Source organism: Trachemys scripta, chromosome 24 (genome assembly GCF_013100865.1).
Source record: "Trachemys scripta elegans isolate TJP31775 chromosome 24, CAS_Tse_1.0, whole genome shotgun sequence".
Classification (NCBI taxonomy): domain Eukaryota; kingdom Metazoa; phylum Chordata; order Testudines; family Emydidae; genus Trachemys; species Trachemys scripta.
This window is the reverse complement of record NC_048321.1, coordinates 11,195,795-11,259,207: the sequence shown is the minus strand read 5'-3', so window position 1 is coordinate 11,259,207 and position 63,413 is coordinate 11,195,795. Positions and strand designations below refer to the sequence as shown.

At 50.2% G+C, this 63,413-nt stretch overlaps 3 protein-coding genes across 3 annotated transcripts in view; all 3 read right to left on the bottom strand.

Annotated features, from left to right (window-relative positions):
• Positions 1-3,679: 3,679 nt before the first annotated feature.
• Positions 3,680-27,141, bottom strand: LOC117869597 (signaling lymphocytic activation molecule-like). Its single transcript, XM_034756568.1, has 7 exons — positions 26,993-27,141; positions 20,350-20,670; positions 19,189-19,470; positions 16,121-16,219; positions 13,737-13,810; positions 11,370-11,465; positions 3,680-10,227 (listed from the first exon to the last, which is right to left on the bottom strand). Exons 1-7 carry the CDS (start codon positions 27,054-27,056, stop codon positions 10,114-10,116), a joined length of 1,050 nt encoding a protein of 349 aa, XP_034612459.1. The 5' UTR covers positions 27,057-27,141; the 3' UTR covers positions 3,680-10,113.
• A 16,893-nt stretch (positions 27,142-44,034) lies between these two features.
• LOC117869596 (CD48 antigen-like) lies at positions 44,035-53,264 on the bottom strand. Its single transcript, XM_034756567.1, has 4 exons — positions 52,993-53,264; positions 47,465-47,770; positions 45,296-45,559; positions 44,035-44,305 (listed from the first exon to the last, which is right to left on the bottom strand). The coding sequence occupies exons 1-4, from the start codon at positions 53,057-53,059 to the stop codon at positions 44,211-44,213; spliced, it is 732 nt and encodes a 243-aa protein (XP_034612458.1). The 5' UTR covers positions 53,060-53,264; the 3' UTR covers positions 44,035-44,210.
• Positions 53,265-59,489: 6,225 nt separating this feature from the next.
• The window catches only part of LOC117869913 (natural killer cell receptor 2B4-like), a 30,715-nt gene continuing 26,791 nt past the window's right edge, over positions 59,490-63,413 (bottom strand). Inside the window, exons 8-9 of the mRNA XM_034757016.1 lie at positions 62,509-62,568; positions 59,490-61,389 (exon numbers count right to left, since the gene is read on the bottom strand). Of these exons, the coding sequence (XP_034612907.1) occupies positions 61,309-61,389; positions 62,509-62,568 (141 nt within the window). The 3' untranslated portion in view covers positions 59,490-61,308. The remainder of the gene's footprint in view (positions 61,390-62,508; positions 62,569-63,413) is intronic.

Below are 63,413 nucleotides of genomic sequence, written 5' to 3'. Positions count from 1 at the left end.
GAGGGGTCATGCCCCCCAGTTTGAGAACCCCTGTACTACTTCATCAAAGCTACGTCGGTGCTACAGAGCACCAGTGGTGGTGCGTAGGATGGCTGCATCCACACTGCGATGTGTAGTTACACGTGTCTGACAGGCTCTGGTGCAGGGGAAGGCAGCGGAGAGTAGCAGTGTAGACAGCTTGGTCTAGAAGCGAGTCGCGTACGGTATGTTCTCGGGTACATAGTCACACCCTTCGGGCGTGTCTTTACTCTTCTCCCGAAGCGGACGGCATGGCTCTTTATACCCGTGCTGGGGGGAAGGCTACCCAAGTAAATACTCTACACCACTGGTTCTCAACCTTTTGGGGATCAGGACCCATTTGTAAAGGTTTATGCCCTGTCGCCCCCCGGTAAATAGTCAGGGGGTGGTTTCGGTAAGATCCTGCTGGGGGTTGGGTCCTGCCCGGCACTCACCCTCCAGTGGCAGCTCCAGTGCAGTGGTGCTGGCTGGATTTCAAAATTGAACATTTTAATTTATAAAAAAAAAATACACTTTTTATTTTAAACGAACAGTAACGTCGTTGGAACGAAACCACTTTCCACACTTTGAAATGTTCACAATTAATATAAAATGTTTGTTGGTTGGGTCCATTCATAACCAAGGAAGGGAGCAATGGACTGGGCAAAGAACCGCATTGCTGGGAAACCGTGTAAACCACTCAGGATGAAACTCTCTGCCGGATAGTTATTAAGGGAAATGTCTGGGGTAAAGCACCACTGGTTTGTAGTTGCTCACTTACTGTACCGAAGGAGGGCTCACATTTTGAGGCCATGTGGTCCTAGCAGAACAGCTTTGACCTAAGGGATTTCCCAGGTGAAACCCCTGTAAGTGGAGGGGAAAGTGACATTTACTCTGTGAAATTCCAGAAGAATCCAAGAAAGACTCAGACAAGTCTTCTCGGGACAGGGCAGCGGTGCCTTGGCTGAGTTCTCTGCCAAAGGGAGTTGTGCCTATGTGTAAAGGGTACCTCCTCTCTGCCAAGTAAACAGGACTCATGGATAGTCTATAAATAAACAAGTAGCAAATACCCCTGCCCTCGCTGATTTCTGCTCTAAATGGGAGAGCCCCCAGAATCTACCACTGCTCAGCAAAGGGGCAACACTATTAGATCTGGACTCCCCTGGAAATGTTCCTTTTAAAATGTACTAGGACAAACTCTAGCTCCATCCCCCTTACACTGCTCTGGGCAGCTGGAGATTTTCCTGCCATAATGAGGCATTCAACACAGGAGGCGTTCAACACTGGGGGACAGTTCTACACCCCCTGCACCCAACCCCGCCACGTAGGGGGCATTTCTGGACAAGGTGGGGCCTGTGGCTGGAGGTAGGAGCTGGAATGTGCTGTGCTCTGGCATTCCACGTCTGATGAGTATTTCCCACGGGTCTGAGTTGCTGCCACAACCTGAGGTTTCCCCATCGGCCTGAGAATTAGAGAAGGGGATAGGTGGGTTAAATCCCACACACTGGGTCCTGCGGATTTACTGTAGTCATGACATTTTCCCAGTGCTGCTTAGCTCAGAAGTGTCGTCCGCTTCCCCACAAAGTTTTGATTCCGTTTACTAGGCTGATCAAGTGACTCAGGCAGGATTACACACCGAGACAGGCATTCGGCTGCTCAGGGAAACCAGGATCCTCTTCTCTTTCTCAGGGTTCGTATCATGATCATCATCCTCATTATTCTTTGTTGCTCTAGCACAGGGGTGGGCAACCTATGGCACGCGTGCCGAAGGCGGCACACGAGCTGATTTTCAGTGGCACTCACACTGGCCACCAGTTCGGGGGGCTCTGCATTTTAATTTAATTTAAGTGAAGCTTCTTAAACACATTTTAAAAACCCTATTTACTTTACATACAACAATAGTTTAGTTATATATTATAGACTTAGAGAAAGAGACCGTCTAAAAACGTTCAAATGTATTACCGGCACACGAAACCTTAAATTAGAGTGAATAAATGAAGACTCGGCACCCCACTTCTGAAAGGTGGCCGACCCTGATCTCGAACTACATGCCTTTGTAAGCCAAACTGAACCGAGCACACATTCCTATCCTGCTTTCTGACTCGGCGTATACATTATATATTTACTGATCCCTTCACCCCCCTCACAACTGCGGCCAGCGGTGGTGGAGGACCTGAGTCAGGAAAGCACATAAGCACGTGCTTAACTTTGACTTCAGTGAGAATTAAGCATCTACTTAAAGTTAGGCTCATGTTTGTGCTTTCCATAATTGGGGGCTTAACACAATACAGCCATGCCACACAATGGCACTGGGACAAGAACTGGTCTGTCTCCAGAGGACACTCCAGGGAACTAGAATGCACCTACCCCATTGGGCTGCTCCAGGACAGCAGGACGAGAACCCTGCTACAAGTTCTATAGGATGTTTTATGATCAAGGCGAGAGCAAGTCAAAAATTTCCCATCCAAACTGTTTTCAGGGAAAAGGGGCCTTTTCTCCTAAACAAAAATGTTTGCAGGAAATTTTAATTTCGTTCAAAATCTATCTGAAAACCTGGGCATTTTCTGAAAAAAAAAATTAAAAAGCAAACAAAATGTAGTTTCTTTTGATATTTGCGTATGTGAGTAAAATACTTACCCTTTCCCAACTAGTTCTAGGACCTCGTTTTAAAAAAATCTCTCATCTGAAAGGCAGCATCTGCAGCAACCAGGAAACCCCCTGCCAACATGCCAGGTCATTGATCTTTGAATCACAAGCACCACTTTCTGGGATATCCTGAGTGTCCATCATTGGTGTCCAACCCAAGTATAGCTCAAGTCCAAATCTGCTTAGTTTATAGTGTCAGGTCTAATCACACGCTGTGGTGATACACTAGCTAACTAAACTAGGAACAAAAACAAAGCATTCATGAATTGTATGGCAGGTTAATGCTGTTCAGTTATTAGTTAACTTGGACATGAAAACTTAGAAGGAGGAAGATGAGAGAAGAATGATGAGGAAGTGAGCAACAGAAAGGAGAGGAAGCAAAAAGGCAGAAATAGGTAGTGTTATTTCCTTGGGGGCAACAGTTTTAGGAACACAAGATTCTATTACCACGACAACCAAATACAGAACAGGCAGAATTTCTGTATTTTTATAAAAATAACGAGGAGTCCGGTGGCAAATGACTAACAGATTTATTTGAGCATAAGCTTTCATGGGTAAAAACCCACTTCTTCAGATGCATGGAGTGAAAATTACAGATGCAGGCATAAATATACTGGCACATGAAGAGAAGGGAGTTACCACACAAGTGGAGAACCAGTATTGGCAGGGCCAATTCAATCAGGGTGGATGTGGTCCACTCCCAATAACTGATGAGGAGGTGTCAATACCAAGAGAGGGAAAATTGCTTTTGTAATGAGCCAGCCACGCCCAGTCCCTATTCAAGCCCAAATTAATGGTGTCAAGTTTGCAAATGGTATCAGAGGGGTAGCTGTGTTAGTCTGAATCTGTAAAAAGCAACAGAGGGTCCTGTGGCACCTTTGAGACTAACAGAAGTATTGGGAGCATAAGCTTTCGTGGGTAAGACTTCTTGCATCTGAAGAAGTGAGGTTCTTACCCACGAAAGCTTATGCTCCCAGTACTTCTGTTAGTCTCAAAGGTGCCACAGGACCCGCTGTTGAAGTTTGCAAATGAATTGTAGCTCTGCAGTTTCTCTTTGAAGTCTGTTTTTGAAGTTTTATATTTTTATAACTTTCTCCATGGGGGATGTCGGTGTAATATTGAAGCAAATCAAATACATGGATGAGTATCTCCTAGCAGCAGCCTGGGGAGGTAAAGGACTGTTATACCCAGTTTACAGATAGAGAATTGAGGCACAGAGGAGGGGTATGACTTGTCCAAGACCATGTGGGGTAGTCTGTGGCAGTAAATGGAATTCAGGGGTTTTTGCAGCTTAGTTCAGCGCCTTAGACACAAGACCATCCTGGGTCAGTGCTAGGAAGGACAGTAAAGCAGAGATCGCTCCCTGGGGTGCTGTGGACCTAGGGTGAAATTTGGTCCCAAAGGGTCTCCTACATCATGAAAATGCCTTGCAGCAGCTCAAGGAGTAGGGGAAATGAATTCAGGGTCTGACTGTCAGGGTGATTTTTTTTCCCCTTGGGATGGTGACAATGACAGATACTAACCACAGGTTTCCCCCAGAGCTCAAGGGTGAATTATTAATCATTTCCATTGCATGGGGCTGGGTGCTGCTCACGGAATAGAGGGTTGTTTTCACGGCACTGTTAGCAGTGGCTCTTTGCCACATTTTAGCCCAACCCCCCCACCCTCCACACAGAAAAATCCGGAACCGGGGTTGGAGGTGCCTTAGCCCAGGGTAGCTGACCCAGAGCGGGGTGTGGATTAGAACCTGGGCTCTGCTTTAACTCAGGCTGGAACCCACCTGCTTTCAGTGAGGACACAGGCTAAACCACTCCAGTGCTGATACCCCCAGTGTGTTCCCACAGTTCCCCCCGAAGACCAGATACGTTCTCCCACAATCGAGAGGTGAAAAATTACAGCGTCTCAGCACAGAGAGCCCTGGGGCACAGACACACAGGTAGTGCTATGTAGTGGGGACGCTCCCGCCCCGGGTTGGCTAACCCGCGTTCACTGTCCAGCGCAGACATTCCCCATCCTAAAGATCTTAACACTCAAAAGACACAGAGGGTGGGAAAGCTAACGGGAGCACAGAGAGGCAAAGGGGCTTGCCCATGCTCCGGGCCACCGCTGTGTGCTAAGTGGGCTGCATGCAGCCCGCAGGTTGAGAACCACTGGCGTATGTATTAACTTTTCAACTTTTAACCCACTTTTAACTTTTAGGCACCCAGAACATCGGCGCCCCTTGGCACGTGCCTCCTGTGGCTAATTGGAAATCCGGCCTTGCCCACGCTCACTCAGCAGGTGAGCAGCAGAACCTGCATTAGAACTCAGGTGCCCGGCCTCCTGCTCCATTTCCCTAAAGACCGGAGTGCAGGCGCTCAGTAAAACTCAATGGCATCTCTGAATTTTTGCCATTGCATTTTTTTTTTCCTTAACAACCTTTTTTGAACAGCTCTAGCACTGTAGCAGGAGGTATTAAGGACTCGAACTCTGCCCAAGGGCATAGCCCCAAAGCCGGGGCAGTAGAAAACTGTTTTTCACCTGGCTTTGCACTAACGGTTTAAAGAACCCACGTGGTGCAAGTTCACCGGTTTTCATCAGACCGTGAACAAAGGACCTGCCAGCTGCCCACTGGCTTTGCGGGGGTGGGTGAAATTCACCCCTATGCAGAGTGTGAGTGCAGAGTTGTGTGGGCTGAAGGGGGCTTGGCCTTGTTCACGGGGGGAGTTTCACCCCGGGTGCAATAGTGGTTCAGTAGTTATGTTCATCCTCGTGGTTCAGCAATCTGCCCCCGGCCTCCCCCACTGCACGTCATCCGACACCTGCCCTGCAGCAGGCAAGGGGGGCTGCGGACATCCCTATACGCCATCATTCATTCCTCTAACTATCTTTGCTATCCTGAAATGCCCCACCTGGGCCCTGCCTCTTGCTCTTACGTCCACCCGCGTAAAACTGGGGCAGCTCTACTGAGTTCAGCCGAGCCACCCCCAACTTACGCCCCTGTCAACAGCAGCACAATGTGACCCCTCTTCTCAAAAGCGCTGATCACTTTCTGCTCACCAACGAGCAAAGCCAGTTTCAAAACTGAAAGTGGGTTTGTGTAGGGGGATTTTGCGTGTTCCTGCTTCACTACTACTTTTCCATCTACAGAGGCGAGGTGCCGTTCGCACCCCTGCATCAGTGATTCCACTGCAGGGGGAGGACGGGTGGTGTTTGAGCTACTGCCCTCCCCCCCTGAAGTTCTGCTCCCCGGGGGATATGTTGAATGCCCGCCCTGGCCAGCACTGCCCAGCCAGGGACCCCACAGCACAGCAGAGGTTGTGTGCGCCCTGGAATTGCAGTCAGCTGTTCCTTCTAGGATGGCGTAGCCCAGTCTAGGATTTAAGGAGACCCCATGTGGTGACAAAAGGCAGCACGGGCTGGGAGCCAGAGAGAGCCCTGGGATCTGTGTCCAGCAGCGTCAATACAGAATCCCTCTGTAAACATCGCAGCCCGGCCCTGTCCGTTCCCTATGGCCGATCGCATCTGGGGGGCTTTGCCCCAGCTGGGAGGCCTGGGTTAGGCTGGTGTATCTAAGGGGTGAAGAATCCATTAACTCTCTGCCGAGATAGGAGTAACTCTTGTGAGCTGACCAATATCCCCACTGGTCTCCTGCAGGTGCCTCATTTACCCGTGAAGCTGTGGAACCAACGTGGATAGGTGCACGGGGCATCCCTGTCTGTGACACCCCACCCCCACTCCCCCCGACCAGGATAAATACCAAGAAAATCTGCCTCCCACAACTAAGAATTGGGGGGCACGGGTTATCCCACTTCAGCCCAATGTGTGCTTCTGACACCTTCCTGGGAAGCAGCTTCTGCTGGGCCACTGTTGGGGGTGGGATCCGGGGCTAGATACAGGCCTGATCCGGTCTGGCAGGTTCCATGTTCCTGTGCCCATGTCATGAGCTAAAGACCCTGTGGCCTGGCCTCAGGGTGAATGAGATCAGGGGCAGCCCCGACTCTCTTTGACCCAATAATCCCCCTCTGGCCTCATCCCGAATCCCAGGCCATCTCTGCATGCTGAGCTCTTCCCAGGTGTGGTTTTTCCCAGATGCAGGTGGCTAGCAGGAGAAACAGGGAGGAAAGTTCCCGCCCTTTCTAACTCAACAGACACCTCCCCGGCCTGGGAACCCCCTGGCCCATTAGCAGCAGAGTCGAAGGTGTCTGAGGTTATCTCGGGGAAGACTATTTCAGTCTGCATGAACAAGGACACCTCGCTCCCCACACGGAGGAGTGGAGGAGAGGTGTGAACTACTTGCAAAGAGTACCTATGACTCAACCCTCCCTGAGAAGGTGGGATGCTAAGGACACGATTCTGCCCAGTGGCGGGTGCAGAAGGGTGCGGATCAGTGCAAGCACAACCCGGCGTGGTGGAGAACTTGGGGCCGGCGTGATACTCTAGCCCAACAGAAGCGGGTGAGTCTGACAGAGGGTCTCGTTAGCATGAGGTTCATGCTTATTCCCACCGCCTCTCTCCGCGGGCAGCCCCGGGACTGCAGAAGCATGAAGGGCATCACCTCTTTGCCCCTCCCTAGCAGCAGAGAGCAGCCTCGGCGGAAGAGCTGGCCACAGGTTGGTACTAAGAACAAAACTGAGCGCCGCTCTAACGTCAGCATTCTGGGCCTGCAGGTGCCACTGCCTCCCTGGGGGAAAGTGATTCTGGAGAGATCAAGAACCTGCAGTGGATGCAAAAGGCTGCGGCTGGAACTGTCTCTGAGGGGGCGGTTGGGTTTTCAGCAATTAAAACGGCAACACATTTCTTTGGAGGAGTGTAGCGAAGTGAGACTCACTTGCACAGCGCCTCCTGCTGGTCATCTTGGGAATTAGCTCTCCAGCATACAGAGCGCCTCCTACTGGCTGGTGTCTCACCTGCCGCTGACTCCCATGTCCCTGCCACACCCCAGTGCTCTTTACCGCGGGGTTCTGCCCCAGCAGTTCTCCACAACACTCTGGGTCTCCCCTCCCAGGGGAACCCCCAACCCTCTCACCCACCTTGCCTCAGTGGCTACTGCCAGTTGTCATCTAGCCCTCGCTCACTGGGGCAAACTACAGACTGTCATGGCCACTCACCACTGGCCAGGAGGATGGACCAGCGTCCTTTGCCTATCTCTGGGCAGCACCTCCCAGCCCCAGTACCTGCATAGGCCTTTACCAAGGCCTCAGCCTGGGGAGTTGCCAGGCTGGAGCTCCTCACCTCCTCTAGCCGCTCCCCAGCCCTGCTCCACTCCAGGTACCCTTTTCTCACCGGCAACTAGGTCCTTCTCTCTCCACAGCTAGAGAGAGACTGGCCCAGTGCCTCCCTGAGCCCTTATAACAGCTGTGGCCTGATTGGGGCGTGACCCCAGCTTTGGCTTCTTCCCCAATCAGCTTAACCTTTTTTCTAGGAGCAGGGTAACTGCCTCGCTTCAAGGATTTTATTGTCAGTGCATAAATTTTTTTTCCTACAGCTGGCACACACAGTCAGCTCATGCTGCACAAATAACATAAGTTGTTCTCTGAGGTTTCCAAAGCAATTTACAAACACTGTTCTCCCTCCATGTTGTATGTTGGTATCATGATCCCCATTTTACAGCTCGGGGGGGGGGGGAAACTGAGCCACAGGGAGGCAAAGGGACTCATCCAAGGTCGCATAGAGAGTTGGTGGCAGAGCTAAGACTGGAACCCAGGAGTCCAGATGCTTAGTCACCGCACTCTGACTGCTAGACCATGATGCCTCTCGAGTTAATGCAACATGAGAACCTTTTAAAAACAGTCTGTGTCATTTATCAGACTATCCCTACCCCGTCTCACAGGTCAGAGGGGTAAGGACGTCAGGAATGTGTCTGCCCACAGTTGGGACATTTTCTGGGCTTGAGAGCGGGGGGTCTATTCTCTGATGGTGAAATTCACACCTGTGCAGAGGGCCGGCCCGAGGGCTATGCATAACTAGAGCCGTGTGCAGGGTGGAAGTGCTGTTTAACGAGATTTCAAAATATGGCTTCATTCGGAATCGAAACGACAAATCCCAATTGCTTGGGGGCACTCGGAACATTTTGCTTTGATGCCATTTCATTCTGAGTTCAGCTTTTCTAAAAACGCCGTAGTAGAACGCAAATACGTGAGATGCATTGTAATATCTGAGGCAAAATTTTAAAATAATTCAGAACGAAAAGTCCTATCCCCACGAAGAACTGAAAGGCTGTGTTCCAAAAACTGCCAGAATGGGACGTTACAACAGTATTGGGATTCCCCCCCCCCCCGGTTTTCTTCCGAAATGAAATTCCAGCAAAAAATTGACCTGACTTTGCACGGCGTGTTGATTTTAGTAGAACTGCACATTCCTATGGAAATCGGGTTTGTGAACATTTCTCCAATCAGCTCTTTGTGCAAGCCACAACTACCGAATGTACCATCCTATCCCCATCTAGGGGGGACTGGCCCGCATAGCAAGGTTGGTGAGCTTACAACAGAGCTGGGCAACTCATGCTTTGAGATCCACGGTTCAAGCCCCACTGCAGACAGAGCCAGTATTACAAGTGGGAGCTTGTTTGGGGAATTGAGTAGGGAGATTTAAGATCAAACTGGAGTGCAGGCCTCATGTTGGACCTCGGTGCGGGGTGAATTTCACTATGCAGAAGCAGGCAGGGGAGAATTCATCCTCAGTGTGAAGCTGATTGAAGCAGGATTAACCCTCCCGGAGCCCAGAGCAGAATCCCCGTGGAGCCTGCTGCTGCTCTGGGACTGAGAGGCAGGTCTAACATTTCTATCCTATCAGCAGCGGGGACAGCATTCACATGGGCCAAATGCGCAGAGGATGTAAATCTGTAGCTCCATTGCAGACCAGGGAGCTAGGGTGATTTACACCAGCTGAGGACCAGCCCCTTGGGATCCAGTTCGCTTTATTTTTGAAACCCTCCATGGAACTTGCAATCGACAGATTCACTGTCTCCGCTCCCCTCTAGTCCTCCAGCATCAGCCTCCTTTCGGAGCCATTGCACCATCTGGCTGGCGGTGGTGAGAGAACCTTCTCCTATGCAGCTCCGGTCACCGGGAGCAGCCTTTCTGTATCTCCCTCGGTCTCCTCACCTAGCCAGTCTCACCTGCGATCCTCCCTCTTTTTCCTGTGCTTGTCTCTCTATCTGTCCAGCCTTGGGTTTTATATGGTCGCCGATCATGGTTGTCTTTGGGCTCCTCTCACGTAAAGTCAATAGCAAGGTCCCTCCTGGGTGTCTCCCCTCACTTAGATGCTTCCCCGCTGCTCTGCTGTTACGAACTATTTGACTCTCGTTTACAGCCGCGGGTCTCGATTTGGATGAGACACGTTATGCCAAGCGCTATTGCACGGTGGAGTTTTATCCCGTTTCTGTGGCACCAAGTGGGATTTCGCATGGACGTGGTAAAAGTTCGGCCAGCTGGAGAGATGGGTTTCTGCTGCATGCAGGGTAAAAGTCTGTCGGTGTCTCCAGAGCGGCTACAGACCACCTGTGACTGTGAGGGTCTTGGGAGAAATTCTCTCTGATGAAGCTGACATTACACCGGTGGGCATCACGCTGTCATAAATGGTCGTCAGCCCCGGATCTTGGGGCTGGGAAAGAAAACAGGGCAAGAGCAGACAGTGAGTGCGCAAACCAAGCAATGCACGGGGATTGAGGCACCCACAAAACCCCCTGCAGCCCCATGGCTTCGGCTGCCACTTTCAGCATTAAAGGAAGCAGGAAGCAAAGGGCCCGCTGGCCCATCCGCCGGGGGAGCTGAGTTCAAGGATTGCCTGTCCTGTTCCCAGCCCTGCAGGAAGAAGGAGACGTGTAATATGCTGGCAGAGTGTGTGTGCATGTGAGTGTGGTGGGCCACTGGAAGATAACAGCCTACTACTGCTGCCATCTAATTCAAACTGGAGCAGGGGCAGAGAAGGGCTGCCAGGGTGAGCCGGGGAATGGAGAGCTGATCAGGGAATCTCATTGCTCTCTGTGCATGCAGCGGGGGAAACCCCAGGGAGGGAGAAGAGCCGTTGAACTAAAGGACAATATTGGCGCCAGAACAAGCCAGGAGTAAATTGAGTCTGGAGATAAGCAGATTTCTAACCATCAGGGGAGGGAGCTTCTGGGGCAGGTTCTCAGTAGCAGCAGTGGGGGGAGGGGAAGGGGTAAACAACCGAATTGGTTTGAGGATGGAATTTGATCAAGTTTATGAATGAGATTCTGCGAGGGGGGTGGCTGAGAGAGCAGGGACAGGCCTCCGGGACCCAGGAGGTCCCTGCTGGTCCTACGTTACGTAGGACCCTGGAGCTCAGGGTCAGAGATTTGTGCTGTGGGGCTGAAAGTTCAGGGATGAAAACCCGCTGGCACCGGGGCTGTTGTGCAAACAGCCAGCTCGGCTGCTGAAAACGCTTCCCCGTGCTTTGCCCGCGTTCCCAGGCCGGACGCGTCTAGAGCCAGAGAATGAGTCGGGCAAACATCCCCAGACACGCTCATCTGCACCTCCAGCGCCGGCCCCTCAGCAGATGTAAATCAGGAATAACTCCACTGAACCCAATGGAGGATCGGGCCCAACCTCTTTTCTGCTCACATGGGTTGGCCCAATTTGTTTGCTGTGACCTATCACGTTCTCCTACAGCGAAGGGCTGGATGCAATAGGCGTGAGGAGGGGATGGCTGATGACAGCCGTTTCCTCCACAGGGAAGCATTAACTGCAGGGCGAGCAATGAACTGCACACGAACTCCCTCTCACCTGAGCCGTGTCTGGAGGTAGCCCGGTGGCGGAGGCGTAGATGGTGGTGCACTCAGAGCACTTCACCACGGGAGGGGGGCGAGAGCCTTTCTGCTGCTGTGCAAAGAGAGAAAAGTGTGAGACCAACATCTTTAGTGGAAGAAACCCACCACTTCCTGCCCAGATAGCAAAACGAGCTGTGTGTGCTAACTGCAGCCATCAGCCTCCTGGAGACCACGCGCCACGCTCAAAAGTGGGCCAGGAAACCACCTGTGACTGTGAGGGTCTTGGGAGAAATTCTCTCTGATGAAGCTGACATTACACCGGCTGCTTCCCCCAGGCCAACACATAGGCCAGCACGCCTCTCTACACCCCCACCAGCCAGCAGAACTGGCCAGATGTGCAGAGGGGCTGCATGCTCAAAGAGGGTCTCCCTGCTGCTCCAGCCCCAGTCTCTCCCAGCGGGACATGCGGAGAGCTCCCAGCTGCGGCCCAGTGCCTGGCCAGAGACCAGACTCATCTCGCTGGCGTGTGACTGCCGCTGGGTGCCAAGCCAGCCGCCCAGAGGCGAAATCCCCAGGCACTGCACAGCCGCTCCACACAGTCCCTGACAGCCGGCTTTAGCACCTCAGCTTCTGCAACAAAACCCCCCTGATTCTGATCTCGTAGTGCGTCCTTTGGTCCACGCTATGTATGGATTCAGTGATGAGCCTCTATCGACCCCCAGTGGCCAAAAGTGTCGGGCTCGCAGGGCTGCCTGCCTGCTCCTTGAGACTCGCCCAGTGAGCAGAGCCATGTTTGGGGTAAACTCCCACTGAAATGACCTCAGCGTTGGACAGGAACCACTTCCAGTACGAAACTGTGACGTGGCTAGTTGCTCTCCATTCAGATCTGTCTCTGAAGTTATCCGTATTTATGCTGCAGCAGGTGAGATTCTCCTTACAGGGGGTCTTGGAAGCGTTTTCGTTGACCACCCCTCATGCACGGCAGCCAGGTTCTGACGGGGAGAAGTTTGCCACAGTGCATCGGCCGACTCCTTCAAATGCCTCAGCAGCAGAACTGTGTGACGTGCCTCTCGCTCAGCGATCGCACCGTGCGGCAGGCTACAGGGCTGCACAGGGGTCGCCGAGGGCAGAATTTGGCCTGCAGAACCTCGGGTGATTTGCAAGAAGGGAAGAACTCAGCATGGCTTGCCCAGGGGGGAATGTAGCTGGGCTGACTGCTAGGAAACCAGCGCAAAACGTCCTCTTAGTGACTAGATCAGGGAGTCACTGAGAGGTGAGAAACATGGGGCCAGTTCTCAAGTCCCTCAGAGCTGCACGAACGTCCCCGTGCCCCATAGGGAATGTCTACACCCCACGCTCAGGTGTGAGCCCCAGCCCTCTTTCCATCCACACACAGATCAGTCTGACTCGGGTCAGCAAGTGCTCGGGACCCTGCTAAGGAGATGGTCAGAGCCCAAGCCCAGCTGGGACTCAGGTCCAAGGCCTGTCATTTTCCAGCCCGGACGCAGCCCAAGCTGCAGCTCTGAGTCAGAAGGTCTGTGTAGTGCGGTGTGGATGGGTTAGCAGGGCTGTGAGCCCCGGGTCCAGCAATTGGAAGCCCAGGTTTACGATACATCCTGGATGCTCAGGTGTGGGCTTGGAAACACAGAGTCCACAAGCCCGGGTCCCACAGAGCTGCAGTGCAGACCTACCCCTAGACGCTCCTCTAAAATTGCTCCTGTGAAAACTCAGCTGGGGCCAGGCCATTTGGCGGCGGGTGCGCGAGACGGAGTGGAATCCACCTCCCCCCCCATAGCTGCGTCTGTCCCTGCTCAGCAGACAGGGCGTAACCTTCTTCAGGGCAGTAAAATGAGAAGACTCAAGTGACGCAGGTACAGGGAGCAGGAAGGTTGTCAATTTTGGTTGGATGGATTCCTGGAGATTTCATCGCTTGACATAATCTTTAATTAAAGATTAATCTTTAATTCCTGGAGCCTTCAGGCCAATCCTGGAGGGTTGGCAGCCCTAAGCTAGGTGAACATCGTGAGTTTTCTGAATACAGCTGGACGCTAATGCAGTTTAAAATCAGTCCCAGAAGGGTGTCAATTCCCCTTTGTACGGAAACGCCTATAAACGACTCAAACCCAAGCGAAGCAGGATGTAAGTGATACATGAGCCTTGTGGCCCTCTTCCCAGGGTAAAATTCACCCACGTTGTAGATGGGACTTTAACCTTCTAATGATTTAGTTGGTGTTGGTCCTGCTTTGAGCAGGGGGCTGGACTAGATGACCTCCTGAGGTCTCTTTCAACCCTGATATTCTATGACTCTATGAATGAAAGGCCAGGGCCACCTAGGTGGGCGCTGGGTGGCTGTCGCACACAAAGAGCAAACGCCCAAACTCACCTCCACTCTCTGGACTTGTGAGTAAATTGTGCAACTTTCCTTTTCCTCTTTCAGCTGACAATGATCTTCTTGGCCTGATTGGAAAAACAATTGCAAGGGTTGTTAGGGCAGGAGACACACAGATGGGACCAGGTCAGCCTTGTGATCTAGATTCGTAGAGATACAGGCAAGGACCTGTCAGACGACATCACAATTCTTGCAGTCTACGCATTCGTCAGCAGAATAAGTTCCTAATCAAATTCTGGCTTCCTCTGAGATGGCGGTTCCCAAGCTGTTGGAAGTTTAGCTGCCTGAAACCGGTCACATCCCCCTTCAACTCCACCAGGTGTCGTAAAAGGCTGACGGACCGGGCAGGTCAAAAATTTTCCATCCCTATGGTTTTTTGACAGAAAAATTAAGGTTCTTGGCTAAACAAAAAATGTTCATGAAAAGTGTCTGCTTTTGACAGAAAATTTCAATAGTTTGTCAAAATATTTAAGCCAAAAGTTGAAATAGGTCCATTTAAAATGGCCTCATGGAAGTTGTAGTTCCGTGTGATTTATGCTCCCATTCGTCTTTATGGGCTGAACTCTCTGGTTGGACTGCATTTCCTATGATGCACCTTGCCCAGGGATTCCTAGGCTATATCTGCTCCCCTCATAAAGACAGGAGAGAGCCATGCATCATGGGACATGTAGTTCAACCAGGCGCCTGGCCTGTAGAGGGCAATGGGTGCATGAGATGCCCAAACTACAACTCCTAAGAGGCTCAGCCATTGCCTGGCACTTTGTGCAGTCATTTGCACCTATGCAAAGTGGGTGTAAAACACTGTTTTTCTGATTTGCACTCACATCGCACTAACATAAGTGCCTGCAGAAGGCGAAGCACAAGGGTGAATTAATTGCACCTTGCCTTTCTATTTATCTAAGATGTACGCGAGATACCTATCATGTTATATCTAGGCTAGGATCCCTCACTTCCCTTGAAGTCATGAGAGGAGATCATATCACAAGAGCATATGATGTTCATGATATGATGTTCAGCATATGATGTTGTCACATGATGTTCGAGTGGTTACATTTTTTTTTTAACCTTCCTTCCTGCCTCTTAACTCTGTATGCTGGGTGGAAAAAATACAGCTATTCTTTTTAAACCTAAAATAAACTACGAGGTGGAGTTCCCTTGAGACTGAACGCATGGCTAGTCTGCTCAGTACAGGTGAAATTTACCCATGTGCAGAGACGCAGCACAAAACCTACGCACGCAGGCATTTCCAGGCTGGGTCAGAGCCAGGGGCTAGTTAACCCACTCGCCTGTATCTGACAGTGGCCAAGCACCGGATGCTGAAGGCCAGGTCTGCGCTAGAGAAGTCATGTGGTTAGGGGTGTGATTTTTACTGAGGTTTTAATACCAGCAAAAGCCCTAGCATAGGCACAATTACACCAGAAAAAAAGTGCTTTTGTGGGTATGGCTTGTTTCGTTTGGGGAACCAGAATATGCCACACCAGCAAAAGCAATTTGTTTTGCCGCATAAACTGCATCTACACTAGGTAGATTTGCCAGGATATCTATATACCCGCAAAGCTTTTCCAGTGTAGGCCTGGCCTCAATCCCTCCCTGCCTCAGGTCCCCATGTGTAAAAAACCAGCATTTCCCTACATCACAGGGGAGCTGCGAGCGTGACTGTATTAAACATTGTGAGGGGCCCAGTTGCTGCAGTGATGGGGGCCAGGTGAGTACCTTAGAGAGACAAAACTCGGGATGTTCTCATTATCTGGTGTATATGTCCAACCCCTCTTTGAATGCTGCTAAAAGTTTGGCCTCAACAACATCTTGTGGCAATGAGTTCCACAGGCTAATGAAGGAGGACTTACGTGGTGCTGGCCCTTTGCACAGGGATAAATTTCACCCTAAAGTCGCATCTAAACACAAGTGTCGTACAGCTTTAACTATATTGGCGTATAGTGCTACAACTCCCCCCACTAGAGTGGACGGAGTTATGCCAGTAGGTAAGGTGTTTATTCTTGTACGAGAAGGGGAATAAACTATACTAAGCTACCTTTATACTAGTATCACTAGGGTTGTACTGGTATAAATGAGTACAGCCCTAACTGGAAGCGTTATACCGGTACAAAAACTGTGCATTGACCAGGACAAAGGCTTGTGTAGACACTCCATGGCTTACATCGACTGTTACTGGCTTTCACGAGCTGTCCCACAATGCCCCACGCTGACGGTACAATCGATACAAGCGTTGCTGGTTGAGGATGCGCACCGCCGACACAAGGAGCACAGTGTAGCCACGCACGAGCGCAGTAATTACTGCGGCGGCTGTATGCCGACGGACGTTAGGTTTACAGCGTGGACTTGGCCTAAGACCGTAACAAGTTCTCTTGAAAACCTACCTCTGTGTCTCAGCCAGTATGTGACCCCTGCACCGAAGACCAGGACCCCCACAATGGCTATTGGCACGATGGATTCCACGAGTTCATTCCTGAGCGAGCCTGGAAAGTGATTTACAAAGAAAAGAAGATGCTTAATAACTGGTCCCTGACCTTGGTGCCCTGTTCTAGGAGGAGGTGATCGTTAAGCAGGAGCGAGGGCCCATGCCGCTTTAAGATCACATTGCCGCTTCCTTTATCTCTTTAATCGCGGTTTATTATCTTCGTGTAGAACAGACAGAAAACACAGGAAGTGCAGAATCAGCAGAAGGTACGGAAGGCCCCAATCCAAGCTTCACTTGAAGTGTGTAAATAGCCCCGTTGGGACTCTCTCTGGCAGAGTAAAGGGGAGTCAATTACAACCCCTTTCCGCGTGTATAGACTTCAGTGTATCTGAGCGGCAGATCCATTGTCTACACTAGGGCTCCTCATGTGCTTAATGTTAAGCACGCTCGTGTTTTGCTAGACCAGGGTAAAATTTTCAGAGGCGCCTAAGTGATTGAGGAGCCTAGGTGCCATTTTCAAAAGGGCCTTACTGCCCAGATTATCAAAGGTATTCAGACTCCTAACTCCCATTGGTTTCAAAGGACATTAGGAACCTAAATACCAATGGGCTTTAAGAACCTAAATCTAATTGAAATTCAAAAGTCACTCGGGGCTGGATTTTTAAAGGTACTTATGCACCCAATGCCCATTAAAACCAGTGAGAGTTGGGCACCTAAATACCTTTAAAAATCCAACCCTAAGTCTCTTGCTGTCTGTCAGCCTCACTGATGAGCCGGCAGTGTTAGGGTTAATTAGTGACCCGAGTAGTGATGGTGGAGCAGGGCCAGAGCTACGAAAATGGAGCTGGGAACTGCTGGAGGGGGGAACAAGGCGAGTTCTCCTCTGGGAGGAGCTGCCAGAGGCAAGGTTGAGGTACCCCCAAGGTGTAGCGTAGGGGAGGGAGCAGGGGGGAATTGTGCTGGGGAAGAAGCCGTTCAGGAGAACCTCAGCCGGGGCCAAGAAGCTGAGTCCAGTCGAGCCCCAGAGGGACAGAACAGAGCGGTGGACGTTGTTTGTTCGTGCACTTTAAGTTGGCTCTTTAGTAACCCCGGGAGGGGCGTGAACTGTCACATAACTTGGCATGAGGGCCGGGCCCTTGACAACCCCGAGGGGAAGTCGAAAGAAGACACCGTCTGGAACTGGCCATCCTGGGGTCAAGGCAGTGGAAGGAGGACGGGAGAGGCGAAGTCCCCTGTAACGCTGTGTCTAGGCACAAGGGGGCACCCTGGAGGTGAGAGCACCCGCTTACAAGCGCTCTTAAAATGTGGTCCTACGTGCCAAATTCTTACGCTTCCCAATCTGGTGCCAAATGCCTGGAGCTGCTCCACACGTCGCTGCTTCGCTCTGGTTTTACAGCTGGCTTGCCAAGCTCCCGCTGGTGTTACACTACGGCAGGGTGACGCCACGGAGGATGGACTACACCGAACGCTGATCTCTCGTTATTAATAGCTATCGTTGGTATTGGGGGGTGTCTAGGAGCCCCCGTCATGGACCAGGCCCCCATGGTGCTAGGCGCTGTACAAACACAGATCAAAGGGACAGCCCCGTCCCCAAAGAGCTTCCAATCTACGTCGACCACAAGAGACAACAGGTCAAAGATGGGCGCACAAGGAAGCAAGGAGACAATGGAGGTTCTAGTGTCAAACAACCGTGGATTGGATTCCCACTCACTCCAAGGTCCCTTTACCAGGAGGCATAAAGAGGCCTGGGGGTGAATGAGAATCAGGCATAGACTCCTTATTGTCTTTTTTTATGTCTAAACTGGTTCTGCTCCTTAGGAGTTGGCTCCCAGCCCCGATGCTCTAGTTACCTTTGCAGTAGGACTGTCATCCGGTCTATGTTTGGAAAGGGCCTGGTCCAGCTAATCACAAGGGGATGGTTTTTCCCCCCCCAACACAAGACAGCAAGGGGCAGGGTAGAAATCTGGGTCTTGCGCCCTCCGACTATGTTAATTCAAATGAATGGAGACTTATAAGAAAAATGTCCCAGGCTGAGGTTTAAATGTCTCATTAAAACACCCCATAAAAGTCCCCTGCGTCATAAAGGAGGTGTCAGAAAAACCCCAATGAGCGAGAGAGAGCTCTATCCCCCAGAGGCTATTCGAGAGGGAGTTCCCACGGAAGGTTTTAAATGTTGCAGTAGGTGTGATTTATAACCAACCCTGGGCTTTACTGTACTGTAACCGGGGCTGCTGCATGATTAGCTCTGAAAACCAAGTGACCATGAAACCAGAGGCAGGATTTCTATTTATACTAAAGCTCCCGCAGGGCAAAGAGGTCTTTAAAGTGGATGCAAATTACCCTCACAGCCCCCGTTAAGGTTGCTTTATGCAGCCGGAGTGGTGTAAAAGACCCTGTTGTACATCAGCCCTCTATGTCCTCAGCCCCACGAGGAACCTGACCGGTGCCCGGGTCTGTCTAGACGTAAATAGTGAGTAGAATAGGTGCCAGCAGATGGAGCTCAGGAACAGGAGGTGTAGTTTGGGAGTCTGTAGGACCCCTACCAATGGCTCCTTACCCAGAGCTCTGAATGCCCGGAGCCCGCATCTGGCTGCTGAAATGGGCCCTTTGAGCTCGTCCTGCTTTACGTGGGCATATGTGAGAGGAGAATCAGGCCCGTTGATTGCAATGGAGCTACGCTGATATGCACCAGCTGAGAATCTGGCCCGCTTAGGCACCAACGCTTCCTTCAGAGCCAAGCTCAATGCCCACGTCTTGGGTGGTGGCCGTGAGTTTTTAAGCCAGGTGGGCAGGGCCCGGGGCTCGGTTCTGAGCTCAGAGACTTGGGCTCATCCCTGTCTCCGAGGGTGGAGATGGACCCAGAGCCTCCACGGAAGACCCAATGCAAGGTAAAGATGTTGGGCCAAGGCTTGGGAATTTGGCCCCTAGACCCAACGTAGCCAACAGCCAAGCGGCCCTTGGCCCCGGTGGGCACAGCCACTGCGCAGTCAGAGCGGATTTGCCCCTTTCTCCTCTAGCATCACTTACCGCCTGTCTTGTTGCTACACTCCACCGAGGAGCTGAACCTGGTGATTTGCTGGCTGACTTTGTTCCTGGCGGTGCACGTGCAAGAGAAGCTGCCCTCCCCTGGGGGGAAGAAGAGGTGCAGGAAGTTGTCATTGTAGGGGTGCTGGGAGGTGTTGCCCTCGCTGCAGGTCCAGCTGTAGGCCACGTTGTCCCCGCTCTTCACCGTGCAGCTCAGGTTCATGGTGCAGCTCTCGTTCCCCAAGGTCTTGCTGACCATCTGGATGTCGGGGACGGACACCTGCTCTGTAGGGAGCGATGGGGAGGGGAGACGAATGGATTATCTGGGGAAGGATGGAACTGACAGCCCTGAGTGAAATGCTGCCAGCCTGATCCGGCTCCCAGTCCTGCTCTGGGTCATCTCCCTCTCCAGGGCATTTAAACGCCAGCAACATCGGCGCCATTCGACTGAGCGGGAAGTTCTCGCCGCTAAGGCCTTCCCTGGCTGCCGAGTTCGGTGCAGCTCCATGAGTAGTGTTCTATGCAAATTATGCCATGGGGTCATTTGCATATCTGAATAATTTGCATATGCCCATGAATGTCAGATTATGTGCCCCAAGCAAGGCTTGCACAAAACGTGGGTGCTCTCGCTAGGGCGGCTGGGTGCTGGGGTGTCTGTAGCAGGTGGGGAGGAGTGTGGCTGGGTGTGCTGGATAGGAGGGTGGGTGCCAAAGGGCATGTGGGCCATGGGGTGCTGGAGGGTGTCTGAACGGCACTGAAGCTGCTGGAGTGGGTGAGTGCCAGGGTCTCTACAGCACCCCCTGCAGGGAGAGGCTGGGACTGGAATAGGCAGCAGCTCCTCGCACAGCCAGCGCGCTTGCCCCACTCCCTCCACGATTCACGGCTGGCTGAGGCTGGACTAACTGAAACCAAGCACCAATTTCATCACGCCAGTGGCCTTTTCTCCTAGCAACTGACCAGCCACAGAACTACACCAGTTATTGGGACCTAGGATTAGGCTGACCAGATAGCAAGTGGGAAAAATCGGGACAGGGGGTGGGAGGTAATAGGTGCCTATATAAGGAAAAGCCCCAAATATCGGGACTGTCCCTATAAAATCGGGACATCTGGTCACCCTACCCAGGATAGTTCCCCAAACCTGCATACGAATACTGTGCTCATTACCATACACTTCCAACTGGAGATGCAAAAACTCTTCCTCAGAGCCTTTGTTCACCATGTATTCATAGTGCCCTGCATCCGTTCTCTTGGTGTCCAGTATTTCCAAGGAGAAGTTCTCAGGATGAAACTTGATCTGCTCCGTCATGTGATTGGTATAATTGTTTCCAGAATAGCGGATGATAAGTTTCCTCTTGGTTCCAACGGACAGTTTCCATAGAGCGTTGCTAAATTGCACAGTAAAATTCTGAAATTTGGGTGTTATGCTCAACAGCGTTGAGCCCCCCAGGCTTCCATAGACTGTTGTTTCTGACTCAGAGCTTGTGCCTACAAGGAGCAACGAAACAGAGTTAGCGCAGACATGAGTTGATGTTTTACAGACGGCAACGTACACAGCGTTGTCCACCCCAGGAGTTCAAAAATCACGAGTCAGACCCCAAAAACAACATGAGATGTTTAAAAAGTTATATATTCTGGAGCTCTTTTATTTGCCATCGGCTTGCTGAGCCTTTAGGGTTACAGTCAGGCTTCCTTTTCTAGCTTTTCTCTGCAAACAAGAGCACTAGAAATGTACTTTCATTATTTTTTCCAATGAAAGCGGAGATACTCACCTAATCACGTGACTCCAGGACCTGGGGTTTGAAGAAACCTCCCTCCCCCTCCAGCAAAAAAGCAGACTCATGATCAAATTACAAGAGTTGGCAACAAGCCATCAAAAGTTTGGTGTCCAAGTTCCATCAACTAGCAAGCCCTGTTCCATTACTAAGAGTGTGATTGTGTCTTGGGCTGCACTGCTGCTGCATAAGAACGGCCAGAGTGGGTCAGAACAAAGGTCCATCCAGCCCAGCATCCTGTCTTCCGACAGTGGCCAGTGCCAGGTGCCCCAGAGGGAATGAACAGACCAGGTGATCATCAAGTGATCCATCCCCTGTCGCCCATTCCCAGCTTCTGGCAAACAGAAGCTAGGGACACCATCCCTGCCCATCCTGGCTAATAGCCCTGTTATAGTCTTGGCCTTCACAACATCCTCTGGCAAGGAGTTCCACAGGTTGACTCTGCACAAGGGGGAGTAAGACAAGTGGGCAGGGAGGAGCGTAGTCTTGGCTCTGCCCCCAAGCACACCATCCAGCGTCGCACAGTTAGTGAGGGCCAGAGGCTGATGATGGCGCTGTTGGTGGAAGGGGGAAGCAGGGTTCCGATTGTGCCTCTCTGAATTTTTCCCTTCCCTGCTCTGCTCCCAAGAAGGAACAATTGCCTTATATGTGGCAATGAAAGGCTCTGGCTGTGGGAAGGTGGGGGGACACTAGGCTGCTAAAAATCACAGTGTAGACAAGGGAGGCCCAGCTTGGGTATGTAGAGAGAACGTAGGGTACATAGCCTAGGGTTGAGGCATGTCTTTATTCTACTTGCCTAAGCATTGCCTCGCTGTCTGCACAGCCGTTTATACCCGGGCTAGAAGGCATGCGGTGCATGGACTCCACATGCCGCTGGAAGGAGCGTGCAGTGTAGACGGACCTTTCGATCTGTATTAATGAGACCACTTGGCGGTCCAAAGCTGGGAACACCCCAATATCCGCCAGGGCCAAGAACACGCCAGCCCGTTCAGGCAAGACACAGAAAATGTTTTCAATGGATGTTCCGTCTCTATTTGAGTAGATTAAAAACAGGAACACTTGCAACGCGTGGTCTTTCTAAGAAATCTGCACCTGGTGTCACTCGGCTGTTCTCCAAGGGCAGCCAGACCCCCAGCACGTGCCGTCTGGCCAGCGTTCCACTGATGTCAACGGCTCAGAGCCCGGCTATTGTAAGTTGGTGTCGCGCTGGGACACCGCTTGACACCAGCCGAGGATCTAGCCCATTGAAATTAGCGACATTGCTTGTACGGCCAGGTCAGGGTGGCAGGGGCTGGCCCAGTTGGTAGACGCCCGGGCTGGTTCGCGTACCAAGAACCCCCGCTCCCTTCGCGAGCTGACAGGAAACCCTCGAAAAATCGACACAAGCAAAAAAGTTTTCATTTTCAGCAACGTTTTTCTTCAAGTGCTTTTAGGTTGTCGGAAGAAAAGGCAGCTGTATGATGATCTCCCTGCTGCTTTCACCAGTCCTCTGCTTAGCTGAGGGGCCAATTGCTAATCACACCAAGGCCTTGTCTACACGCACAGCTTGTACCACTTTAACGATGGAGGGCTAGTTAAAGCGATACAATCCCCGCAGTGTGAATGCAGTTAGACAGGTAGAAAGGTGCTTTATATTGGGCTAGCTATTCCTACAGAGACGGGGAATATGTTATACTGGTCTAAGGCACCTGTCCGGGATTGTACTGGTATAACTACCCCGGGTGGCACTGGTCTAACTACATTGGTAGAATTAAATGAAATAGTTAAACCGGTGTAAAAACTGTGTTTAGAGTCAGACGAAGGCTCCGTTGCAAAGCCAGAGCAGAGCATGCAAAGAGACCCTGACTCAATAAAGCGTCTTCGCTGATGAGCGGCGCTTGCCCTGGTTTGAAGGCTTCCAGAGCAGACGTTCGAAACCCGCCAGGGTTCTGGGGTGGCCTTTAAGCGCAGGATAAAGGGGAAAGTCTTTGCTTGACTCAGAGCAGTTCTGAGACAGACTCCATGCTGGAAGTGACAGTCCCTGGCAACGTGAGGCTGAGTTAGATTAGTGTGCTTTTTTCTGGGAACTGTGGGCTCAGGAAGGTGATGACAAATGAGAATGAGTTCAGAGGGGAAAAATGACTGTTGCAAGGGTTATCTATAAATAGCTGATAAAAGGTTAATAAATGAGGAGTCAGTTGTTTTAATAAATGACCTGTTGGAATGGTTGATTACACAGCCCAGCCTGCTAGAATACCTTCAGCTGATGTGCTCAGGACCATGTAGAACAATGGTTTTCAACCTTTTTTCATTTGCGAACCCCTAAAACATTTCAAATGGGGGTCCGGATCCCATTGGAAAGCTTAGACCTAGTCTGCCGACCCCCAGGGCTCCGCGGACCACAGCTTGAAAACCACTCATCTATAGCACGTGTCTGTAACATGCTCGCATCTTTGATTTGTTCATTTACCCTAAATGGAACCTTAATATGAGGGGCTGCAGGCATTTACTGCCACAGCAAAGGGGGTAAGGAGACAGGCCACTGTCTAGAAGTATTTGACGGGGGGGGGAATTGTTCAGGGTGGAACAATGCCCAGGTAGAATGAGCTGAAATTGTGAAATTTGGATGGCGTCTCCCAGGGAAATCTCCTTCGAGTGAGGTGTGTTAGATTGTGGGGTCAGGCGGGAGACCCATCGCTTAAATCCCTTAAAACTAGACTGGGCTCAGTTCTCGAGAAGGGAGTCCTGCGAAATGTTTGCAATGAAATCTCCCAGCGGATGGAATTCAGCAGTGACCCGCCGACGGAACGGAGCCGTTAGCGAGAGATGGGCAGGGGGGAAAAGCTGATCTTGTGTTTAAGGCACGAGGCTGCAGCCCAAGAAATCCACATGCAATTCCTGCCTCTGCTGCACACTCCCTGCTTGGCCTTAGGTAAAGCTCTGGCCCTCGGTTTCCCCAGCTAAGATTTTCAAACGTGGCTCGTGATTTTGGGTACCCAACTTTAGAAATAAGGCTGAGATTTCTAACAGGGAGGGCGATTAACCATTGGAACAAAGTGCCGAGGCAAGCAGTGGTTCCTCCGTCTCTTGACATCTCAGATGAAGACTGGAGGCCTTTCTGGAAGAAATGCTTTAGCCAAACACAAGTTATTGGGCTCAATACAGGGGTCAGAGGGGGAAATTGAATGACCTGTGGGATTGGAGGCTCTAATGGTCTCTTCTGGCCTTAAAATCCATGAAGCGTGAGACAGCTCAGAGGGACTGCCTTGTCAAAGTGCCGAGCACCTGCCTTCTGAAAGCCAAGTGCCTTTCAAGTGTCTCAAGTAGGGAACCCAAAAGGCCTGATGGCAAATGTCAGGCCCCCATCTGTGAGCGGAGCATCATAAATCCTCTCCTTCACTGTCAGGCTCAACGCTCGTTAGGTGCTCAGACAATGGGCTGATCCACGCTATGGAAAAACACAGTTAATAAAAACAATTTTAAACCTCCTCATTTTGACTTGGGGATGTGTGTGTGTGTGTGTGTGTGTGCACGCGCGCACAGAGATACATAGATTGGGGTCAATGAAAAATGCCCAGGACTGTCCATTTCTCCTGGAGAGAACTTTGTGAAGGCATCAGCCCTCCTTGGTTGAGGGAAGTCCCTGAGAGCCCCTTTCCTCCCGTTACCTCGGGTACAATGATTCACATTCACCCGTCCTATTGATTACCGAAGCTTTGTTTTTGTAGGAAACATTAGTAGTGAGGGATGCCAGCTCATCATTGACTGAGTTGTTGTTGTCAGTTAAACTGGAAGCAAAAACAACTCATTTTCCCGCCCGCTCTTTCCTATGAATTATTTCCATGAGAGGAAGGGGTTTGCCCCACACAGAAAAACAACAAAGGGGGGGTTGCCCCCCCCAGGTAGCAGATCCCCATCCGGCCTAGTTTGCAAACACACAGTTGTACAGTTTCAGTAAATACCATAAACCATCACAAAATAGCCCACTCAGCATGTAGTTGTGTGTTCCCAGGATGTGGCGGGAATAGACAACGCGCTTGGTTTTCATTGATGCTAGTACCAGAGTGTGATTGGGAACCAGGCCGGAGAATGGTGTGTTGTGATTGGGATCTTAACAGCGACTGATGGAAAAGCCCTGTTAGATCATCTCGAAAATCCCTCGGCCAGGGCAGAGTGCCCAGCCAGCGCGCACCTCCAGTATGAAGCAGGCATCTCACCTGAACTCTGACAACAGGCAACACCGAGTGAGACAGAATCCAGATGAGAACCCGGCTAGAGTCCAGGCCCAGCAGCATTCCAAAGGGAAAGCTCACGATGGGATCAGAGATGGGCAGTGAGTCTAAAGCAGCTCTCATGCTATGGGGGACTTTTTTGGTATGCCCCCGACACAGAAAAACCCAAGGGGAAGTTACAGCATGTATTCGCCTGGTATGAAGCCAGTTTTGAACCCACCAAACCAATGAGAAATTCCAAACTGAGGCTGTCTCGTGATCTTCTCCTTTTCTTTAACTCATCTCATTTTGCCCCATATTGCAGCACATTCAGTAGATGGTGTCTTGCGCATTGTTAATGTTGCCTAGTGGTTCGAACAGGAGCGCGGGAGTCTGGACTCCTGGGTTCTAGATCTGGCTCTGAACTAGTGTCCAGGTTCCCGGTTAGACCAGAGGACTGGGGGTCAGGGGTCCTGTGTCCATCTCTGCTGCTGCCTGGGTGTGTAATTAGGGGCAATCTGCCAGCCTTCCTGGTCCGCCCCTTCTGTGAAATGGGGATAATCTCACTGGCCGCCCTCCCAGGGAGTTTGAGTGGCTCTGTCATTAATGCCTCAAAAGGGTTTAGAGACCCATGAATGGAAGGGGCTGGGGTGTGCAAAACATCCTCACTGAGCCCTAAGATGGAGGCACCACAACAGAGTTACAGAGAGAGAATCGACCTCAGTCCGGTTCCCGTTGCTTTGTTTGACGTGAGGCACGTCCTTGTTGTCCTGCATGCACTTGGCTTTTTAAACAGGCTTCAAATAATAGGAACGATTTTTTTAATCTTCACTTTTGACAGTTGTTACACCTGCCCTGAATGACAGGAAAATCCTAATAGGACTCCAGGAGTCTTGACTCCCATTCCCCCTATTCTAACCACTAGCCACACATCCCCCGCAAACTGGGAACAGATCCCAGCAGTGCTGACTTCCAATCTAACCACTAGACACACGCTCCCTTTAGCAAGACATGGCACATGCATCCCTGGACAGAGAGTAGCCAGAGCCCTGGAAAGAACAGCGGCTTCTCTGCATAGAAATCAGAGATCACAAAGACCTGCAGAATTAGGGTGATTTCATCCGTCCCACCAGGATCACCCTGGCCAGTGCACGCCGGCTCCCTACCCGCTGTTCCACGGAGGTTTGCGACACAATCCATTTCTAGACTTTGAGCCATCGAGTTTTAAGTGATGTAAACTTTGGGGCTGACCCCCCCGTTCAACAGCCTGACCGACAGCTTGTAAACTTCACCTGACAGCCAGCCTCCATCTTCCCAATTTCCCCCCATTCCTCCTAGACTGTTATTATTTATTGTGGGAGCATCTCGGACCCCCAGTCACAGACCAGGCCCCCCTGGGGCTAGGCTCCCTGTGAATCACGGTAAGTGACAGATTCTCCAACTAGTTCTATTGACGTCAACGGGACTCCTTGTGAAATAAGGCACTACACACACCCTGAGGAAGGGGGGCAGAGACAGGTACCGAACGCTTTCTGACGAATTATTCACCGAGCTCTAATATACATTGTAAAATGATTCCTTGCTGCACATATACAGATCGAGCTCTCTATCTTGGTTCTCGTCTCCCTTCACTGTCCTGTGAGCCTCCCCATATTAAAACAATATGATCTATTCACCCTCTTCAGAAAACTTTCCTCTTTTTAATGCAGATTTGTATTCTGGCTATAAAGCAAAGCACCATCTGCCTCATGCATGATAAAAGCAATTGTCACCTAGAGCTCTGAACAGCATACACCCGCAAATCAGTTTGCACCAAGCCATTTAACCATAGGAAAACGTACATACCCCCAGCACAGCAAAAAGAAATGATCAGCAAAATGCATTCACTGCAGTCCATCTCTCGACACATGAAACTTTGCTTGCAGTGGACTTAGTATTTAAAGGTCTGCTGACACCACATACAGTAAGACCAGGTGTATTCAAATAAGACGTACGCTGGGACCACGCATGTTTCCTGTTTTTGGTCTGCTGTGTCTTTCCTTTTTTCTTGGGGTGGAAAGTATTCAAAGTATATAGAGTCACACTGCTTAATGCTTTACTGCACAGCTCTCCAGCAGCTCACAGATAAATAGACTGTGATGTCAATCGATAGATAGATAACTGGATAGTTAATACAAAACAAAACAAAAAGCCAATGTTAAGTAACAGCTAAGATTGCTTAAATGAAAAATCCACCCAGTTCAGTTCCTGAAAAGCTAAGAAAGGACCAGTAGGACTAGGAGACCCCCTTTCCCTTATCACAGATAGTGCTGTCAGCTCACAGACAATAGATTCATAGACTCATAGACTTTAAGGTCAGAAGGGACCATTATGATCATCTAGTCTGACCTCCTGCACAACGCAGGCCACAGAATCTTACCCACCCATTCCTGTATCAAACCCCTGACCTATGCCGGAGTTATTGAAGTCCTCAAATCGTGGTTTAAAGACCTCAAGGTTCAGCGAATCCTTCAGCAAGTGACCCGTGCCCCACGCTGCAGAGGAAGGCGAAAAACGTCCAGGGCCTCTGCCAATCTGCCCTGGAGGAAAATTCCTTCCCGACCCCAAATCTGGCGATCAGCTAAATCCTGAGCATGTGGGCAAGACTCACCAGCCAGCACCCAGGAAAGAATTCTCTGTAGTAACTCAGCACTACCCCTATTCCTCTAACTCCCACTGCAACACAAACCATCAACTTCAACCTCACACTTTCACAGACACATAGCATCCCATGAACATAAAGAGTGACCCGTGTAAACTGCACCTGTCAATACAGCAGCATCCAAACCCCATCCATCAGGCCCCACAAAATCACGAGACTGGCTTATAAATCAGGAGATTTTTGAAAAAACAAAAATACCGCATTCGGGTCTTTTTCTTCGCCTTTTGTTTCGGCGCTTCTAGTCACTCGATTCATGTTTTCAAGTTTTTCTCTGCAACCACAAGGCTAGAAACTTACTTTTAAAGAAATGAAAACTCAGATTTTCTTGCAAGTTCTTAAAACCAGGAGCTTTAAGGTAAGCCCCAAATAGAGGTCAGAGTTAAGGGTTTACATTATAGTCTGGTCAGGACCCACGAGGACATTGTGCCTTCTTGCTAGGTGAGATGCTGCGGCCTTTCCTTCTCCTATTGCCACACAAGCCAGGACTGAGCCCTCAGCTTTGCTTAAGCCCACGCAGGACCAACCTGTGAAAAGCCAGCCTGCAGGAATTCACTTAGTGGCAGCTGTGTAAAGGGCGCACCAGCCCGAGACCATCTGCTGTATGTACTATATTCTCTGAGCACTACGCTAGTTTTACCTGCCAATAGCCTCACAGTGCCTATGTGAAGCAGGGCCCTGCTATTAGCTCCATTTTACAGGCCGACAACTGAGGCCCAGTGGGTAAGTGACTTGCCCAAGGTCATGCAGAGTGTCTGTAGCAAAGCGGGAATTGAAACCACGTCTTTCACATGCTAGCATAATCTGGGCATATTTGATCTAATCAATTTCCTGCCAGGGCAGGGACCTCACGCATCAGCAGCTGTCACAGTTCAGGGCAACTGCGCCTGTATTCCCCATCTGTAGTCCAATGGGCAGCGTGATGGTCGATGAAATGTGGTGGTGACAAGTTAAAGGCAATCCGCCTTAGAAGGAGTAATTGGAACCGCTCATGGACACCTCTACTAAATAGTAAAATTAAGGCCCTATGTCATTTGCGATATTGTGGAAATTGCGAGTCCCCCCAATATTAGACTTCCGCTGCAATTATGTCAGCAGGGCAGCTGATAGCAGGAGCCCCCGGCCACCAGCCACCCAGACTCCCACTGTCAACCCTGGGAGTTAACGGCTGTAATCAGTTGCAGCACAATGTCTGGTTATCAAAAAAATTCGCAGGCCTAAGATAATACTGGAGTGTTTATATTGTCCCAGCAAATATTTCTTAAACCAATAGGTCTTCTCCGGCTTTTCCAAACGACTGCAGTGAATAAAGGGCCGTTGTTACTTTTCCACATCTTGTCCACAATTCAGCCGCGATTATTTGACAATCATCCCGCAATTCAAGTATGTTGTATTGATTAGATGGACCAAATGGGCCCAAAGTGTCAAAGGTGTTAACATGACCCTGAAACTGTCCAGCATTAAACAAGGTTTGGGGTTTGGTATAGAGAGATCTCAGCTTGCTTAGTACCATGGCAAGCACCCCATTAAACCTCCTTTTAACGCTTTATTAAAGATAGGGGCAAGAAAGAAAAAGAGTGGAGGAATCTGAAATTTAAAATGTTAAGTACAGTTTTTATTTTAGCAACATTTCTTGTTCCCATTCCCTGTTTCATTTTTAGAAGGAAAACCTGTGTTGACATTCTCTGATAGTATTAAAGCTGCTGCTAACCGTCCTTTGGGGGAAAAAGAGAAGTTAGTTGAGATGAGCTGGAGCTGTCGTTGTTCCTGGTGGTGTTAAAGGCTGATCCCATTTCCTAGAAGGCAAAACAAGATGACCGCACACAAATGTGGGAGGGGGAAAGAACAGCAAAGATAGAAAATGCAGCTTCTGCCTTTGGTGTTGAGGCTCACATGCAACTCACAGCTGGCAAAACACCGACACAGTACATGGGCTGGGAGACATTGGGAACTTTCACTCTCTTTCACACTACCAGGAGAAGGGATGTTCCATTAAACTGAAAGGCAACTCACTTAAAGCTGATGAAAGGAAATGCTTTTTGATGCAATGCATGGTTCACCTGTGGAACTCCTTGCCACAAGATATTGCGACCAAGAGTTTAACAGGATTAATAAATAGATTAGACATGTATATGGATAAAGAGAATATCCACTGTTACATTAGACTAGATAATCTTTTAGAAAGGATATATACCCTCATGCTTCAGGGCATAAACTTACCTCTAATGCTAGAGATTAGGAAAGAATGTTCGCTTGGGTCAAGCTATTCCATAACGGTCCACTTGGGGGTACCTTGCACCTTCCTCTGAAGCACCGGGGTAGCAAAGCTTTCTCTTCGTGCGGAGATGTCAGAGCAAATGGCTAAAGTGCAAACCAAGCTCGTGGAAAGGATGAAGTTCCCAGAACGAACTGTAGCCCAGCCCACGCTTCAGGGAATCCAGTCGTTGCCACGGAAAGGTATTTATAAAAAGACATTCCCCAGCCACGGATCTGACTGAGAAGGAAACAACAATAAACTCGGATGTGACGCAACGGGCAGGCTGCATTTGTCAGGCGCGGCTGCTTACCCCGGCTGGCCCAGCTGTGCCTCAGAGGAGAATTTTAGCCGTGGAGCTAGCAGGGAGGGGAACTGCAGCTGAAGAAAAAACAACAAGGAGTCCTTGTGGCCCCGTAGAGACTAACAAATATATTTGGGCATAAGCTTTCGTGGGCTAGAACCCACTTCATCAGAGGCACGGAGTGGAAAATACAGTAGCAGGTACATATGTATATGTAACAGAGGGGAGTTGCCTTACCAAGTAGGGGGTCAGTCTAAAGAAACTCAGAAAGTCAGCGGAAGAAACTCTGTGACTGTCGATCCTGGAAACCCCCGTGCCAGGAGTAAGCTAGCACTGCTCCACTGAAGTCGGTGGAGTCACACTGGTTTATATCAGCGGCCAGGCTGACCCTCAGTAAACCCTGTATTGTAAGCGGTGGCACTTTTCTTCTACAGAGGGGTCACGTGAGAGTCGGGTGGTGGGGGGTATAAGCAGGGGCGGCTCTATGTTTTTTGCTGCCCCAAGCACGGCAGGCAGGCGGCTTTCAGTGGCATGCCTGCGGGTGGTTCGCCAGTGCCACGCCATTGGCGTACCCGCCCCTGAATTGCCGCTGAAGCCGCGGGACCGGCGGACCTCCCGCAGGCATGTCGCCCAAAGCCGCCTGCCTGCTGCCCTCACAGCGACCGGCAGGCTGCCCCCCGCGGCTTGCCGCCCCAGGCACGCGCTTGCCTGGAGCCGCCCCTGGGTATAATTATATGTTCTCAACTCCATTTATGGGACTGATCCAATTTTGCCAGTCATTCGCTTGCAGGATGTTACTGGACCTTGACATCGTCTCCTGGGCCTGCAAACTAGCGTAGCCTGTTGTGTGCGATGTTGCTGTAGCTCTGTTGGGCCCTGGGAGCTTAAATTCATAACTTCACTAGCCACTAAAAAGACACTGGAGTTATGGCTTCTGACAATAATCTGTAGTCCACTAACCCCCCTTTGTCCTGTGGCTGCAGAGGGGTTAATGGCCCATTTCACCTCGAAGGGTCTTTTGCAACATGTTAACTCCTGACTCTAAACAATCTGTGCCACCTTGTAGGTAGCGGTGATACTCCGAGCACCTTTCCCAGACCCGAGAAGAGCTGTGTGTCACTTGAGAGCTTGCATCTTGCACCACCGAAGTTGATCCAATCAAAGATAGGACCTTGCCCGCCTTTTGTCCCTAACACGTCGTCGTAAGCACTTGGGGGCATGGACTGGCTATTTGTTCTGTGTTCGTACAGCACCTGACACATTGGGGTCTTGGCGCTGATGTGTTACCGCCGCAGAGATGATTAATCATCGTAACGGCACCGTGACAGCATGAGGGGATGAGGTTTTTATGCCGTTTTGACTCTCTAAAGGAAGACAGGGCAGAGACTCTATGAAGTCCACCATGGACCTTGCCATTGTGATGAATTTGAATCCAGCCATCGCAGGGCACAATAGCTGTGAAGCGAGCACAGCGCCGGCTTTGGCATGGGTAGTGCCAGCCCAGCACGGATCCTGGGCACATACACTGCTTCCTGACCTGCTCTGAAGCCCACCCTGCTCTGTCTTCACTGCTATCGTAACCCGCGCTAGCTGGTTCAGGCTAACCCGTGCACAGCTTTGGCTGTATGGATGTACCCTCAGCGTTTAGCCGTTCCATGCTGTTGTTCTTTTCACTCTGTACCTCCAGGAGTGGGGCCGGGTGACTCGAGTTGAGACCCAGGAAGCCACATGCCCCAGGGTGAAACTTCATTGTCCCCTAGAGCCCAACCTGGGCTTCTGAGAAGGCCGGGTAAGAAAGTTTCCCGTGGCTATTCCACGAGGCAGTCCAGAGTGTAAAAGCCAAGCTAAAGGATTCCCCTTCTTCTGCACTTAGGAAGGTCCTTCCTCCGCTCCCCCCCATTAACAATTTGGGCAGTAGGGAAGCTGCCGCCAGTGTTTGTCCTGTTTTCTGCAAGCCCAGCTCCTGGATGAAGGTGGTTTCCTGAGAATCTCGGCTTTCATTTAAAATAAAAGGATCTAGCCCCCTGTGGTGGCAGAGGAAGGCTTGAAAGCGAGAGCCCTAAAGCTGAAAAACACAGAAGGCAAACTAAAAAAAACCTCAAAACTGAGTATTAAAAAACAACAAACCCTTGTGATTCGCAAAGCAGGAGTTCTGGGTGGCCTGTCTCATGATTTCTGAATGTGGGGGATTGGCAACACCAGTGCCCCCATCTAACAGGTTTTCTTCCCCCTCCCAGCCAGATAAGTGCGCTGAGAACTCAAATGCAGAAATGAGCGAGAGAGGAAGCTGGCAGTTAAATGGGGAGGGGTTTCCCGCCCACCAGATTGCACCACATCACAGCCGTCACCAACCATTGGCACAGTACAATGGTGAATCAAGCCCCTGGGGTGCAAGCCGGGGGAGGATCAGGCCCCTTGATTTGCAGCGGGGTCTTTATTAGCTGAAGCTCTTGGGGTGATAGATTCTCAGTTACACTAAGCCCCTTTACTCCACTCCGAGCATAAATTACAGCGACCCCCAGAGCCTTGGCATAACTGGGAAAAAAGCCCCACATCTTTATGAGCAGATCGGTAATTTCAGGCCTGACTGAGAAGTGCATTTTTATTGGTAAACAGGAGTCAACACAATGAGCAAACCATCACACTATTGGCTGGATCTCAGCCGTGATGCTTCATGCCCATAAGGAGGAGATGTTGGGAGATGATCACCTTCTGCCTGCAGATGGGAAATGCCTCGGCATCGTCTCTTGCTGCTTGCAATCTACAGTGGCTTTTTAAAAAGCCACAGTAATGAATTCTGCAGCAGCAGCTCTTCGCGTTAGCAGACCTGAAGTTCAGGAAACTTACAGCAAGGGTTGGTGGCATTTGGATGCAGTTGGTGTTATATCTTCTGTATCCTCGTCAGCAACAAATCTTCCCTTTGCATGCATTCCCGTCACTCCAGTCTGCATTCAAAGGCAGCGTGTGGTCCTTATTTTAGAATATTGGTCATGCTGAAGAGGAGTCCAAAGAACATGAAGATGCATGTTGCCTTCAGCGCTTGGAAAATGGATGCCGGGGAGCCACTTTCTGTTGAAACAGACACACACACAATGAACATTTGCCTCTGCAGTGAGTATCTCTAGGTCTCTGGGGTTATTTTCTGCCTACGAAAGCGGCTATTCGCTCCTGCCTATCCCCATTCCCTCTTGCTCTGAATATAACTTGTTCTTTGCTTTGCGGTAATGCCCAGGACCCCGTGGTGCAAGGCGCTGTACAAACACCAAACAAGACGACAGTCTGTGCCCCAAACAGCTCACAACCTGGTGCAGGCATTTACACCAGCGCAACGGGATATAAAATGCTACTAAATGAGAAAGGGATTTTTGGGACCTCCTGAGGCCCCACTGGTGTAAGTGACGGGGCAAGAGGCAGGGCACTGGAGAAGCAGACCACCGTCTCTCTCACCAGGCTAGACAGACTACACTAGAAAAGCTTTGCTGTGACAGCTCTACTGGTATAACTAGTCCAGCAGAGCCACCTATTGAGGACAATTTATAGCAGCACAAGGAGATGTTTGTCAGTATAGTTAAGCCTCCTCCCTGAACGACACAAGCTAGATCAGCAAAAAGGACTCGTTTGTCGGCACAGCTGGGGAGTTTGGCTGGCCCAGCTCTGTCAGTGAGGGGCATGGACCAGCACCTCTGTGCCAACAAAACTTTGTAAGGAAGACCTGGCCCATGCCCACAGGTCAGGGTTTGAAAGGCTTGGGCCACAGCCCTATAAGGATAGGGGCCTGCATCTAGGATTAAGTGGGGCCAAGGCACGCGGCGGGCTCTCTGCACAGAGGTGAATTTCATGCAGCGGGATCGTAACCCACGCAGCTCTGCCATGGCCACGCTGACCCCAGGACCCCATGCCTTTCAGGTTGATCCTAGAGATGCTTCGATAGGAAGTTACCACAGTAGTCTTTTATGGAGATCGTTTTTGAGCCCTGGCTGACGGGGTTCCTCGCCAGGCAGGTGTGCACCATGTCTTTAGCTCTTGGCCGGCTCAAGATGCGCAGGGTGGGTCCTTCCTTGATCTGGATGATCCTCCTGCGGGTGTATGTCCAGAGGAAGGTGGCGCTTTCCGCTCCCTCGGCGACAGAGCAGTTTAGCAGGAGGTTGCAGGTTCCATTCAGGATGGCAACGGCAACATCTGGGACCGGGATTTTCTCTGCATGTCAGAGGGAATACGAAATGGGAAAGGGAGCAGTGAGAATCCCCTGCGCTGCCTGCACGTAGCTTTGAGCCCCTCTGTGCAATCCCAGGTTTCCAGCCCTCTCATCTCTTTCCATAGCATAGATGCAGGATTATTCTGGAAGAACACCTCTGGCTGGGGTCCTCTGCAGGACTGAACCCATCCTTCGGCATCTAAAAGCCTAAGTTACATGAACTAAAGGGCTAGGATATAGCCACTAACAGGAGACAGTGAATTACTCTTTGTTAATGGAGGTCACACATTGGGCTGATTAGAAAATGTGTGTGAGGGGGGGAGGAGGTTTCTACATGGAATATTCTAAGGTTTTGATAAAAATTAAAAACTGAAATATTTCAATTCTGAAATACAGTTGTGGTGCCTCATGGGAGTTGTAGTTCAGGTGTCCCCTGTCCCCATTCTTCTCTACAGGCCAGGCTTCCTAGTCAGACAACATTTCCCATGATGCATCATGTCTCAGTGAAGGGAGGGCGTGCAAGTTGGTAGTGCATCATGGGAGACAGAGTCTGGCCAGAGAGACCAGCCTGTGGAGGAGAACAAGGCAGTGAGGCCATCAAACTACAGCTCCCATGAGGCACCATGGCAGGACAGCCGAATCAAAATACTTGTGTTTTCAGGTGAAAACCAAAAAATGTTCCGTTTTTGGGTGGTGAGTTTTCCAACAGATACTTTAGGCAAATAAAATCCATTTATTCAACCACCCAGTTTTCCCTCAAAAAACAGTTTGCACAGAAATTTTTCACCCAGCCGCCCCATGGCCAGGAACGTTTGCCCTGAGATTCAAAGGTCCACGCAGTGGAGACCCACATATGCAGCATGTAACCACGCCCCAAGTGGGCGTTGGTGATCCTGCTGTCATGGGATTTTTGCCCTTGATTTCAATAGGAGGGGTAAGCCCGTAATTTGTCAAGCTCTTTCAAGATGACAAGCGTTACACGTGGACGTGTCTAAGGGGCTAGATGTTATGTACAAATATTTTTATGGGGAATCTTGTTAAAATATATATATTTATGTGGAAATAAACACCTACCCACAGGGCAGTTATAGCCACACTTGAGCTGCAGAAGACGAGAAATTAGCATGCGCCCCTCATTAAAACTGAGCGCTGGAATGCCATGCACTCATTAAAGAGCTTCAAAGGAGCTGACTAGCTCCCTGTTGATCCTTGGAGGAAACTGGCCTGAGGGGTCTTTGTTTAAGGAAAGCTCTTGAAACAGACACAATTTGAATTTAAAAGAGACGGGAGTTTGATTTTCCTCTCCCTTGCTCTGGTCTGATTTCCAGAGATGGACCAATAGCTCAACCGTCAGCAGGTGGAAACGGCCCCCCAGCAGCCCACCCCCACACTCACTGTATACGCGCAGCAGGTATTCCGTCACGGTGGTGGTGAACTCCGTGTTTATCTGCGCTCTGTATATGCCCCTGTCCAGCACGCTCAGGTTGCTAATCACCAGAGAATAGGTATGGTCCAAGACCCTCAACCGCCCTATGTAGCGTTTATCCAGCACTTTAACTGCGGCTGGTTTCCCTTTCCTGGGGGTAAACGTGGCGAGGGTTGTGACCGAATTCCAGACGATCGTCTCCACGGGTACCCACGGGGGAACTTTGAAAGGGAAAACGACCGACCCTCCCACCATCCCAGTCAGCTGGATCGCCTGGGATTTGGTGGTGCGTGCATCTAGAAACACAGAAAGAAAGAGAGAAGTTAGGAGACTGATGGAGCTGAGTTCTTCAAAGTGAGATTGATTTCTGAGTCTGATGAGATATTTCATGCAGATCGATATTATCTATCCATCTGGCCATCCATCCCAATGCACACCTCTCTATCCACATACATGTACCTCCACCTATCTACAGACTGAGTGAAACTGGGAGTTTCCATTCGCTGGGAAGCTACAATATTTCAACATTCATTTTCATTTATTCATTCTCCCTCTCCCATAATGTACTGAGAGTCATGTGACTCCCATGATGCATCACACATCTTGGTAAGAGGGGAGCCTGTATTGCTTTATGGGACATGTAGTCCTCCAGGGAGCCCGGCCCAGAGGTGAGAATGGAGGCCCAAACTACAACTCCCATGAGGCAATGGACTGACAGGGAAATGCTATTTTAATATTTTGTTGAACTGTTTTGAAAATAAACATTTTGGGTCAATTCAACAGAACAAAATATTCTGATTTGGGTCAAAATGACCAGAATTTTTTTTTCTTCAATTTTCAATTGGAAAAGTTTTGAAAGTTTTCAACAAAATTAAAGAATTCCCACAGAAAGTTTCGATTTTGCAAACATTGTTTCTTCATTCCAATGGAAAATTCTCAACCAGCTCCACACACACACACACACACACACACACACACACTTTACCTGTGAGGATGAGGCACGTGAGCAGACAACATAGTCCCAGGATCACCATCCTAATACCAAACCAGTAGCTTCTCCAGTAGGACATTCCCGGAGAGTCCTAGGAGGAAAAGACATCTCAGGAGGGGCCGCTCTGTGGGGAAAGAGGAAAGCGAGGTGAGCATTTGGGAGCCGAACTGTTCACAAAAGAAGGCTGGAGGGTCGGATTTCCACAAGAGCTCAGCAGCACCCAAATGAAGTGGGCCAAAGTGGGAGCTGCTGGGTGCTCTTGGAGAAGTCTGGTATTCACGTGCACAAGGCTGCATTTGGTCTTCTAATCGTGACCCTAATACCCTGAGCTCTGACCAGGGGCCCAGGCTGAGTGTGTCTGTAATGGGGGCTGGTAGCTGTGACTTATCAAGACATGGGAGGTCATGGAAGGACTTCACAGACTTTTCTGATCCAGCCTCTTCCAGCTATGTCAGTCCCAGTGTCTGATTCTCCTCTCATTCACCCCAGCATAAATCCAGAGGAACTCAATTAAAGCCAATTGCATTACTTCTCTCGGGGCAGAATGTCTCACTTTTACCACCTGTGCCTCATTTTTCTAAACTAACGAGGAAGATGACACATAAAACCAAGGTCCCTTGGAGTCATTAGAAACCCAGTGGCCATTTTTGTAAGGTTTTAGCCCTGCTGCCAAAGTCCAACAGGGGTGAGTTGCTGGGATGGGACCGACTGTTATGGACCAGGCCATAAGTGACCTGGCCTAGGAGTGGGAGCAGCTGTCAGGTCTAGTGGGCAGAGCAGGCATCCAGGTTGGGGAACAAAGCCAAGGGTCAGTATCAAAAACAACTACCAGAGTCAGAGCCAAGGTCAGATACCAAATGGCAGAACCAAGGGTCAAGACAAGCAGGGTCAGAAGTTGGAGGCCGGGGTCGGCGCCAGGCCTGGTAACTGGAGGCGAGGCATAAGGGCAGGAAATGGAGGAGAGACAAGGGCTGGAAACAAGAGAGAAGGCAAAAGCAAGGTGTGGAGCAGGAAGCAGGTTGGGTGTAGCCACAACAGGAAGCCACATTGTTGCTCAGACAAACGTCCTGTTCTTCCTTCTGGCTTAAATAGTGTGGTTGGACCAGTCAGTGGAGTCGGGCGATCCTCCAATCAGGGCTCTCGTGGGTGGAGTCTTGGCTGAGTCTCGTCCTACCAGCTTGTGGGCACTCCAGGTTTCAGCTGACACTGGGCGCAGGGGCCAGGCTGCAGAAGCAGCTATCTAGGGACTCCCAGACCTGGGTTCAAGACCTGGGACATCATTCTGAGCTGGAAGGTTGGCTCTGGAAGCTCCTGAGTTGGGATTAGGCCTGGCCCATCTCTAGTGTTGTGGTTTTCAAAGTGCTGCATGACCACTACCCAATGCTCCAGGTTCTCTAACACAATGCTCCAGGGAGCGGATTGTCATTATCCCAGAGAGAGAAAGCGTCTTGTCCACACGGCAAGTCATCCGGACAGCCTAGACCAGTACACCACTTTGCCTTAGGCTAGGACCATGGCCAACCGTAGAGAAGCCTCTCTCCAGGGCAGATGAGACAGGAGGAAAAGGGGGGAAGGGGGGACTGGAGCTCAGGGGGGGCCCCCAAACTTCTCTAATGTCTGTGTAAATAAGGTCAAATGAGAGGGGGTGGGGCCTGTACCCGGGCCCCAAATTTGTCACAACAGGCCTGCCTCTCGCACATGTTGCCATCTTATGGATCACTTTGGGGGAGGGGGAAACTAGTCCCTAAACACCCACCTTCACATTCTGTCTCAGCTACTTACCTGGCCACCCGTCACCCTAGGACCAGAGCATTTCCCAGTCTCTAACGGTTACCCTAACCCCCACCCCTCCCCGTGAGGCAGGGGAGTGCTGCTATCCCCGTGGTACAGGTGGGGAAACTGAGGCACCAATCGACTCAGAGCATTGCCCAGGGTCACACAGGGAGTGTCTGGTAGAGCGGGGCACTGGACCCAGAGTCGCCGGCTAGTGTCCTAGCCGCTGGGCCATGCTTTTGCATTAGCCATTGAGTAATATCCTTGTGCTACCTGTGTTACCCCCACACACACACACATACACACACACACTGGTCCCTTCTCCCTCCTCTTCTGACCCCCTCCTTCCCCCACTCAATCCTTCTCCCCCCTTCATCCTTATATTGCCCCATAGCAGCCCCACCCCCTAAGCCCTGTTCCCCTGTTTCCCCCCCCACCCCCCGCTGTCTCCCCTTTGCAGTCCCATCCCCACAGCATCCCAAGCCCTGGCTGTCCTGCCCACACAGACAAACTGCCCCCTGGACCTCCCCTATAGGGGGCAGGGACGAGCTGCTGCCAGCCACGCACAGGGCAGGAGGGGAGCAAAGTGGCATTGGCCAGTCTGTCCTCTGCAATGGGAGGAGGGCAGCCTGGAGGATGGGGGAGCAGGAGAGCGATGGATGGAGCGGGAGGGGGGAGATAGGTAGGGACCGGGTGCTCCCAGTGGCCAGAAGCCAGCACCCCAGCACAGCGCCCCCTGGTGGCCCCTCAGGAACTGGCTGGTCCCAAAGGTGTGACATGCCTGGGGGCAAACCAGCATTCTAAGGGTTAATAGGGTCAAACCTCTCCCCCAGGATGAGCAGTTACCATGGCAGTCAGCATCCAGGTATGTCTCACCTGTAACAGGTGACTGAACCATCTCTACTGGGGGCGGGGGATGAAGAGGAGAGGAATCTATTAACCCTCCCCCCCCCCCCAACACACACACAATTTCAGTGCACATTTGTGCACACTCATGTCTAGTGATGTATCCTTGTGAGTCTGGTGATTATTTTTATGGCTCGTTTGTACAACCGTGTTATAGAACAGCTCCCCCCACATCCCCCTCCCTTTGCAGGGCGAATGGAANCCCCCCCCCCCCCCCCCCCCCCAACACACACACAATTTCAGTGCACATTTGTGCACACTCATGTCTAGTGATGTATCCTTGTGAGTCTGGTGATTATTTGTATAGCTCGTTTGTACAACCGTGTTATAGAACAGCTCCCCCCACATCCCCCTCCCTTTGCAGGGCGAATGGAATATTCCAACAGCTTCCTTTCCTCCCCCCCCCCACCCCAACTTCAAAGAGTCTGCACCCCGATATAACCCCTTCCCTGCCAGAGGGAAAGAAGGAGAGAGAAAAAACATCACCTTGCAGGTATTTATCTAAGCATCAGCCTGCATCCAGGAAGGACCAGAAACGGAGGGCCACTGGCATTAAATATGTAAACACATAGGGAAGGAGCAGGACAAAGAGGTTTGGAGCCCAACTGATTGAGAAAATTCAGAACAACAACAAAGACAGGAGTGTGTCTGTGTGGCATCCATGCGTGCATTCCTTAGTGGGGAAAAATACATCAGAACAGGTTGGATAAACACCTGTCTAGGTTTATTAGGTCCTGCCTCAGTGCAGGGACCTGGACTTGATGACCCCCAATTTTTTTTTCTTCAGCAAATCAAAAAAAAAAAATCATTTTTTGAATCAAATGAAACTTATCACACACCCTGAACTGTTTTGTTTTATTTGGAGTTTTTAAAAAACATTTTAAAGAGTTTTTTAAATAAATCTGAGGGAAATTCCACAACATCTTTCGGAAACAACTTGTTCCGACTTTTCCGAGTTTCTTTATTCTTGAGCAAGAATTCACCAACATCAACCAGAATTCCTAAATTGTTTGGTCAGCCCAAATCTGCATTTTTGGTCAAATAGAAGTTATTTGCCTGAAATATTTCACCCAGCTCTGCACTCGAAAGCCTGCAAATGTTCTCGCTGCTGATGTCCATACAACCTTAACTCTTCCCCTGGTCAGTCTGCTTTAGTTTAATTAATTAGATGATTGCATGCTATTATTTCGGCAGCATTGTCTGCCATTCAGGAGGACTTACTGTTACCTTATTCGTGATTCTTTGGAGAACTCCCAGGTCATTATGAAAATGTTCGCTAATCTTGAAAGATTCTTAGTCTTTTCCTGTAAATGGTTAGTCACCTAAAATGTCATCCCAGATACTTCTCTAAGTCAGTTTCAGGTACCTAACCAGAGCGCAGAAATGATACCATGGGACCTAGCAACCAGTCACTAACCGTCAATTAGAAAGAGCTGGAACTGAGCAGTTCCTGAAAACTGCTCATCGAAACCAGCTATTGAATATTTGCATCCAACATGGTGAGGGCAATAGGTAAAGTGCTGCTAACCAATAAAAGAGGCCAATTAAAAGGGTCTAAATTCACAGTCAATGTTATTGTTAGTATGATAGCCGTGTGAGAGGCCACAAGGATGCCCAGGGCCCTGTTGTGCTAGGTGTTATAACCAGGCTGTCCCCGACCTGCAGAGCTTACATAAATCAGTCAGACAAAGTTAGGAGGGGAAACTGAGGCACAGAGTGGTGCAGTGACTTGCCCAAGGTAGGTCAGTGGCAGAGCTGAGACTCTAGATTCTAATTCAGTGCCTGATCCATCTATGTGCAGTTAGGTAGGCAGGGCTCCCTCCCATCTTAGGCACCTACATGTTCCATTGCTTCTGTCCTATCTTTCTTGAGCTGAGGAAAAGTGATCCCCAACTAGATCAGTGACTCCCTTTTTATAACCTTCCAGTCTCCTCTGTCAGGTGACTCCCTTGTCACCCTCAATAGGTGTCTTCACTGCCAGGCAACCTCACCCCGGCTAACCTAGTTTTCCTAGTTTGGAGCCAGTCCGTTGTCGAGCGTGATCACATTTCAACGGGCGAGCACCTAAGTTAAATGACCCCCTACCATTGGGCCACGGCCCCTACCCCCTCCTGTTCCGACATGGAGTTGAAAGGACAACAGAGACGCCAAAAGGCTGCATATTCCATATGGCATTTTCAGCTTGGTAAAGGTACATACAGCGAGTTCGTAACTTCACATCAAAGTCATAAATTAGAGAGATTTCCCCAAAGTATCACAGCAACAAGTAGGGTGACCAGATATCCCGATTTTATAGGGACAGTCCCGATTTTTGGGTCTTTTTCTTATATAGGCTCCTATTACCCCCCCACCCCCTGTCCCGATTTTTCACATTTGCTGTCTGGTCACCCTAGCAACAAGCAAGCCGCGTGAGTTGTGGGCTAAGCTGCCAATGTCACGGTGATGCCATGAGTATTTGTTTGTTTCCTACTCACACTTTCTTTCATGCCTTTGCCCCTTTTGTTACTGTCACAGGGTGTGATTGCCTGGCAGCATCACCCACTTCTGGCTAAATGTGGCATTCCCTGCCTCAGTTTCCCTTCTCAGGAACCCAGTAACTCCACTTCAGGCCTCTTGACTCAATAATACTCTCCACTGAGTGAATTTACTAATAAAAGCTGGTGCCAAATAGTCCAGAACAAACATCTTTAATAAAGCAGAGATTCTCCTGGCATTTGGGGTTGCTCTGAAGCCCTCCCCTTGAGCCCTGTTCCCAGCCTGGGCTACCCCTCAGGCTCTCCTTGCGGCAGGAACCTCCACCCTCCTCCTGGAGCAGGTTAATTCAGGCAGTTGTTAGCTCTCTCCTTAAAACAGGAGTCTGCGCCTCTCCCCTGCTGGGAGGAAGTACGTTGGTCCCCTTCTCCCAGCTCATCCCCAGTTGGGAAGAGAGGGGAGCCTTGCCCTGACCTCACTGCAGGCTTCCCAGCTGTTTCCTTTCTCCCAGGTCCCTCATAATTTGTCACAGGTGTGGCAACTTCCTGGACAAACCCTACTGAATATGAGTGCCAGGGACAAGGCTGCGTGAGAGACAAGAGAGAGGGAGGTACTCTCTTTTATTGGACCCATTTCTGTTGGTGAGAGAGACCAGCTCTCCTGCAGCTCTGGCTTGTATGTGCAATTCCCTCCGGGAAGGGAGGCCACAGCCTCTCCGGGTACTCAGAACAGTGCGGGGTTGTTATGCAAAATCCCTCAGGTTGTAACACCTCTGGGGCTGGAGCACCCACAGGGAAAAATTGGTGGGTGCTCTGCACCCACCAGCAGCTCCCCTCCCTGCCGTCCCCCCCAGCTCACCTCCACCTCCACTCCGCCTCCGCCCCTGCGCATGCCGTGTGCCCGCTTTCCCCCCCTAGCTCCAAGAGCTTGTGCCGCACAACAGCTGTTTCGCGCAGCAAGCGCTGGGAGGGAGAGGTGAGGAGGGGGAACGCAGCGCGCTCAGGGAAGAGGCAGGGCTTGGGCCGGGATTTGGGGAAGGGGTCCAATAGGGACAGGGAGAGGGCGGAGTTGGGGCAGGGACTTTGGGGAAGGGGTTGGAATGGGGAGGGGCAGGGGTAGGGAAAGGGTGGAGTGGGGGGAGGGCGAGGGACGGGGGGGGGGCAAGCACCCAATAGCACCGGGGAAGGTGGGCTCATGGGGGGGCCCCCCACAGTCCCCGAGGGCGCGCGGGGGGGGGGGGGGAACCTAGTGACACAGAGTGTTGGGGTACTTAGGGATTGGCTTGTTTTGAAATAGGATTAGCTGGATTTTGGGCTTATTGTGAAAGTCGGGGGCTTATTTACCACGTGAAAGTTGGCAACTGTGCCCACAACCTGGAGCGGCTGCGCTTTTAAACTGGATTCTCCAGAGCCCAACAAACAAAGGAATAAATAGCCTGAAATTAAACTGATTTAGGGCCTTTGTTCTTATCCAGTAAACAGCCAGGATCCTCCCGCCCCCGGCATCTGCAGAGGTGAGTCTATTATAGCACCAAGTAATGGGCCTTGTCTCCGCAACATCATCTTCCCCTCAGTTCTCTAAGTCCCTGGTTCAATCCCCAGTGTGTTGGCAAGATGGTGGATGGCTGTCAAACGCAGCTATTTCAGGAGTTCATTTTAGTTTTGTGTGTTTCACCAGGCGCTGGGGCGGCTCCAGGCACCAGCGCAGCAAGTGCGTGCCTGGGGCGGCAAGCCGCGGGGGTCAGCCTGCCGGTCGCTGTGAGGGCGGCAGTCAGGCGGCTTTCGGCGGCATGCCAGCGGGAGGTCCGCCGGTCCTGCAGTTTTGGTGGCAATTCGGCGGCGGGGACGCTGAAGGCGCGGCACCGGCGGACCTCCCGCAGGCATGCCGCCGAATCCACGTGACCAGTGGACCACCCGCAGGCGTGCCGCCAAAAGCCGTCTGACTGCCATGCTTGGGGTGGCAAAAACCATAGAGCCGCCTCTGACCAGGCGGAGACAATCGAGGGGTTCGTTGCGTTCCCTGGGCTTCCATGGGAATGACAGCCTTAGACCCAGTTATGGACGAGGAGGAGAAATCCAAACGCCAGGATGGAATCGGCCGTCTTCCGAGCCAGGGACAAGGGCACGGCTGAGTTTTTTTCTGAAATAAGACAAGAGTCTGTTATTTATAGGCCGCGCTGGCTATTTATTAACAATAATACACATGGGCTGCCTTGCCCCTGCCACGGAAAACCCACAGGAGGGGGCAGACTTTGGGGGCAAGGATGAGCAGGGGTCGAAGGAGAGGGGAGCAAGGAGAGGATGCCCAGCGAAACACAGGGAAAGCTGCCCTGTCCCTGGCCTGAGCGCTCCCCCCCCCTCCGTGTCCTCCCGTGGGTGCAGAGAGAGCCCCCCTGCTGCGTCAATCACCAGGATGATGTTTCTCTCCTCTTTGTGCGGACACCCCCAAAACCCAGAGGATCCCCCAGTTATCGACACAGGCTCCCAGAACCTCACTGCTGGCTCCAGAACCCAGTGCCCAGCTGCAATGGCACCGTCCTTGTGGCTAATCCTCTGGGATCCCCCTAGAACACACAGTCTGCACTGCGCCTTCCCCCGGGAGCCTCCCGCTGCATCACTTTGTACCTTGTGCTAACGCAGACACCACACCCTGCACTGGTGCCTCTAATGGCCCCGCTTGGTTGGGCCATCGCCAGGGACTGTCCCCACAACTTCTAGCTCCAAAGCACTGGCCTCGACCCCTTGAACTCAGCCCATCACAGCAGCAGCAGGTGGCTCTCCTGTGTCACAGGCACACACGGCCCTTCCAACCCTGGGCAGCATCACGCCGCATGGCCAGGATCCGTCATCCAACACGCGGCACCCCCAGCAGCACGGCGTTCCCAACCTAGCCCCACGGTGGCTGCAGCTTCACCAGCAACTCACAGCCCAGGGCAGGTCAGCAGAAGACTGCTCTGGGGTCCCCTGTGGGGGAAATACACACTGGGGACCAGCGAACGAGACTCTCCTTCAAAAGTCACCAAAACCACGGCTGCCCTGTTTCAATGGAGACCTAACCCGAGTGGCTGCAGAGGTAGCCTCTACAGCCAGATAGACGCAGCAAGAGAAATGAATGCAAAGTGAATGTTACCATTCCACGTGCAAGGGCTTCTGTAATAGATGAAGCCCGTCTCTTTGCTGGCGGGGTTGCTGACGATGCATTTGTAAGACGCGGCACTTTCTGACTTTAACGCAACGTCCAGTGTGCTGCTATTTTTGCCCACTAAATCCTTTTCATTCTTGCACCAGTGGTAGGTCACTTGGGTGGCATCCACAATGCACGCCAGGGTGACATTGCACCATCCATCTTTGTTGGCCCTGATAGTGAAGTTCACCCTGGGTTTAGGGACGGGCTCTGGAAACAGAGAAAAGAGAAATTCAGCAACAGAGATCTAACCCTGGGCCATATCCTCAGATGATGTAAACTGGTGGTGCTCCAGTGAAAGTGATTTATACCAGCTGGGGATGTTGCCTGTATAGATTTTATACAGAAGGGTCTATTAACTAGACAAATTCAGACTGCAAATAAGGTGTAAAGTTTTAACGGTGAGAGTAATTGACCATTGGAACAATTTACCAAGGGGCGTGGTGCATTCTCCATCACTGACCATTTTAAAATCAAGATGGGACGTTGTTCTAGAAGATCGGCTCTAGGAATTGTTTTGGGGCAGGGCTCCGGCCTGTGTTACCAGGAGGTCAGGCTACATGACCACAATGGTTCCGTCTGGCCTTGGAATCTATGAATGATGCTCATCTAGTCGGACTTCCTGTGTAATGCAGATCAGACAATTTCACCCAGTGGCGCCTGCTTCCAGCCCATTGACCTGTGGCTGGATGAGAGCGTATCGTTTAGAAAGAGGGTCCAACCATGATGTGGAGACCTCAAGTGATGGAGAATCCACCATATGCCTTGGTGAGCTGTGTCAATGGTTCATTTCCATCCCTGTTAAATGCAAACACAAAATGAGACGAAACTTTCTTCTAGCTTCAACTTTCAGCCAGAGGATCTTGTTCTACCTTTATCTGCTAGATTGATAAGAGAGGGCTCTTCACGATCTTCTCTGTGTGTCGGTACTGCTTTAAGAGCGAGTCACCTTTTAACCTTCCCTTTGATAAGCTAACTAGAATAAGCTCATTAAAAAGTTTCCCACTGGAGAGCCTGTTTTCCAGATGTCATCGTTTTCTTTCAGCATTTTGGGGATCATGAAATGCAGCCCTCGTTTGGATCACAGACATTAGATCAACAGTACCAAATTCCCTGTGTATCCCCCCACTCACCTAGCAGAGTGCATGTGACCCTGGGCTCTATCTGGGTGCTTAGATAGCCTCCATCACCCCAGGACCTCTCAGGACTCAGTGACCATATCCTCACGCCCTGAAGCACAGAGAGACCCCTGGCCAGGGCCTTAAGCCAAGATTTTTAAACGTGACTAGTGACTGTGTGTGTCCTTCAATTCTGGATCCCCTGTAGGAGACCGATTTTTAGAGCCCAGATGCTCAGCACTTTCTGAAAATCAGGTCCCTTTAAAGTGTGCCCAGAAAATGGGGCATCCCAAATCCTTAGTCATTTTTGGAAACACTGGACTAAGTGACTAAACCAAATGTCCTGGGTGTCAGTCCAGTGCCTTGGCTACAAGACCATCCTGATTTAGTTGGGGATTGGTCCTGCTTTGAGCAGGGGGTGGGACTAGATGACCTCCTGAGGTCCCTTCCAACCCTGATATTCTATGATTCTATGATCCTTCTTGGCCCTTACCAGCTTAGCCTAGGGGGTTATCAACTCATTTCTTTTATGGAGCCCCCTCCCCCAGTGGTCTGCCTGGTGCTCACTAGCTGGTCTCCCCTGCTTTCTGATGTGTGTGTAGCTGTTCCTCGAAGACGTCTGGGTGGCTCCATTACCCCACCTTCTGCCAGCAGGGCAGCAATTTGCTTTTGCCTCTCTTCCCATTTGGTCCGCTGTGGAAGGTCCCAAAACAGGAATGACATTAAGGTCGGTACCTGACCCCTCCCCTTAAAGCGCCAGCCACAAAGATTCCAGAAAGAGCAGCTCTGGCAATGGAGAATTGGCCCCAGAACCTGAGCTGAGGGTCTGGCCCATTTCCTGGGAGCCTCTTTGGCCCATCCAGGCTGTTAGCTGCTCCTTCCCCTGCCTTGTGGGCGTTTCAGGGTGGGGAGAGAGGAGGGTGCATTATCAGGGCCCTTCTAGCTCCCTGAATCTCACCATCCCTGACCCTGTGCGAAGAGGCTGCTCCCGACTCACCGTACACGTCCAGTCGGAATAATTCATTTGTCTTCTTGCTTAGGTTGTCTTCCACTTCCATCCGGAAGGTGCCGCTGTCTTGCTTCTGCAGCTGGTTAATTTCCAGGGTGTGATTTTCGTAGTAACGCAGTTTATTATGAAAAGAGCCACTGGGATAAGACACTGGCTGATTCCATTTTTTAGTCAGGATCTTTTGGGACTCATTGAACCGCCAGATGATCTGCTGGTAATTCTCTGGGACTGACAGTATGGGGTTTAGATACACCGTGCCACGGACAATCCCATTCACCTGACAGGCCTCGTAAGCTGTCAACAGACAAAAATCAGGGTTGCAATGGGAAGCAAAGGAACAAACATTACTCTTAGTTGTTGGGTGAACTGGGACAAGCTAGCGCAAATGCCCCTCGCTGTGCCTCAGTTTCCCCCTGTAAAATGAGGCACAGGCCAAATGAGGTCTGCCCAGCTAGATGAAAGGACACTGGCCTGTCCCTCAAGTGCAGAGACCAGGGAGACTGGCATGAGGGAGATGCCCATTTCTTGGGGTCGGTGCCCCAAACCGGCATTCGGGAGGGGGACTGGGCTGTTTATCTCCAGGGGCAGGAGTCTGCCATGCTGCTCTCTTATGTTGAAATTATTGGGATAACTTCGGCAGCGAGGTCCTAGAAATATCTGCGGGGGGAGTGGGGAACAGGGATTTAAATGGCAAATATGGTTTCCACAAAAACCAACATTTTCCATGGGAAAAATATTGATTTGGGCTGAACTATTTCTTTGGCGTGTTGGGAAAATCAAAACGGAATGTTTCGCCCTTCATTTGTGTCCAGCTGGGCTAGTGCAGAACCTCACACCCCTGTTCTCTTCCAGCCTACATCTCCCATGATGCACAGCAGCCGTTCATCCCGAGGGGAGTCCCCACAAAGTGCCACGGCTGCAATGAAGCAGCAAGGATGGGACAGGATATTCCTTCTGCCAGGGGAGATTTAACTGATACACCATATTTTCCTCATGTGCTCTAGCAGGTGGATCCTGCCAAGTTTGGCTACACCCTGACAGCACTGCCACCGACTCACTGACTTGGGGCAAGTCACTGCCTCACTCCGTGCCTCAGTTTCCCCCTCTGTATAATGATTCCCAGCGAATTCCCAGCGAGAGCTGGTAAGGTTCAGTTGAGGTTGACATTTGTTGCTCCTTGGTAAGTAAAGTTGCTACAGAAATGCAAAATATTGTTTTTATTTCCAGTGTGGGCTTAGATTGCACCTATTTTTATTTTCTCTCCTGCTCCTAATTTGTTCTCTGGGTTCCTAATCAATAACCAACATACGATGATCTCACCCTTTACATTTCCTGTTCCACCCACCCTCCCCATCTACAAATCGCCCAGAATTAGCAGGAGAGGCTGCTTTATGCTGAGCCACTTCCTGTCCCATCATTTCCTTTCTCAAAGATCATTTCGTCTTTTGAGGGAGTTGGTTGTTTTTCTAAATCATGGTGTGACAGGTTGGGTCACAGAAACCACCTTGGGGCTGCCACCGGATGTGCTGGCACTACCTCTGAGCCCATTTTCCCTGACAGCTTGGGATTTCAGAACCTTGCCTGGTTGTGCCAGACACGCTTGCCTGCTGCAAACACAGATCCAGGTCTGAACCACATCCCCCAAAAGCTGCAGGCTTAACTGAAAACAGCTTAAGAAGTGCTCCTGTCTCCAACACCCAGACACCCAGTTCCCAATGGGATCCAAGCCCCAAATAAATCTGTTTTACTCTGTATAAAGCTTATACAGGGTAACCTCATAAATTGTCCACCCTCTATAAGACTGATAGAGAGATATGCACAGCTGTTTGCTCCCCCCCAGGTATTAATACTTGCACTGGGTTAATTAATAAGTAAAAAGTGATTTTAGTAAATATAAAAAGTAGGATGTAAGTGGTTCCAAGTAATAACAGACAGAACAAAGTAAATTACCGGGCAAAATAAAATAAAACGTGCAAGTCTAAGGCTAATACAGTAAGAAACTAAATGCAGGTAAATCTCACCCTCAGAGATGGTCCAATAAGCTTCTTTTACCGACTAGACTCCTTCTAGTCTGGGTCCAGCAATCCCACACCCCTGTAGTTACTGTCCTTTGTTCCAGTTTCTTTCAGGCATCTCCTTGGGGTGGAGAGGTTATCTCTTGAGCCAGCTGAAGACCAAATGGAGTTTTGGAGTCACATGGGCAAGTCACAGGTCTATGCATGACGCAATTCTCTACAGATTGACGCCATTGCCCACATGTTCGCCACATAATGCTTTATAGAAATATGCTTATGAGGGTAAATATGACATAACTGGAATATGTTTTATGCTAAATCTGCCATGTAACGTATCTTTGCAAAGGTTATGTTCTTCTGCATGTATCCATCCTATCCATATGCATGTATCATTTTTATATCTGAAGTTATGAGCATTGTCTCTATGTTTGTATTTAAAGTGTTTGCTGTAGGAAACACATAAGACAGATTTGGTCAACCTAGTGTGAAGGGGTTATTCAAGTACTTGGGAGTACTTGGAGAACAATGAACCTTGATAGACGCCAATCCACATCTGAGCTTTTCTGGGAATGTCCTGTAGAAAACAGAGTAATGCATGGACATGTGATTTGCCCAGGTGACTCCCAAACTCGATTTTGTAGCTGTGATTCTACACAGGGGGAGAGAGGGGTTTCCACCCACAAGAGAGAGACTGTATAAGCCCCTGGAAACTCCTCCATTTGGTCTTCAGCTGGCTCAAGAGATAACCTCTCCACCCCAAGGAGAAGCCTGAAAGAAACTGGAACAAAGGACAGTAACTACAGGGGTGTGGGATTGCTGGACCCAGACTAGAAGGAGTCTAGTCTGTAAAAGAAACTTATTGGAACATCTCTGAGGGTGAGATTTACCTGCATTTAATTTCTTCCTGTATTAAGGCTTAGACTTGTGTGTTTTATTTTATTTTGCTTGGTAATTTACTTTGTTCTGTCTGATATTACTTGGAAACACTTAAATCCTACTTTCTGTATTTAATAAAATCACTTTTTACTTATTAATTAACCCAGAGTATGTGTTAATACCTGGGGGAGCAAACAGCTGTGCATATCTCTCTCAGTGTTATAGAGGGCGAACAATTTATGAGTTTACTCTGTATAAGCTTTATTTGGATTTATTTGGGGCTTGGATCCCATTGGGAACTGGGTGTCTGGGTGTTGGAGACAGAAGCACTTCTTAAGCTGTTTTCAGTTAAGCCTGCAGCTTTTGGGGGACATGGTTCAGACCTGGATCTGTGTTTGCAGCAGGCAAGCGTGTCTGGCACAACCAGGCAAGGTTCTGAAATCCCAAGCTGTCAGGGAAAACGGGCTCAGAGGTAGTCCCAGCACATCCGGTGGCAGTCCCAGAGGGGTTTCTGTGACCCAACCTGTCACACATGGAAAGAGCATTTTCATGAGTGACAGAAGTAGCGAATCCAGCAGGGCTCATCTTTAGGGTCAGGGATTATCAGCAGTCAGAACTGATGTCTCACACTTGAGCTAAAGCGGTAACTAACTCCATTAGCTAGTAGAAATAGTAGATTGTTACCCCAGCAGCATCAGAGTCGGAGGGGATGGACACACACACACACACAGACAGACACATCAGGTGTGTTAAACACATTCATATTTAGAAGTTGGACCTTTTGAACTGGTAATCTAGCAAACAGAGAGTGCTGTATTCACTGGAGAATGTCTAGAGCACTAGTCTGGGATTCAGGAGACCTGGCTTCTATTCCTGGCTGTCCTGCTAGGTGAAGTCACATCCCTTCTCCATGCCTCAGTTTCTCACACTGTGAAATGGGGACAACGGTACCAAGCACATTGAGATCCATGGGTGAGAAGAGCTAGGGGTGATTGTTTTTATTTTTGCTTCTTGATTGGATCAAGCAAAACGCCCTACACATGACCGCTGCAGATTCTGGGGGAAGTTCAGCTCCTTTCACCACTTTATGGTCTCTTGATTCGCTGTATGTGCTTCACCGTTGCTGCTGTGTTGTAAGCTGCTGCGTGATGATGAGACAGTGGTTTTTGCTGTTTCAACTCAGACTACTAAACTGGACCATCTTCTCCAGTACACAAGAACTACCGTAAAAGGCCATTACTAAGGGCGGGGTGGGAGGGACACCACAAACACCGTGTGACTTCCCATAGACACGTAATGGATGACATAAGGATTAATAAATACACCACCCTTTGCACCAGCATTGAAGGCACTGACACGCCTCTACAAAGTTGGGACTTTCAACTCGCGCCCCTGCCCCACCACCGCCATATTGCCAACTCTGTGCCTCCCAAAATCACGAAGGAGGTCCCTCAAGCATGAGATTGTCTTTTTTTAAATATTAATTTGGGGTTCTTTTTTATGTGCCTGCTGGGTTTAGAACATTTATGGATCATGTTTTCAAGCTTTTCTCCTCAACCACAAGAGCTAGAAAGTTAGCTTTCTTTTTTTTTTTTTTTTAAGTGAGATTCTCACATAAGCACAAGGCTCTGTGAATCCCTATTTCGGAGTAAGTAGAACAAACCCCCTGTCTGATTCCCCTGATCGCTGTAATGCTGTACACAGGAGGAAAAAACAACCCTTTCTGACCAGAAGTGTGGAGTTTGATGGCCCTAATTTCAGTGCGTGCAGGAACAAATGTTGTCAATGATAAAAAATGACGAGCTTCTAAATCCTTGGAGACTCAAATATTCTAGAATCTTTCTCTGGAGCGTTCCAGTCTGTGGGCTGGGGTTAGTTTCCGCCCTTTGATACATGGGCACGGTTCTAACGGACATCAGTGAACAAAGACTAGGCAGGATAAGGAAATGTCAGTGGTCCAGCACCCCAGCTAACTACAGTTAATGAGTTCTAACAATCTCTCTGGAACTTTGATACAGAGACTCGTGTGAGCCCCTTGGCTTTGGTCTCTGTGATGGAAAAAATGAGCTTTCGTTTAAAAAACAAAAACAAAAAATAAGTTTCTAAGCCTGTTCTTGTGATGAGCCTGAAAACTGTAACTTGAAAGGAACAAGGCAGCCATGCTCCACTTAGCAAAGAAATGTCGGCAAAACACTTGATCAGAATTTCAAATTCGGATGAGAAATTTTGATGGGAAGTTTTTGAAAAGTCCCAGCACATTTTTCTTTCCCTTTGATTGTCACCATCTTAGTCACTTCTACAGCCAGAAGCTAAAGGGAACCAACAAGATATCCTCTCCCCCACCTCCAGCCCTCCAAGATAAAACTTATCTCGCACAAGGCAGGGAAGTTTGAGAAAGAATCAAATCACTACACGCGTGCACACACAGCCCAAATCTGAAACCCGGATCCAAAACGGGTGGAGGGATTTTGGAGCGACAGCTCTGCAAAAGAACTTACATTAGAACAGCACCCGCCCATTGCGAAGGATCAGCCTTAGAGACATAAAGAGAAGTGCCAGGATGGCTGGAAGAGGACTGTGAAGCAAGCGCCTTTTTCAAGAGAAAACACAAAATGTTCGTCTTACCTTGTAAGCTGCTGAGCACCACGAGGCACGCAAAGGTTTGAACAGCTGCCGCCATCTTCCCCAGCATCGCGGCAATCGAAATCCTCTAATCAAGTTACGTTGTCAAAGGACCTGATTCTCACTTACACCAGCCATGTAAAAGGGCCTTTATATGGGACCAAATTACAGTACACCTGCATTAAGGGTTTCATGTAAATGAGAGACGGGCCAATCGATTTTAAAACAATTACTTTACCAAGGAAATGCAATCAGACTGGTATGGCCGTCTTCAGTGACTATAAAGAGAGTTAAAAGAAAAAGGAAGTTTGGGTTTTTTTTTTGCAGCATGTGACCAGCCAACCACAGGAACATGAGCTAACACCGGCTTTTGGATAGATACCGGCAGATGTCTGACGACACACATGCCAGAGCAACAAATTGATGAAAAGATGAGCTCATTAATATACTAATCTATAGGAGGACACTCCAACATTAGTAGGGTGAGGAAATACAAACAAGGACGAGGGGAGAAACCCCTACTGAATAGGCATTAGACAGAATGACGTCAGCATAACATATTATAAAAGTTGTATCCCAGCCTGTGAGCAGGAAGAGAGAGCTGTAGCCCTGGAGAGGTGCCCGGCTGATGGCCACTGGTGATGAGGGGGAAGGTGAGGAGGAAGACAAAGGCTAAGATTTCAGGTTGGTCTGCAAGGGAGGGTGCAAGTTTATGGATCTTCCGATGGACATTCTGTATTGTCTCTACCTACCTTGCAGGATTTGAGTGTTTGTGACTTTGCTAAATGTATCAATGAGTTATCACAAATACCGAAGGGTTCCTAAAGTGTGAGCATCACAACTGTGCACAGCAGGGTTCCCAAAACAGGGCCTGATTTGGGGCCTGTCAACCCTCAGAGCGATTACTTAAGAATCCCCAGTTATCAATATAATCAATACACAATCCATAGATCGGGCTACGTTATGTCTGCTTCTATTTATAGGCAGCAAAAGAAGGACCCATTAGGATTGCTCTAGTGCTCTGGTTCTCAACCTATTTGCCATTATGGGCCACATAAGCAGCTCTCTATGTGTTATGTGGCCCGCATCCACATAGTATATATACACTACCCGTATGGCCCTGCGGATATCACATGGCTGCACCTGGGTGCTGATTGGGCTGCAAGCAGTCATGGGCCACAGGTTGAGAACCACTTCTCTAGTGAATCCGTCCACTTAATAGGGCTGGCTGGAAAACGAGAATTCTGCTTTGCAAAAAGCTGGATACAACATAGACCAGTGATGAAAGCCCCGACCTGCTCAGTAGAAGATGAAAGATCAAGGCCCTGCTCTGCTTTGATTTGGAGTGGGGACTTCAACCTGGGTTTTCCACATCCCAGGTGAGTGCCCTCCTCTGCCCCTAGCCTACTGGGGTTTTGCTGTCTCTTCTTTTGACCAGATTGACCAGAAATCCCACCCTGCACCTGCGAAGCCTTCCCATGAAAACCAAGATGTTTCCACAGAAGGTTTTGTTGTCGATAAGCATTTTCCATCCAAAACACTTCCCAACCAGCTTTACTGTTTATCTCTGTTAGAGCAGCTTTTCCTCTCCTGGAATTGACACCTCCTCATCTATTATTGGGAGTGGACTACATCCACCCTGATTGAATTGGCCTTGTCAACACTGGTTCGCCACTTGTGAAGTAACTCCCTGCTCTCCATGTGTCTGTATATAATGCCTGCATCTGTAGCTTTCACTCTATGCATCCGAAGAAGTGAGGTTTTTACTCACGAAAGCCTATGCCCAAATAAATCTGTTAGTCTTTAAGGTGCCACCAGACTCTTTGTTGTTTTTATCTCTGTTAGGTGGGCTGTCAGTACAAAGGGTCATCTTCCCATCTCCCCCAATGAAATTAACAGGAGCTTTCCCATTAACTTCAATGGACGTAAGATCAAACCCTCTGTGCGGAATTTCTGGTGATGTCAATGGCAGATGTGTCTAGAGATTGAAATTCACCCCCATGCCAAGGGCCAGGACAAAGTCTGCCCAAGACTAATATCCCACTTAAACCTCATGAACCATTTACAGACAGAAAAAAAGGTACATTTGTCAGGTGCTTTGAGATCTGATGAAAAATACTGTAAAAAAGCTAGGTACTGGTACTAACAATAGATGTTTACAGAGATAAATTTGACCACATCTACTCGTCAGAAAGTAGTGTTTATTTTTCCTGGGCATTTGGCCTCACCTACAATATAATACAAGAGGTATTCCTCCCACAGCCACATCTCTTTACATACATTATACCAGCTAAAGATCTGGCCTAAATCAGCATAGCTCCATTAACTTCAATTGAGCTATGCCAGGTTATACCAGTTGAGAATCTGGGCTGGAAATTCCATACACACACACATTCTGCAGAGCACCAGGACATTACAATTCCCCAGCCCTGCTGAACTTTCTTCTTGTAGCGGGCATGGAAAATAAGGACGGCCATACTGGGTTGGACCAAAGATCCATCTAGCCCAGTGTCCTGTCTTCCGACAGCGACCAATGTCAGGTGCCCCAGAGGGAATGAACAGAACAGGGAATCACCAAGTGATCCATCCCCTGTCGCCCATTCCCAGCTTCTGGGAAACAGAGGCTAGGGAGACCATCCCTGCCCAGCCTGGCTAATAGCCACTGATGGACCTATCCTCCATGAATTTATCTAGCTCCCTTTTGAACCCTGTTATAGTCTTGGCCTTCACAACATCCTCTGGCAAGGAGTTCCACAGGTTGACAGTGCGTTGCTTGAAAAAATACTTTCTTGTGTTTGTTTTAAACCTGCTACCTATTAATTTCATTTGGTGACCCCTTGTTCTTGTATTATGAGAAGGAGTAAATAACACTTCCTTATTTACTTTCTCTATACCACTCATGATTTTATAGACCTCTATCATATCCCCCCTTAGTCGCCTCTTTTCCAAGCTGAAAAGTCCCAGTCTTATTAATCTCTCTTCATATGGAAGCCATTCCATACCCCTAATCATTTTTGTTGCCCTTTTCTGAACCTTTTCCAATTCCAATATCTCTTTTTTGAGATGGGGCGACCACATCTGCACGCAGTATTCAAGATGTGGGCGTACCATGGATTTATAGAGAGGCAACATGATATTTTCTGTCTTATTATCTATCCCTTTCTTAATGATTCCCAGCAGTCTGTTTGCTTTTTTGACTGACTGCTGCTGCCCATTGAGGGGATGGTTTCAGAGAACTATCCACAATGACTCCAAGATCTCTTCCTTGAGTGGTAACAGCTAATTTAGACCCCATCATTTTATATGTATAGTTGGGATGATGTTTTCCAATGTGCATTACTTTGCATTTATCAACATTGAATTTCATCTGCCATTTTGTTGCCCAGTCACCCAGTTTTGTGAGTCACCCAGCTTCCTGTTAGTGACCCCAATTGATGCTCCGCAGGGTGCAACTGGAGTGAAATATCCTGACCCAGGATTCAGATCATTAAGAGCAGCCCACCAAAGCCACTACCGGTCTTTAGGAACAGGAAGGGCTATCTGTCTTCACGCTTCTGAGTGACCAGTTACTACCAGCTGTAACCCTGGAATAGCCCCATTGGCTATGGTACGACTGCTCTTAACGGTCAGCATTACACCAAGCCATAAACATTTGTGTGTTGGCCCTCCTATCATGGATTGTCCAGCGGTTTTGAACTTACGGCTTTCACCTCCAAAACACAATAGTCTCCCACTTGAGCTAAAGGAGTCACTCCAGTAGCTGGTAACAGTAGAAGGCTTTTATCAACCATCCAATAGAGAAGGAGGCAACACACACTTTCCATGTGCCAGATTGAACCTTTACTGTATAACATTAAAGAAAAGAGAACAAACAGTGTAACCATAAAATACAGAAAAAGGGGAGGGGAAATGTCTTTCCTAATTTTGTAGGGTGATCAGATGTCCTGATTTTATTGGGATAGTCCTGATATTTGAGGCTTTTTCTTATATAGGCTCCTATTACCCCCCCACCCTCTTCCCGATTTTTCACACTGGGTCTCTGGTCACCCTATAATTTTGTGTTGTAAGTGGCTGGCAGAATTACTCATGAATTAGTTAATAATCAGCAATTCTTTATTTGTGACCCATCAGCTGAGTGGGGTCATTAGTGTTTCTGTCAGAAGGAAGTTACCTACCTTGGCCGACTGGCTTTTTCCTCCTTTTCTTCCATAGCCACATCCCGACACAGGCTGCGGTGACGACGATCAGCCCAACGCAAAGAGGTCACTTCCACGTGCCTGCGACTGATTCCCATCCTGTGTATTCCAGCCCTTCACATATTTGAAGACTTATCAGGTCCCACCCCCCCAAAGCCTCAGTCTTCCTTTCTCTAGACTAGACATGCCCAGGGCTTTTAATCTTTCCTCACAGGTCCGGCTTCCTGAACCTTTTGTCATTTTAGATGTTCTCCTCTGGACTCTCTCCAATTGATCCGCGTCTTTCTACAGTGTGGCGGGACAGTGACCTCCCGGGTCTGACCTACGCCGCTCCTGTTCAGACACCCCCGAGGGATATCAGCCCTTTTCACAACCACATCACACGGCTGACCCATATTCACTTTGTGACCCACCCTAACCCCAGCGCAGCAGTTCTGCGGCCCAGCCAGTCAGTCCCCGTTCTGCACCTGCTTTTCCCTGCCTACGGGAAGGCAGGCCCTGCAGGTGACGGCGCTGCCCGAGTGCCAGCTGGCAAGTCACCCGCCGTGTCCAAGCAGTGGCAGGATGAACCTGCAGCGCTCGAGTCACCCCAGCCGGGCAGACTGTGCTTATCAGAGCCGGATACTCCCCGAGCAGGAGGGCAGGCAGAGCTGCCATCATCCTCTGCCCCCAGGGACTCCCCCCAGTGGAGGCCGCTGTAAGCCCCACCAGCGGCCCCACCGAGACCCCCGCCACGAGAGGCTGCATCCAGGCTTCCTCTGCCTGCCCGGCTATGGCTCTCCCTGGCATGATGCCCTGTACTGGGGGCTACTGGCCTCCCACGATCCCCACGCTGGAGTGGGTAACAGCCTGCTGCACCTTCCGTTGCTGCAACCTTCCCCCCGGGAGAATTTCTCTCTCTGGGGCCCTGGCACCCGCTCTGGGCCAGCTTGGTTAACGTCCCCTCCACTGGGGGGAATGGAATCGACACCAGCTCTAGCTCCCCGTTGCTCCACGGGCAGGAGCCCAGCGAGCTCCCGTGGGCCCGGGGAAGGCAGAGTCTGACCAGCCCCAAAGCGATGGAGTCCCCGGGGATCACTTGGCCGAGGGGTCAGTGGAGAAGGGAGGGGAGCTGACTCGTCCCATAAGCCACATGGGTGTTTCCCAAAGTAATGGGCCTAATTGTCCTTGTCGGGTGGTTGTAGCTCAGCGCGGGGCCCCGTGAGCCCTGAGTGTTTGGCCAGGACGCAGGGGAAGGGTGATTGCGGATAACACAGGCAATCGGGGTCAGATTCATAACCCAGATCTCCCCCCAGCCAGTTTCCCATCTGCCAAGACCAGGGCCAGCTCCAAGCACCAGCCCACCAAGCTTGTGCTTGGGGCGGCACCTGGAGGGGGGCGGCGCGGTGCTCCGGCGCTCTGGCCGCTGGGGAGAGCGGAGCCCCGACCAGGACTCGCCGCCCTCCCCGCAGCGCTCTGGCCGCCCTCCCCTGCTGCGCTGGGGGGGGGGGGGGCGGCGGCCGGAGGCTTTTTTGCCTGGGGAGGCAAAAAAGCCAGAGCCAGCCCTGGCCAAGACCAGGCAGGGCTCTGCTCCCAGAATACTGCCCCACACCAAGGGCAGCGGCTCAGATGACCTGGGCATAAGCTTAGGATGGATGGATGAATAGGGAGGATCATAGAGTAACTATAGATACAGAGACAGAGCGATGGATAGTCAAGCCCCTGCCCACAGACTGATAGACTTTAGGTTAGAAGAGACCGTCATGATCATCTAGTGCAGTGGTTTTCAAACTTTTTTTCTTGCGACCCAGCTGAAGAAAATTGTTGATGCCTGCTATCCAATGCAGCTGGGAATGAGGGGTTCAGGGTGCAGGAGGTGTCTCTGGGCTGGGGAGTAGGGTACGGGAGGGGGTCAGGGCTCTGGGCTGGGGATGAGGGGTTTGGGGTGCAGGAAGAGGCTCTGGGTTTGGGGGGGAGCTCAGGGCTGGGGCAGGGGATGGGGGCACGGGTTTACCTTGGGCAGCTCCTGGTCAGCGGCACAGCGGGGGGTGCTAAGGCAGGCTTCATGCCTGTCCTGGCATCGCAGAAGCGGCCAGCAGCAGGTCCAGCTCCTAGACAGAGGCATACAAGTGGCTCTGCGTGGCTCTCGCCTGCAGGCACCGCCCCCCCCAGCTCCCCTTGGTTGGTTCCCAGCCAATGGGAGCATGGAGCTGGTGCTCAGGGTGGGGGCAGTGCGTGGAGCCCTGTGCTCCGGCCCCGCCTAGGAGCCAGACCTGCTGCTGGCCGCTTCTGGGATGCAGCGCAGTGTTGGAACAGGTAGGGACTAGCCTGCCTTTGCTGGACAGGACTGCCGACAGGACTTTCAACGGCTCGATCACCGGTGCTCACCAGAGCCACCACAACCCAGTGCCTTACATTCTGCAACACAGTACTAGGTTGCGACCCACAGTTTGAAAACCACTAATCTAGTAGGACCTCCTGCCCATCGCAGGCCACAGAACCCCACCAACCCTCTCCCACAACAGAGCCCTCACCTCTGGATGAGTTAATGATGGATAAATAGATAGATGATATCTGCATAAATAGACTTTTATTTTCCCCTTTTTCTCACGGTACTGAGATTTTATTGCCCATAATTTGTCTCATTTCACCAATGGCAGGCGTTGTTCTGTTTTTCTAAATGTGTGTTTTATGGAAACTGATATGCTTATTTGCATTAGAAAAAACCCAGGAAGATTATGGAGTTTAACTAGGGTGACCAGACAGCAAATGTGAAAAATCAGGACAGGGGGTGGGGGTAATAGGAGCCTATATAAGAAAAAGACCCAAAAATCAGGACTGTTCGTATAAAATTGGGACATCCGATCACCCTACCCAGCAGGCAAGGCAGTGCTGTTATCCCCATTGTAGATGTGGGAAATGGGAGGAGAGAGAGAGAGAGACTAAAGGACTTACACAAAGGTCACACTAGAAGCTATGGCAGTGCCCTACCCATTGGGCTATCCTTCCTCACTCTTGCTCTACTTTTAAACACAAGTTTCCTTGCCTTTTCCACCAAGTTGATGCAAGTCACAGGAAGGTTCAAAACTTCCTCTTGATTCTCTCTATTCTGCTGGTTTGCATTTCTCTCAGCCAGGACAAACCTGGCTGGTCAGTTTCACCTTTGTTTCTAGTCAGTTTGACTCTTGCTCACTCTAACAAGACACTGGGCTCAAACTATTGCAGTGTAAGATTGAGATTTTTTTTTTTAAATCTTGATATATTTCTATTGATCTTTGGTTTTGTAAAATACCTTTTTTTAAAAAACAAAACAATTTCTGCCTAAATTGCACCTGATGGTATCCACTTGTATTAGTCTTGTGCAAAATAAAACAATTGTTAATAGTCATCTTCTTCCTCACCTGAGTGATGCGAGACCTGTGTCTCAGCTCTTACGCAACTCAGTCACCAAAATTTTTAACCTCAAATTCCAGTGCCATTCCCTGCCCCCTGGCCTAGACACCTCCCTGAAGAGTAGGGGCTGAATCTCTTCTCACTTACCCTGGTTTTACACAGCTGTAACTTGGAGCTCTGTTGATTTACACCAACAGATTATCTGCCCTAGCTGACTTCAGTGGAGTTACTCCTGACTTACACTAGCATTAGGGTAGGTTACACCCTACATCTGTCCTGCTTAGCTATATTTTTAAAGCTATAAATAAGCTAATTAACCCACAATGCCTGTTAATGCAATTAAATCTATACACATCCCTGCGTGCAAACTGCAAAGGAGTGTTGAACCAGTTGAAATTAACAAAAAATACCCCCAAACCAACCATCTTTGCACATCAAATCTTCTCAAACAACCTTTCCCAAAGAAAGAAAAGGTTGTGGTATCTGTTCTCTGCTCCCTCTGTATTTGTTTTCAATGAGCCTTCATGGTTTGGCCTAGGACTGCACGATACGAATGAAGATGCTGTTATTGTGATATTTCTGCTCTGAGTGCAAGGAGGAAGAACCCCAAGTCTTGTACATCCAAGCTGGTCAGATCAAAGCTGTGCTTAGCTGCACAGGTGGAGGTCTGTCCATCAGCAAGGAGTCGCTCCACGGGGAAAAGGCCTTTAAAGAAAGGAAGGTTGTGTCCTGCCGCGAGGGGCTGCGGAAGCTAGGAATACAGATGCCCAGGATTAGGTGAAGATGAGCGCTGCTTTTGAGGATGCCTGGGTCTGGAAGGGGCGTCTTGAACCTACAAGAAAACCAGCTACCTTAATGTGCTTCAATAACAGGAAATCACATCAAACTCAACCCCCCCAGAGGCACCAAATCTACTGATTTTACAATCCTTGGGGGGAGGAGGAGGAGAAGACAGGTCCATGAGGCTGGATAAGAATTTTTGTAAGGAAATTAGCCACGTCAAATGCAAGCACTGATGGGGAGTGACAAGGTCAGTGTTTGGATGGGAGATGAGCCCAGCATGTCTGTGAAAAGGAAACTGGAGCCGATGTACAGCAGATGGGGACCCTGGCCCTGAATTTTAACAAAGATGTTCATTGGTATCAGTGGCAAGCCGGTGACGCAAGACTGATGATTCTGTTCTTGCATCATTCACTTTGTAATTAGCGGGTCATTCAGCAATGCTTTCGAAGCCAAAGCCAGACCACTTGCTGCAAGCGTCAGTCCACGTTAGCTGGCTCGCCTGGTGGAAGGGACAGAGCCCTGGAGAACAGGCTGCAGGGAATAGCAGCTACTGAGGTTCCTTCGACAGAACAGGGTCAGACTGCGCCAGCGCAGGCTCTGCGAGAGCAGGACTGCCTCACCCTGCTTTGAAATGGAGCTGCAGCCGGAGAGGAGTCGCTGTCAGCAGAGCGAGTGGAAGCTGCTCACGCCCAGCAGGGGAAGAATCAGGCCCCAGGCAGGAGAAATAAACATGTGGGGCCAGATCTTCAGCTGGCATAAGTCAGCCTGGACTGCATCTACTTACACCAGGTGAGAATCTATCCCGGCCCTAGACTCCAGGGGAGGGGTGGCTCATTTTACCCCAGCTCGGGATCTGTGCCCATTGAAACCAGGGTGACAGCAGATGTAATGGAATTACAGCTGGTTTACACCAGCAGGGAACTTGGCCCATGCCTGTGTGGGATTTTCCTCTTTTCATCCCTTTGAAGAGCTGGAGGAGGGGTAAATGCTCCCTCCCTCTCCCCACCATGGGGAGTGGGTCACGGGGACAAAACTAGCATTTTGCCCTGAGGTTAGTGGCCTCTCTTAGCTCTGGTGGGGCGTGGGGGAGGGGACATTCAGCTACCGATAGGGCTCATTGTCCCTCGAGCACCACAAGGGTTCAATGTGGCAGGATTGGACCCCTTACCTCCGCGTAGATGGTCGAGATGAAGGACGGGTTGATTTTCTTCTTCTTGACAGAAGGAGGCTGTGAAGCAGAGCGAGACGGTTGATTATAACATCCGTAAGCCAGGCAATAAACCCCAGCTTCCCTGCCACGCTCTAGCAAAGACACGTGCGAACCATTGTTACTCGGCAATCAGTCTGCCTCGCCATTCGTCACCGACAAAGCCATCAGGGAATGAGGGCTGCAAAGGGCTCTTATTCCATCAGGAAAGGTAACGCTCCAAAGGGACAGGAACCTAAATAGCACAGTTCATGCCCCTGTTGGATGGGCTGCAGGGCGCAGAATGGTAAAGTAAAGCCAGGCATGCGAAGGGCCAGATCCTGCCAAGTGCTAAGTGCTTCCCCTGTGACCCCTTCAAGGCTGGTGGAGATTTGTGTGCCAAGCCCAACAAACATCTGCATGCTCACCTCAGTCCCAACTCCTGTTCTGCCTCCTCCACGCACGGGACTGGCTAAGGCCATGTTATCAATAGTTATGTAACTGCTGGTGTGGGGCTATCTGGGGATTGCATGTGGGCAAAACGATCCCTCCACCATTGATAATGCCCAACCCAGGGTCCACCCGTGTGTTAGACTCTGGGATTTTCAAAAGCACCTACGCGACGTAGGAGCAGGACTCCATCGACTGGCAGTGGGACTTAGCCGAGCCTTCAGGGTTAGAGGATGGGATGAAATCCTGGCTCCACTGACTTCAGCAGGATCAGGACTTCACTGTTAACGTCAGCAGCACAAGTCCCAGTGGGGACCATCTAAGTCATTAGGTGCCTTTGAAAATGTTGCCCTCCAACCTTTACAATTTGGATTTTCAAAGGGGCCTAAGTCAATGGAAGTTGGGGCCAGATTTTCAAAGGTATTTAAGAGCCTAAA

Excerpts from the sequence above, each read along its gene's own strand:
- LOC117869597 (XM_034756568.1), bottom strand. The coding sequence starts at position 27,056 with ATGTGTCGAGAGATGGACTGCAGTGAATGCATTTTGCTGATCATTTCT. Across the intron at positions 16,220-19,188 it reads GTGTAGCAACAAGACAGGCG|GCTCGCTCAGGAATGAACTC; the intron begins GTAAGTGATGCT and ends ATCACTTTCCAG. Across the intron at positions 13,811-16,120 it reads ATACTGGCTGAGACACAGAG|GCCAAGAAGATCATTGTCAG; the intron begins GTAGGTTTTCAA and ends TTTTCCAATCAG.
- LOC117869596 (XM_034756567.1), bottom strand. The coding sequence starts at position 53,059 with ATGCTGGGGAAGATGGCGGCAGCTGTTCAAACCTTTGCGTGCCTCGTG. Across the intron at positions 47,771-52,992 it reads GGTGCTCAGCAGCTTACAAG|CTTACGAGGCCTGTCAGGTG; the intron begins GTAAGACGAACA and ends GTCTGTTGACAG. Across the intron at positions 45,560-47,464 it reads ATTCCGACTGGACGTGTACG|AGCCCGTCCCTAAACCCAGG; the intron begins GTGAGTCGGGAG and ends CTCTGTTTCCAG.